The 51,353-nt window shown below is 34.8% G+C and overlaps 1 long non-coding RNA gene across 2 annotated transcripts; it reads right to left on the bottom strand.

Annotated features, from left to right (window-relative positions):
• Positions 1-13,913: 13,913 nt before the first annotated feature.
• On the bottom strand, positions 13,914-39,674 carry LOC148871646 (uncharacterized). Of its 2 annotated transcripts, XR_016108001.1 has the most exons (5): positions 39,537-39,674; positions 38,465-39,038; positions 23,486-23,571; positions 19,454-19,783; positions 13,914-14,042 (listed from the first exon to the last, which is right to left on the bottom strand). It is a non-coding gene; the product is annotated as an uncharacterized LOC148871646 (long non-coding RNA). The 2 variants fall into 2 exon arrangements; XR_016108000.1 differs by lacking the exon at positions 39,537-39,674 and having other exon boundaries at positions 38,465-39,248.
• Between the last annotated feature and the right edge of the window lie 11,679 nt (positions 39,675-51,353).

The raw sequence follows: 51,353 nt of genomic DNA, 5'->3' as shown, positions 1-51,353 counted from the left end.
CAGCGTTCAGAAACTCAACAACATGTTGCAGAGGGCTGAGGAACTGATTAAAAAGGATGAGCCTATTGCTATGCTTGTTGAAGCTAGCAAGTTAGGCAATAAAAAAAGGAAGGCAAAGAAGAAACCCCAGAAGAAAGCCACCAAGTCCAAAAAAGCAGAAGGGCAGGACATCTGATGCATGTCACTTCTGCAAACAGACCGGCCATTGGAAGAGGAACTGTCCTCACTACTTGGAATCCAAGAAAGGTAATTTCGAATCTTATGTCATAGAAATCAATTTGTTAGTAGCTTCTGCATCCTGGTGTATTGACTCCAGGGCTTCAACTCATGCGTGTAACTCACTACAGAGGTTCAAGGTAAGCAGAAGGCTGAGTGAAGGAGAAGTAGCACTTTACTCAGGGACTTCTGCAAGTGTTGCAGCTGTGGCCATAGGAACCGTAGAACTAATTTTTAGAGAAGGATCCATTGTACTTAAAGATTGTTTTTTTGTACAGAATTTAAGAAGAAATTTGATTTCTGTCTCAAAACTGTGTGCGGATGGATATTCTGTCTTCCTTAGTAATACAATTACTATTAAAAGAAACAATAGATTCATCGCATACAGGGAACTAGAAAATGGTCTCTATGTTCTACATCCTTCTCTAGAAACTAACATAGTCGAAACTACGTCGATTGGTATCCCCAAGAAAAGAATACATGATACAGTTAATCCCACGTGCCTGTGGCATTACCGACTTGGCGATATCAATATTGAATGTATCACAGGGTTGGTAAATGATGGTCCTTTGGATTTTCTAACTGTAGAAAATCTTCCCACTTGTGAGCCTTGCCTTCAGGGTAAGATGACGAAATGACCATTTAACGGTAAGCCTAAAAGATGTACGGGCATGCTTGACCTTATACATACTGATGTATGTAGTCCCCTGAGTGTTAGGACTTGTAACCAGCATGTGTATTTCATTACATTTACCGATGATTATTCTCAGTATGGTTACGTGTACCTAATGAGACACAAGTCCGAATATACTTAAGTACCTTCGAAAGAGCACTGGACCGCTGTGAAAAATATACTTAAGTACCTTCGAAGGACAAAGGAGTTTTGTCTGGTATTCGATGGTAGCTCACTACAGATCCAGGGGTATACTGATGCCGATTTCCAGTCGGATCCAGATGATAGAAAGTCTACATCTGGGTATGTTTTCACGATAGGATCATGTGTTGTTTGCTGGAAAAGCAGCAAACAGGGGTCCACGGCAGACTCCACAACCGAAGTCGAATACATTGCCACAAGTGAAGCTGCTAAAGAAGCCGTGTGGATGAAAAAGTTCATTCATGAATTGGGAGTTGTTCCGTCCAGCACATCACTCATCCCATTGTTGGGTGACAATAATGGAGCTATTGCTCAGGCTAAGGAGCCACGAGCCCACTCGAAGTCGAAGCACATCGAGAGGAAGTTCCATGTACTGCGGGAGATTGTTGGTAGAGGGGACGTCTTGATTCAAAAGGTAGTGTTAGCGGAGAATGTAGCAGACCCATTGACTAAGCCACTCACACAGAAAGTGTTTGAGAAACACGTGAAAAGTCTAGGACTCCGGCTTATACCAGATTGGACCAAAGTGAAAGTGGGAGCTGTTAGACAGTATATGCCCTTAGCACCAATCAGATTGATGTACATTATGACATTTATTGTAAATGAAGAAAGTACATATTTGATTCATATTATTGTGGTGTGTTTCTATGTAATACCCTTAAATTGGACACTTATGAGACTTGTGTTAGTTTAGAATGTTCACATCCGTTGGATAAGTCTAGGGAGATTCATCCTGCTAAGGCTGACACTGATGTGCCGCCAAGTGTTGGGGTGGCCTGTCTTAGCTGCCAGGGTGAGACCCGAGGTACATGCAGTGTAGGTTTACTTGAAACCCTGAACTGGACCAGATTTCTAGCATTACCCTGGACCTTGGTGATTAGTAGGAAAAACTGGAAAGTTACACCTAACCCCTAGACTCGATTATGATACTGCACTAGGTGTTGGATTGGGCTTTCTTTGATATGCCAATCAGTGAGAACCTTAGCGGGGGTCAAAACCTGGGTATGTTAAGACAGTCCAAGAATTCATCTGAGTGGATGATCATAGTTACATGATAATTCACTTTGTTGGACAAAGGTAATGATCGGGGATGCATTCTCTCTGATGGAAAACAAGACTACCGATAGCCGATTTCAATAGTTGAAATTTGTTTTGCAAAATATATTTTATATACATATATATATATATATATATATATATATATATATATATATTATGGTTTCAAATTGTTTGCAAAAGGTTTTAATTCCCGGGATCCATGTGAGCAGAGAGTGCAGCACTGTTCCTTGCAGTCGAGGGAGAGGTATTTTCTTCTCGGACAGTGTATGATCATTATGGGCTAAGAGGTTAAGTGTAAGACCATTAAGAGTAATACCTAATGGGCTAATCTTGCACCTGCCCATAGTCCCTAGGTTTTTATAAGGTGGCTTGGCCTAGGGACCACTTAGTGTAAGTGTTGGGCCCATTAGGAGTCCATGTGATGGGCTTCAGGGGGTTCACTGTCTTTTCAGTGAATTCGGCCAGCCCTTGTAACAGATGCTGGTGATAGCTATGATTATAACCCTAGAAAGTGCACTAGTTATCAAGTAGTATAAAAATATCGTTCCCACGAGGATTTAACAAAATAAGTATTAGAACTACAGCCTTCCTTAATTATTTGGACAATCGAATTTCATATTTGAAGATAGAACTAATGAAAAGCAGAAAAAGAAAACAAGAGCAGAAGTAACCAATGCTGAAGTATGTAACGATTGATTGAATTCGCTAGGGCTTTCGGTCCACCTAACCATTCCAATAAATATTAATGGATGAGATTATCCAAGATAATTTGTCATTCCCATAAGCTGAAGTCTTTTCAATATTATTTAATACTCTCTCGAGATATACTAAAACTACTTATATCAAGTAACCCCTTGATCTCTCGACTAGAGTTCTCAAGATAGAAGCGCATTAAGTCTATGGAAAAACTATTATATTCAGATGAATCATGTGTATATACCCCTAAATACCATTCAATTCACACCATGAATTATGTAGTCAACTATGTAAATTCCTCTCGATTCATTCACATACGCCTGATCAATTAAGAGATGGTCACTCCTAATAGCATTAAGCAAGATAATTCATAGACTATATGGAAATCATGATCTTGAATAAATCAGAATAAAAATATATTCATTGATATGATTAGGCTTTCCACAACCCTAACTATAGATAAATTAGTTCATACTAGCAGAAATAAAACAAACAAGAGGAGAGAAAGAACTCATGGTTTCGCCCTTGGAGTTGAGATCTCCTCTTCTCCTTGCCGCCACCTCCTTCTTCCAACTTCTTGCTTGATAGATGGATTGCTCCTCTGCTTCTTGATGCCTCTCTAGTCCGCCCCCTACCCCTTTATATAGCTTAAGGGGAGGGGGTGGTCTCCTACTCTTTCTTGAAGTTAATCTCTCAAAAATAAAAGTCCTAGTCTAATCCTAATCTTATCTCTTCATCTAATGAACTCAATCTCTTTATCTTTATGGGGTTATATCATAAATTTAAATCTGATAAGACTCTTCTCAGTTTCTTGTCCTTGGATTCGTATTAGGCCTCCTCTGCGAATTGGGCTGCTGCTAGGCTTTTCTGCAAGTTGAGCTTCAACTGCGGATTGGGCCTTTCTATGAATTTGCCCCGACTTCGGGCCCAGATTTGACTTCGATGCAGGCCGAATCTATGAAAGCCCAAAACATCAATGTTGTGGATTTTTCTCTTATCTATCCAGTAGGTCTTGCATCAGCCCAATCGGAGTTCGAATACGCGAGTTAAACCCATATTACTGAACGGTGTTGAAACTGTGAAAAATCATCTGATTTGCCTTTCTTTGCTCCTGATGCTTTCTTTCATGCCCTGATTCGAAATACAAGAAATATAAGTCCAATTAAGTACTAATTAAGTATGCAAGACAGAATATTTGGGGATAAAAATGTGATAAATTCTACTCTCAGACTGTCCCAACATACCCAAGTTTTGACCCTCACAAAGGATCTCACTGATTGGCATATCAAAGACAGCCCAATCCAACACCTAGTGTAGTATCATAATCAAGTCTAGGGGTCAGGTGTAACTTTACAGTTTTGCCCATCAATCTCCAAGGTCCAGAGCAATACTAGAAATCTGGTCTGGTTCAAATATTCAATTAATTCTACACTGCATGTGCCTTGGGTCTTACCCTGGCGGCTGAGACAGGCCACCCCAACATTTGGAAGCACACCAGTGTCAGCCTTGGCAGGATAAATCTCCCTAGACTTATCCAATGGTTGTGAACATTTTAAACTAACACGAATCTCATAAGTGTCTAGTTTAATGGTATTACACTGAAATACACCACAGGAGCATTAATCAAATATGCACTTTATTCATTTACAATAAATTCATAATGTACATCATTCTGATTGGAGCTAAGGGAATACAATTGTCTAATAGTTCCCACTTGCACTTAGGTCCAACCTGGTACAAGCCAAAGTCCCAACTTTCCATGTGTTTCTCAAACACTTTCTATGTCAGTGGGTTTGTGACTCATTAGCCTGACTCTAACAACTCTGTTGACGCTACCTTCTGAATTAGGACGTCCCCTCTACCAACAATCTCCCTTAGTACATGGTACTTCCTCTCGATGTGCTTCGACTTCGAGTGGGCTCATGACTCATTAGCCTAAGAAATCGCTCCATTGTTGTCACACAACAACGAGATGGGTGATGTGCTGGATGGAACTACTCCCAATTCATGAACGAACTTCTTCATCCACATTGTTTCCTTGGCAGCTTCACTTGTGGCAATGTATTCGGCTTCGGTTGTGGAGTCAGTCGTGGACCCCTGTTTGCTGCTTTTCCAGTAAACAGCACACGATCCTATCGTGAAAACATACCCAGATGTAGACTTTCTATCATCTGGATCTGACTGGAAATCGACATCAGTATACCCCTGGATCTGTAGTGAGCTACCATCGAATACCAGACAAAACTCTTTTGTCCTTCGAAGGTACTTAAGTATGTTTTTCACAGCAGTCCAGTGCTCCTGCCCTGGGTTGGCCTGAAATCTACTTACCACACTCACTGCCTGAGCAATGTCAAGACGAGTGCACAGCATGGCATACATGATGCTCCCTACAGCTGAGGCATAGGGAACGTCCTTCATGCCCTCAATCTCCTCAGAGGTCTTGGGAGACATCTTCTTGGAGAGAGTGACTCCATGCCTGAAAGGAACATTTCCCTTCTTGGAGTTCTCCATGTTGTATCTCTTGACAATTTTGTCAATGTAAGCAAATTGGGATAATCCTATCATCCGCTCCGATCTATCTCTATAGAATCGAAGACCCAGTATATAGGAGGCTTCTTCAAGATCTTTCATGGAGAATTGCTGTGAAAGCCATACTTTCACCGTAGTCAACATTCCTACATCATTCCCAATGAGTAGAATGTCATCTACATACAAAACCAAGAACATAACCTTGTCCCCACTGGTCTTCTTATAAACACAGGGCTCATCCGGATTCTGCTCAAAGTCAAATGTTTTGATAGTAGAGTCAAATCGGATGTTCCAACTCCTAGAAGCTTGCTTAAGTCCATATATGGATCTATTTAGTTTACATACCATGTGTTCCTGACTTGCAGCTATGAAGCCTTGCGGCTGCTGCATATAAGTATCTTCAGTAAGATCTCCATTCAGGAACATGGTTTTGACATCCATTTGCCAAATCTCGTAGTCATGGTATGTTGCTACAGTTAGCAGGATCCTAATGGATTATAGCATGGCCACTGGCGAAAAGGTTTCCTCATAATCGATGCCCTCTTTTTGAGTATACCCTTTTGCCACCAGACGAGATTTGTAGGTCTCAACCCTGCCATCGGGGCCCTTTTTCCTCTTATAGATCCATTTGCAACTAATTGCTTTTACCCCAAGGGGTGGATCTACTAGAGTCCAGACTCCATTGGTCTCCATTGAGTCCATCTCAGCTCTCATGGCATCTACCCACTTAAGGCAGTCTATGTCCAACATAGCTTCCGCATAAGTCATGGGATCCTCCTCACTAGTCAAGGCTTCCACCAGGTAACTATCCTAGTCATAACCAAAACGGATTGGTGGCCTGGATACCCGGGTAGATCTTCTAGGTTGGTCACTTCCTGAAACTTGTGGGGTACCTCCCACTACATCCGAGCTCTCCTCATCAAGAACAATTTCCTAACGATGATTGTTCAGGACGTAATCATTTTCCAAGAATTATGCATTTCGACTACAGAACACCTTCTGCTCACTTGGGTCATAGAATAAGTAACTCACAGAGCCTTTTGGGTAGCCTACAAATAGGCAACGACTAGTCTTGGATTTCAATTTGTCTGGACTCATTCTTTTAACATGTGCCAGACAACCCCAAATCTTCAAGTGTCATATACTTGGTTTCTTTCCTATCCAAAGCTCATAGGGAGTCTTCGGAACTGATTTGGTCGGAACCCAATTCAGCACGTATATCGCAGTCTCCAATGCGTATCCCCAAAAAGATATGAGCAACTCTGAATGGACGAGAAGTGATCGGACCATATCCAATAAGGTCCTATTCCTCCTCTCTGAAACACTGTTAAGTTGTGGTGTAGCAAGAGGAGCCAACTGTGATACTATCCCATTGACTTTCAAGTAGTCCCTGAATTCGTCAGAGAGATACTCGCCACCTCGATCGGATTGAATGGTCTTAATTTCTCTCCCTAACTGTTTCTCAACCTCTTGTCTGAACTCTTTGAACTTTTCAAAGGATTTGGACTTATGTCTCATTAGGTACATGTAACCAAATTGAGAATAATCATCGGTAAATGTAATAAAGTACACATGCTGGTTACGGGTCCTAACACTCAAGGGACCACATACATCAGTATGTATAAGATCAAGCATGTCTGTACATCTTTCAGGCTTACCGTTAAATGACCTCTTTGTCATCTTACCTTGAAGGCAAGACTCACAAGTGGGAAGATCTTCTACAGTTAGAAAATCCAAAGGACCATCCTTTACCAGTCTTGTGATTCGGTCAATACCAATATGGCCAAGTCGGTAATGCCACAGGCACGTGGGATTAACTGTATCACGTACTCTTTTCTTGGGGATATCAGCCGACGTAGTTTCAACTATGTTAGTTTCTAGAGAAGGATGTAGAACATAGAGACCGTTCTCCAGTTCCCCATATGCGATGAATCTGTTGTTTCTTTTAATAGAATCGTATTACTGAAAAAGACAGAATATCCATCCGCACACAGTTTTGAAACAGAAATCAAATTTCTTCTTAAATTTTGCACAAAAAGACAATCTTTAAGTACAATGGATCATTCTCTAAAAAGTAACTCTACGGCTCCTATTGCCATAGCTGCAACACTTGCAGAAGTCCCCAAGTAGAGCGTCACTTCACCTTCATTCAGCCTTCTGCTTACCTTGAACCCCTACAGTGAGTTATACGCATGAGTTGAAGCCCCAGAGTCAATACACCAGGACGCAAAAGCCACCAATAAATTGGTTTCTATGACACAAGATCCGAAATTACCTTTCTTGGATTCAAGGTATTGAGGACTGTTGTAGAAGTGACATGCATCCGATACCCTATCTTTCTTCTGCTTCTTGGGTTTGGCAACTTTCTTCTGAGGCTTCTTCGCCTTCCTCTTTTTCTTGCCCGATTTTCTAGCTTCAGCAAGCATAGCCATAGGCTCATCCTTCTTAATCAAATCCTCGGCCCTTTGCAACATGTTGTTAAGTTCCTGGACGTTGACATTCAGCTTATTCATATTGTAATTCATTATGAACGGGTTGAAGGAAGGAGGCAAAGAGTTAAGGATGGCATCCACTTGCGTGCCAAGATCTAACCCGGATCCAAGGGCTTCAAGCTTGTTGATATAACCCATCATCCGAAGACAATGGTCATGAACCTTTTGCCCCTTGGACATCTGAGCGGTCATGAACTGTTTCAAGACATTCTGTCGAGTAGAATGATTATGCTCTTCGTACATTGTCTTTAAACTATCCAATATGTCCTTGGCTAGTTCGATCTGATCGAATAGCCTCTGTATCGGATTGTCTAGGGAGGCAATGACATAGCAGCGGGCTAGGGAGTTTTTATCCTCCCAATCTTGAAATTCCCTCCTTCTGGTCTCAGAAGCCCTGTCACTCGGACGCTCCGAGGCAGGATTTTTTGACTACCTTATCCAAATTTTAAGATGTTAAGACCAACATGAGGTTACGGTACCAATCAGCATAGTTCAGGCCCTTAAGCTTGTTGTCATCAAGAAGCTTTGCAAATTGTTCGTTTACCATTTTCTGGTAAAACAGCAAACATTAGTCCACAACCTAATTTGATTCATGTTCATTACATAGATATGGCTTTTAATCTATATTCCATTTCCATTTGTTCATCTCTGAGATTTTCTTCCCATCTCAATGACAGAGACAACGACTTGTCTCTGGAAATGTGGGAAACCACATAGGGTGCATGGAACCAACTGTTTCAGCTGCAAAACCCCACCACCTTTCTGTGAAGGATCATATCCACTCGTCATATGAGTTTTCCCTTTGGCCTTTGTCAAACAATGTTCAAAGTTGTTTTCATATAAACCTTTCTGTCCAGTGAGTGCTCACCCATCATATTCATGAATGCCAAGGTACCGTGAGAGAGTTCCCATTTTCTGGTGAAGCCCCTCTCACATCAGTCTATGACGCCCCTATCATCTTATGAAACACTCAGACAAGCCCAACAGCAAATGGATAGCCCATTTTTTGGTGTGTTTCCTCATTACTGAAGGACCCATCCTCATGCTAATGATGGAAGGCCTTTAGAAAGTTCATCATATGATTCTCCCTATCACATGCACTCATATTTGTTGGAGGAAATGAAAAAAAATTATGCCCTAGTTTCATTTAGGTCAAACCAAAGTGGCTCCCATTGACTTTCATAAAGCCAAATTTCGGTGGGCCCAAATCGGCTGGGGTTCCACACGTTTCCTCTTCAGGAGGTGTGGGGCCCACCACTAAGGGAGGTCATCCAATGACCAGCAGGGACACCATGGCAATGATGCGCATTCAGCCATGGTGTGCGCAAGAGCCATTGTCGAATCAGCATGGGCCAAGCACTTATGGCCCATGAACGTAGCACATCACACATCCATACATCACATGCAGGGAAGAATTGATCCAATCAATTAATATCTGTAAAGCCCATTTTAAAGCCCATTTTTAATTGATAATATTAACCATTAATGTTATCTAGGTATATGGGCCGAAATTAAGGTTGATCAATTTGGTCCATATAGCTTTATCTGCGAAGTGGGCTTTCAGCAGTTTTAACAATTTAAAACTAGGCCTTTACAGGTTGGGCCAAATTAAACATTCAATTAATTGTCAATCCTTAGGCCCATTACTAGGAGAAATAGGGCTGACATTCAACCTTGATCGAACCCTATATTTGGTCCAACCAGTTTGGACCAATCTAATCCAACCAGATAGGGTTGTTCGCACAATCCATCCTACAAAATAGAGGTTAGATCATAGTTTGAAGTTTCATAAACTGCAAATCGTAGATAGCGATTTTCCCATCTGCGAAATCTCCTTCCTTGCGCCGCCATCTTTGATCCAAAATAAAAATAAATAAAAAACCTAATTTTTATTAATAATTACATCAGATCGAATGCCTATACATTCAGTCTAAAAAATTAAAAAAAATTATTTTACAAACCAAATGTAATAAAATAATCAAGAAACCGTAAAATCGCAGGTTCCCTAAGCCAATCAAGATTTCGATCTCCATGTGTACGAAAAATCCATAAATTAAGAAAATTATAAAGAACAGTTCTAAATAATAATCAGATTTATAAAATTTAATTTCAGATCAATCGCCCATCAACTGGAAACAAATTTTCTAGAAAGACCTTATATCTACGCAAATCGGGTAGAACGCTTTCTGCTCATTTGCGCAGGTTCAGATTTGATCCAATTCAGTTCAAGATTTGAACGATGGCTCTGATACCACTGAAGGGATGAGATATCCATCGTATGGACGCCCGAATCTTGCGGAATAGAATGGGCGAATTTAAAACAAAAATTATCTCCATCCTACTGAGAATCGTATTCCCTATTTTAGAAAAATCATATTTTTCAAGGATCAATCTTGAACCAAGAACCGAACCAGATCTGAACAAAAGCAGTAGGAAAGGGATATACCTAATACGGAGAAATAGTATCTCCCAATGGAGGTGTTCACACCCAAGGAAGGAACCAAAAACTGCTCCCACTGAAGATGGCGTAGTGTAGGATGGAGCAGAATCAGTAGCGTTCTTTAGAAGAACCAGATCCTTCGTAAGCATCAGTTGGACGGCTCGTAAGCACTTCTTCCAATCAGCCTTTTCACAAAGAACTGATATCAAGATCCAATCTTGATCACTTCTACTAACAAGAGGAGATCGAACTGGCAGATATGGCGGCGGCAAAAAGGAGGCGGCAAGAGAGATTTAGCGCAGTGATGCTGAATTTTCTCTTCTGTGATTTCAGCTCTGAAGAAGATGTGAATATGAATGTCTTCTAAAGTCTGCCGCCCCCTCCTCCTTTTATAAGCTTAAAGGGATCAGCTCCTAATCCCATTAGGAGTTGCTGATCCAAATCATATTTGGATCAGAATTCCCTTTAAGTGATAAGGGTAAACCCTTATCTTATCTGCATATTAGATCAGCCCCCTCCTAATCCTATTAGGAGGTTTCCATATCTGAATCACATTCAGATCTGGATTCTCTGAGTGGATAGGGTTAAGACCCAATCCTATCTGCTAATCTGATCTTAGAATTCACCCCTCATTTAACTGATCAAATCAGCCCAGTTTGAAATGGGATTTAGGCCCAATAAGGTTATGTGCTCACTTAGCCTTCCAAACTACTGCCCAGTTGGGCTACCTTGTATGGCGTGAGACCTAAACATTGATCTACACATCAGCCACATGGGTTCAGCCCAACCTTTGTTATAAGGCCTGGCCGAATACATTGTTATGGACAGTGCACCCCCTCAAATTCATCACATGGGCTCTATGGGCCCAACACTTACCCTAAGTGGTCCCTAGGCCAAGGCACCTTATAACACCCAGGGACTGTGGGCAAATGCAAGATTAGTCCATCAGGTATTACCCTAAATGGTCTTACACTTGACCTCTCAGCCCATAATGATCAAACACTACCCGATAAGAGAGGACCTTTCCCTCGGCTACAAGGAACAGTGTTGCACTCTCTGCTCACATGGATCCTGGGAATTAAAACCATTTGCAAATGTTTGAAAACCATAATATATATACTTTTATATCTCATATAAAATATATTTTGCAAAACAAATCTCAACGATTGAAATTGGCTACCAGCTGCCTTGGTTTCCATCAGAGAGAGTGCATCCTCGATCATTACCTTTGTCCGACAAAGGGGCTGATCCTGTCACTATGATTACCCACTCAAATGAATTCTCAGATTGTCCCAACATTCCCAGGTTTTGACCCCCGCTAAGGATCTCACTGATTGGCATATCAAAGATAGCCCAATCCGATACCTAGTGCAGTATCATAATCGAGTCTACGGGTCAGGTGTAACTTTCCAGTTTTGCCCATCAATCTCCAAGGTCCAAGGCAATACTAGAAATCTGGTCCGGTTCAAAGATTCAATTAATCCTACACTGCATGTGCCTTGGGTCTCACCCTGGCGGCTGAGACAGGCCACCTCAACATTTGGCAGCACACCAGTGTCAACCTTGGTAGGATAAATCTCCCCAGACTTATCCAACGGCTATGAACTTTCTAAACTAACACGAGTCTCATAATTGTTCAGTCTAAGGGCATTACACAGAAACACAACATAGGAACATGAATCAAATATATACTTTATTCATTTACAATAAATTCATAATGTACATTATTCTGATTGGAGCTAAGGGCATACAACTGTCTAACAGAATAGAGTCCAATGTGTGGAATAAGCCAAAACAATTTTTTTTAGTCCAAGTTCCATTATTAACTATGAACTTTCATTAAGAAGGATTTTAAAAATTATAATTGACGTGGAAATTTCCTATTTGTGGGTGTAGAAAATTTTCCACACCACGAATGCAGAGGATGCGAATTCTATCATTTCTAATGGATTACATATCCCACTTTTAACAATGTTTTCACTCAACTCTGTGTAACATGGTAGATAGGTCACATTGATAAGACTCTGGGTCCAAGACTCTTAGCTAAAACTACTCTTTTAAACACTTGTTGTTTCTTTAGGTTTCGTTTGGATATGGTGTAAAATATCTTCAATGTAAAAGTACATTGATGATGTTTTACACTGAACCGTATAATATGTATTCGTTACATTTTGAAAACCATGATAAAAAAGTGTAAAGTTTTATATCGATAAAACTGATGTAATATTTACATCGATAACCAATGTAAAACTTTATGCTCGATGAGGTTTTACATCGATTCATGATGTAAAACACCATTCTATCCAAATGCCAACAAATCTAATCTAGAGTGGAGTTTTACATTAATCTTTATTTACACTCCTCTCAAACGCCAACAAAACCAAACCGATGTAAACTTTTACATCATTCATGATTTACACCAATTTCAAACGCAGTCTTATAATTTAGGAATACCAAGACAAAATTGACTAGTTTTTTAACATCATTGCCCAGTCAGCTGTAAGGAGTTAGTTTTAGTTGCAAACTTGCAATATTAGAGGATGAATTTGTAAAATACATATGAAGGTGACGTAAATTAAAGAAAAGGAAAATAAATTTTCTCCTACCAATTGCCATTTTTGATTTACAAAATTATAGTCTTTCTTTCAGCACTGATGAAAGAAAATTTCGTTATGCTGTGACCAACAACTATGAATCCTTTACGTCGCTCTCTTATATAACAACTCTACCTAACATGGCAAAGGTTGCCATCTCGATATTAAAATAGCCATGACCTTACCTACAGTCATGATCCCCATGAACAGTACTGATGTAAAGAAAAATCGGCTTCCATCATGTCTGGACCACCAAAGTCTCCAGAAAAAGCTTAAATGAAGCGACGATTCTGACTAGTTAATTAATGATATTCTTCAAATATCAGAAACAGATCAAAGATATATCTACAGGTACAAAAGCTCAACCACTCGCTGTGCGGCTGGGGTCATCACAAATTTTGGGTTCACACGGTTGTGATAGATACAGCCATTCAGGTTCGAATTACCACTTCGTCTCAGGCTTAGCTCATGACAGAATAAAAATAATAAAAAATCTTAGCCCATCACATTCCCAACTGCCGGCATTTATAGTGAAGGACCATGCCAACCCACTAGCTTTATTTCGAACGGCCATATCAAGCTGAAGAAAAACTGAAGAATAGGAGGAATTTTGCTCCCAGAACATTCCGAAGTAGATTAGTCCATGCAAATGAAAAGGCCCTGTAGTGCTGCTGTTCTACCAGGTGTACATAGGCTTTCTAGGTCTCACTCGGTTCTTCTCACAAACTGCAATTTAATGTGTTGCTTCGGAGTTGTTGTGTTGGCACAAAACATCTTTTGTCGGTAGTTATTAAATATTAATAAATAAATCAATAAGAGCACATGCATTTGGTTTTCCAATTTCAATTGTTATTTTTTTTTTTTGAAAGATAAAGAGAAAATGCATTAAGAGAACCAGAAAGATACAAAGTTTGAGACGTTATATACATCAGGAGGATAAGTGTCTAACAAAAACAACTCTTTAGTGATAATTTTAAGTTTACAAGCAATTTGATGAGCAGTACCATTAAATCTTCTATTAATAAAACTAAATTTGGCAGATTGAAACGTTTGAAGGAGGCTGATTGCTTGACTTAACAGATGCAAAAGAGGCCATTGAATAGATCCTTTTTCTTGAAGCGCTTGTATCACTAGTTGTGAATCTGAAAAAAGCAAAAGAATGGTTCCAAAGCAAAATTCATGAGTGGATATTTTCCCTGCATCTGTGAAAATAATTTCATCTATAAGTGGTTGCACAGATATTGTCAAATGATTGCTTGAGAGTGGAGTTAAAGCTTGAGAATCATTGTTAATTAATAGAAAGACTGTTGAAAATGGTATTGATTTTTCATAAAATCCAAAGATTTGATACAACTATATCTTTGAAAGATATTTCATTACGAGCAAACCAAATATAGTAAAGGGGTATATCAAACCAACTTAGTGATTTCAAAAAAGTGTTTATTTCTGGGAAAAGACTGAAGATGAAGGATGCATTCCTGCCAAGTTGAAAAATGAGAGAAATTGATATTCCAGGGAGATGCAAATAAAATAGATCGAGTAAAAGTACACTCTAAAAAGAGATGATAAATAGTCTCAGAATGATTTTGACAAAAAACACAAGATTGGTCTTGGATATTAAAGATCTGAATTTTAACAGGAATGACATTTTGAATAACTCGCCACAGAAATAATTGATATCTATCTAGGTGGGCAGGAAAGTTTCCAGATCCAGTTAAAGCATTTTCTGAGATTATCTAATATATTGGGTGAAATTGAAATCCTATTTCTATTCCTGGTGGAATGACATTTCCCATTCAAAGGAATGATCATTCCCTCCCCCACTCTTAAGAATGGATTTCCAGTCATGTTGATTTTAATTTCTACTTTAATTCCTATTTGAATTAAACACAACAGGCCATTCCAATTCCAATTCCGACTAAAACTAAACAAACCCAAAATAAAACATCTAGAACTGTTAATAGGTCGGGTCTCTTTGGGACCAGGTGTGGTTCTATTATGCCAAATTATATTTAAGATGTATAATTAATTTATATATGTTAATAACAATTTGAAATTTTATTTGGATAATCTTAAAATAGTAAATTTTTTATATGTTGATAAAACAAGTGTTTTTAACTATTTATACTGTCTATGAAATTTAATTTATACATTAAGGCATAAATAACAAAAATTACAAGAAAACCAAAAGACCTTTGTATATTATTAATTATAGGGTAAAATGCTAAAACTTCTCCTGAAGTTTCTGGTTATTGCTGAAACCTCCCCTGGAGTTTGGTAATTGCAGTCACCTCCACTCAACTTTCTGACATAGTTACAAGTAGATCTCCTTTGTTAGAATCATCTAAAAAGAGGCACGAAAATGTCTAAAATACCCATATAGCTACTCTTGACCAAAATGTTTATTTTCAAATTTCTCTTCACATGAATTGTTATCCTAAATATTTTCAATCTCTTTTCTGAAATTGATTTATTTTTCAAATTTTTCCTTCATATCAATTGATCAAAAGTAAAGATACAGCTTTAAATTCTTTTTTTTTTTTTTTTTTTTGTTCATAAAGCATGTATTGTTCTTTTCTGTAAAAACCAACCTCAATTGTAATTGCATAAACATTTTCATGTCTCTTGTTAAGGATTCTAACAAAAAGAGTATACCTTACAACTGTGTTATAGAACCTTGCAAAATGATTATAATTACCAAACTTCAAGGAGATTTCAGCTATTAACCCTTAATTATATAGTCAGAACAACAAGAACCCGTACTGATCCAATTACGTAACTTAGACCAAGACCCATTGACAGATTGACAGCCCTAACATCTTTTGCTGTCTGTCTGTGTTAATGTATGAAAAATGATCGAAGTAATAAGTTTGTTAGAATAAGGTAAACAGGCGAATTTTGGCCCCAGAACATTCCAAAGTAGATTAGTCCATGCAAATGAAAACGCCCTGCTGGTAATGCTGCTGTCCTACCAAGTGCATGTACGTACGTAGACTTTCTAAGCCCTGCCTCACTCGATTCTTTTCACAGAATGAAATTTAATGTATTGATTAGGAGTTGTTGTGTTGGCATTGAAGCATCTCTTGTCGGTATTTTTTAAATATTAATAAATAAATCAATTAGAGCACATTTGGTTCGGGGGAATAGGGGTTGGTTGGGTGAAATTAAAATCCCATTTTTATTCTCGGTGGAATAGCATTCTCCCATTCTTGTTGAATCTGCCATTGACCCGATCGATATCGAACCATTTGAATTGCCATTTGACCTTATTAATTCTAGGCCTAGTTGTATTGAAAACTGCCTTTTGGTAAAAAATCATTGACTAGGAAAATATCACCCAGATGCAAAAGTGGGTCGATCTTTGGATTGATTTTTAAAACATGAATTGATATAAATCGATTTGGTCGGTTTTCACTAATGGTTGGTTAGTTTCATGCGATCAACTCCCTAATTCAATCAGATCAATTTGGTTGGCCAAACAATCTAACGGAACTTAAATGCTTAGTGAACACTCCTAATTTCAGCTAAATTGATAGTCAAATCTCTAACAAATAACAACAGTTTAATCTCCAATAACTATTGAAAATTTATAATGAAAATACAATAAATAACTAATAAAGCTTCAATAACTTTAAGTTATTTAATCTACTTTCACTATTTCAATAATATTTAAATTTTTTCAATTACTTATATTTTATATTCTTATTATCAAATATTATTAAATCTATATAATTAACTTTGTGTCTTTGATAAATTTTTAAAGTTATTACATAATTTCATTATTTAATCTTTTTTTTTGTTTTTAAATAATGTTTAAAATAAGATTTAATATTAAATTTTTTATATTCAAAACATTTAAAAATTAGTTATTTAATATATTACTTAGTAACTTTTTAAATTAGTTATTTATAATATTACTTAGTAACTTTTTAAATTAGTTACATTTATATTTTCTTAAAATATAAATCTATTATAATTATTTCGTGTTTTTGATCATTTTTAAAAGTTATAACATCGTGTCACTATTTAATCTATTGTTTTTGAAATAATATATAAAATATGATTTAGTTATTACTTTTTTGATATTTAAAGTATTGAAAAAGTAGTTTTTGAAATATTAATAAATTATATAATAATAACATTATTTAATTTTTAAATTATTAATTACTTATAAATTTAATAATCTGTAAAACTATAATTTGTACTATTATTACAGAATTTCGTTATTAATTTTGTAAAATACAAAATTGTTATAAATTAAAACATTATGAAATCTATTGTAATTATTTTTCTACTCTTAAGAAAGTTTTTAAGTTTATTACATAATTTCGTTATTTTAACTATTTAAAATTTAGTTATGTTAAATATTTCATTATTTTAATATTTTAATAATATCTAAAATATTTCAATTTTTACGATTTAAATTTTATTTCTTTTAATGGTGTTACATAATTTTAAATATTTTGTTATACATTTATTTAGATATTTTTAATATTTTTTATTTAAAGTATTCAGTTATTGAAATATTTAAATAATATTTTATATTCGAATTTTAATTTTTATTATTTGAATAAACTTTAAATAATTATTTACTTATATTTTTTAAAATATTATCTAGATATTAAATTGAATAATCCATAAAGTTATAATTTATATTGTTATTACATAATTTCATTATAATATTTAAATAATTGATAAATTTTTTATTTGCAACTTTCTTTAGATAGATATAGATGAAAAGTGGGGGAGAGGATAAATAGGAATTAGATATAATTTAGGAGATAAATAGGAATTAGAGATAGTTAGAGATAATTTATGAGAAACTATGGGATAGTTCTTTAAATAGATATAGATGAAAAGTGGGGGAGAGGAAAAATAGGAATTAGATATAATTTAGGAGATAAATAAGTATTAGAGATAATTAGAGATAATTTATGAGAAAATAGGGGATACCTACTTTCCTAATAAAAATGAGAGGAAAAAAGGAGATAAACCATGCTGAGGTGGCAACTCCATGGGCTTCTAAAGGCAATTTTGAACCCCCTCTATAATTGCTCCATTGGGGAAATGGAGGAAGGAGAGGCCATCTGACGTGGCATGTTCTACTTTACTATATAGTAGCAGGGACCCACGCAATGCACAAGAATTATCATGGGAAAGTGATAATTTCTTCAAAGAAATTAAAATTTAATAATATAAATATAATTTGGAATAGTGGAACTTATTTGAGAGCAAATAATTGAAAAAATAATAATAAATAAATATATTTAATGAAATGAATAATTTAATAATTTAACAATTTATTCTAATTTGATAATTTAAAATTTAATACAAATAATTCCAATAAAACATGAATATATTTTTGAACTTTCTGAAAAATAAGTTCATTTAATTTTTGAAAAGTATTTGAATTATTTATTCAAATTTAGTAAATATCCTAAAAATTAATTTTCTAAAGTTGGATTTTTGTAAGTATTGATTAATTATTGAAAATTTTTTGGTTACTATTGTTATTTTTGATAACTATTGAATAGTTAATTTTGAATAATCATTAGTAATTATTAACTGTAATGTTCAATAATTATTGACTAATTTAATATTTTTTAGTAATTATGTGGAATAAATTTTGACATTTAGTAGTTTCAATACTTTTTTTGATAATTTTCGTTAGCTTTTGGTAAATTTAATAATTTTAGATAATGTGTATTATTAATTTTTTATAATAACTATATTTATATTGAATAATTATTGTTATTTTTGGTGGTTATTGAATAATTAATTCTGAATGATCATTGGTAATTAGTAATTATAGTTTTCAATAATTATTGATTAATTTCGATACATTTTAATAATTATGAGGAATATTTTTTGACATTTCATAATTTCAGTTTTTTGATAATTACCGTTTAATTTTTGGTAAATTTAATAACCTTAGATAATCTATATTATTAACTATAATTATTTTTTATAATTAATAACTATATTTATATAGAATAATTATTTTTTTGATAATTATTGTTATTTTTGGTAATTATTGAACAATTAATTCTGAAAAATCATTGGTAATTATTGATTATAATTTTGAACAATTATTGATAAATTCCAATATTTGTAATAATTATGTGGAATAATTTTTGACATTTGGTAATTTCAATATAGTTAACTTTTGCTAATTAACAATTTTAGTTAATCTATATTATTAACTGTAACTATTTTTGATAACTAATAACTTTATTTATATTGGATATTATTTTTATTCTTATTAGTTATTGAATAATTAATTCTGAATAAGCATTGGTAATTCTTAACTATAATTTTCAAAAATAATTGATAAATTTCAGTATCTTTTGATAATTATGTGAAATAGTTTTTGATATTATAAATAATTCACATTTAATGTTAAGAAGAATATTAGTTATTGTAAAGTTACAAAATTTATTAGTTAATTTATTTCCCAAAAAACAATATAAAAAGCAATCTAAAAATAATTAACAATTACTGTAATGGAATGATATAAAAATAATTTAATAATTGAGGATATGCATGACCCAACCTGAATGTCTTATCTTCTTCGCCCGCATATTTTTCATCAATTTTGGATTTTCATTGGAGTGGAACAAGCTCCCCTATTTCAGTATTTGACGCATGGCAGAGATTATTCAAGTCAAATGGTATTCACTGATCATTTTGGACGACAGAAAAGTCTTTCATCAGCGGAGCTACGCCAGCAACAATAGTTCTAGCAAAATCGACCATTTTGGACGTGCATGGTCGGTGGTAGTTCAATCAAGGACCTATGAACAATTTGTACGCATTGGGCAACCCCCTCTTCTGTGTTGCATAAAATATATCATCACTCTTGGTCTTGGATGTGAGAAAAAACCTACATCAATAATGATTAGTTGGTTTCACTTTTGGGATCTGCAACATAAGCATGTTTCATAGCTTTCATGTTAGCATATATAAGCTTCATTTATTTCTTTTCTCTTTCTTTTAAAACCAAAACAAAACATAACCAATGATAAAACTTTCAGATGCTTGACTGGCTTACTCTCTCCACCCAATGTGATTGGTGTGATTTAGAAAATTGAGATCCTTTGACAATACGTAAAATATGTATAGAAGATTCGCAAAACCCAGACCAGATAAATGATTTTAAACTCAATAAAATAAATAAACAATCTTCCCCTAGATCAAAATCAATCAGTAATCAGAAGTTCCTTTCAAAAGCACACACGATCTTGCGTGACAAGGGGATGACCAGTAGGAGAGTGGTTTAAGAACCAATCCTAGTCAAAAAGGAGGCGGAGAAGAATAGTAGCACCATGAAGAGTAGAAGTAGCGGTGGATGACACGGGAGTAAGCAAAGTCGGCTTTGCTCTCTTCCGTAGAAGATAGTAATGCTTTTTTATGGGAAAGTAGATGAGAGAAAAAGGGGAGTTGGAGATAATTTAGAAATCACTATAAATAAGGAGTGTAAAACAGGTGGGGCTCTAATAAATCGAAGGAGATTGCCATGCCATGTGGCAACTCTATGGGCTTCTAGAGGGAATTTTTCACCCCTCTAGAATAGCTTGGTTTAGGTTACAAAGCAAAGAGAGGACTGCTGATATGGCAAGCTCTACTTATGTATATATATAGATACTAGCGGGGATCTATGTGGCCGTGTGATGCACAGACTTTATTAAGTGAAAGTTAAATAATAGAAAAAGGTAAGAGTAGACAATAGTTGAATATTTTAATTTTAAATAATTAATAATCATTTATATTTTAAATACTATTTTTAATATTTTTTGTAATACAAAAATAAGAATAATTAATTCCAACTAGGGTTGTTCATCAAACCAATGAAACTAACCAAACTGACCCAAGTTGGTCACTTTTTAGTATTTCCAGTTGGCTTTGGTTCAACAATTTCTCAACTCGACCAAGTTGGTTTAGTTTTAGTTTGGCCGAAATTGAATCGACTTGATCATATATATATACATACATACATACATACACACACACACACACACATATATATATATATGTATGTACATATATATACAAGAAATTAAGAGAGAAAATTCCCATATTTCTTACTCTAAAATATTTTATATTGTAAATATAAAATATAAAATTTATTCTTTTAATAAAATCATTGTAATATTTTAAATTTAATTTTTTTAAGTTTAAATATTTTTAACTGACCAACCAAATTAAAAATTAACCCAAACTGATACCAATGTTTTTAACCCACATTGACCCAACCGATTGAATCATTCAAACCATCACCTGACCTTGGTTCCAGGTCTAAGTCTAGTGGGGACCCGTGCGATGCATGGACTTTGTTAAGTGAAGTTTTTGGTATGGTTTGGCCATCTTTAGGGAAGTGCCATGGTGGAGATCTAAGAATTTGATAGTTCTTGGCCACATGAATGGTCGATTTGGAATCTTTTTATATGAATGGTAAAATGGGAATTTCTAGATTTGAAATTAGATGGGTGGGGTCGAATAACGAGCGATGAAAGTGGTTAGTTTGGATTGTTTTTTATGCGAAGGCTAAAATGGGAGTTTTTGGGCCTGAAATTGGATGGGTAGTCAATCAAGAGGTTGATAAAGGTTTTGGTAAGGTTTTTATGTTTCGAGAGAAGTGTCGTGATGGGGATCTAAGATCTCAAGTGTAGTAGGCAACAGGAATTGTCAATTTGGAATCTTTTCTATAGAAGGGACAAAATGAGGATTTTAGGTCTGAAATTTGGTGTAGGGGTAATGAGATTGTCTGATGGTTCTAGTGGTGTTGTAATCTTGGGAATCTAGGTTGTGTGTATTTCGGCCAATGGGGGGCTGAAAATGAAATCTTGGTTTGATGAATGGGTAAATGATGGAATTTTAGGTGGAGTGGTATGGATTTGAATTACAAGGCTATTGGTAGGATTTCATCATGCTAGGGATGTATGGATCATTGGTTTTAGGCTCGGGAAGTGTTGTAACATCAAATTCATTGAAAATGGTTGGTATGATTGGTTGTTTAAAAGTTTTATTTTATGTGGTGGAGTTTGATCATGTGGAAGGTGTAGTGATGTGGCACAATCGTGACTGTCAAAAGAAAATCTTATGGATTTAACATTGGATTTAAGGGTATTGGAGCTAAGATTTTGTATCCTAGGGCTTTGACATGTTCTAAAGAGATTGTGGGGTCTGATTGGGAATCTAGAGTGTGAGAAATGGGTTAGAGAGGGGACTGAGCAAAAATCAGGTGCCGACACTAAAAATGATATTATTAATGTTTTTTAAGAACTATTAGAAATGAACAAAAGGATCATTATTAAAAATATGGTGCTTAGGAAAATTTTAAAAGACGTAGAAATTGAGTCTAATAATTTGAAGGGAGAAAATGATAATGTTAGTTTATCAATCTCATCCAAATCAATTGAAATTTATGAATTAAGATATGAAAATGATAATTAAAAATATTCCCTTCAAATAATCTATGAGGAGAATCAATTATTAAGATCTGAAAAGAATTAAGACCTCGATCACATAGTTAAAATTCTCTTCCAGTTGTTCAATTAGATCAAACGTAAGTCAAGGATGACAAGTAGCACAGAATAGAAAGATTTTAGGATATCACTCCACTCAAAGAGTTAAAATTGTTAACAAGATTTTAAGTTTCAAAGGTTATCCTAGCAAGGTCAAATGGTTTTGCAAGTTCCTCACAAGTAGAAATCGCTCTTAGGGAAAACAAGGGCTAAATCATGGACAGGAAAAGGCATAGGCTACTCTTATCATCAACCTAGCAAGTTTCCATCTGGGAGAAACCTAGAACAAACACATGCTAACAAGTAAGAAATGTGCAAATAATTCAAGGAGCAAGCGTGAACTTGCATAGCAAAGAAATTAATTACTAACATATAAAGGATAATTATCAACTTAAATTACCAAATGGAGTAGCTAAGCAATTTAACCAAAACCATTCTTGTTTGACATGCTAAAAGGGATATTATCCACTTAGAATGAGACCAACATAACCCAAAGGAAATTAATCATCCAATTATTATTAAAGAAAACCCTAATCAAATTCATTAACACAATGATTTAATGAGAACTAAATACGAAAGAACAAACTAAATTATTGGTCAATTATCCCCAACCAAATTATAAGATGTTGTCTAAGAAACAATTCAACAAAATGTCCAATCACACTCTCAACGCAAATCATTTTGGGTTAATGTTGAACAAGGATCATAAGATCAATCCAACGACTAACTCTAGCAAATAGAAAATAAATTGGGGGTTTCATATAAGCTAGTCTATTCCAACAAGAAAATTTGTTAAGGATTAATACAAATAGTAAATCCTAAGAGAGGTACCTAGAAAGAAAACAACTCACTTGGCTAAAAGTATTGACTAATTGCTATTTAATCAATCTAATCATCTAATAGATTATAGAGAATTTTAGTGAATTAAATAAAACAAAACTAACATTCTGGCCTAGGCAGCATTACAATTGAATAATTAAAGAGAATTTTTAGAGGAATAAATAAGGAAATAAAATGATAGTCACAAAATGTGATAAAGAATGAGGTTAAGTGATCATTACCATACTTTGAGAACTGGTCGATCCTAACAATGATGTGGGTGAGAGACTGAGGAAAGGTTTTACCACCCCATAATGTTACCTTCAATCTGAAATGTAAAGCCATGAATTAGAGCTGCAAAGATTGGGCAGAGGGAAGAAGAAGAAGAAGAAAGAGAGCAAGCAAGAGAGAGAAAGAGTGAGAAAAAACCAATGGGGAAGAGTGATAGTTACTTTAGTGCTAAGGCAATTTTATAATTTCATTAAAGTTGTGAGGGATACTTTAGTAATTTTATGGGGGTAAAGAGGCAAACTAAGATTCCATTTTGGTGACTAGGATTTTAAGATGATATATGAATGGTAGGGATAGAGTCCGAAGGTGTAGTGTGGTCTTAGATGACTACGTTAATAGAATTTTCTAAAATGTTAATTTTATCTTTTCAGTTGAGGGGCAAATAAGGGTATTTTTTAATGAAAATTGTTAGGGTAGGGTTTTTAAGTGTTCTAAATCCATTAGAAAGGTCTGATTAGTCCAACTGCACTTGGATCAAAGGGAGTTTGAGGGTGAAAGAACCATCTAATATGGACACTCCAAATAAAATCTTTATCTAATGGAAGAGAGGATGAAGGAATTTTCAAATGAAATTTAGCAGGGTGGGTTATAGAGGTTTCTTGATCAATTGGTAAGGTCTAATTGGTTCAAAGATTCTAGGATCAAAGCACTTTGTTTAATGGGTGTCCTTATATGTGTGGAATTTATTGGTAGTGTTTGATAAGTCCAAAGTTGGGTCGAAGGGATTGATCTAAGAACTCAAAGGTTTTGGCTAATAAGGTAGGCTAAAATGAAATCAAGGTTTAATGGAAAGCTAGATATGGTGGAGAGTAGAGGTGAGATTCTGTGGATAGGTGTTATAAGGTTTCTAAGATTTGAACGAAAGGATAGGTTTTCAATTAGATGGGTGGAATGAGAGAGCTAATGGTCAAAAGCATCTTAGGTCGCATTAGGTTGGATAATTTGAGATCTCATAACAGAATATTGGATTGTTTATAGGACAAATGGGGGAATTTTGTTATGAAATTTTATTGGTTGACTGAGTATGGTCTTTTAGGATTAATGGAAGAATCTGATATGATCGGTGTTGTAAACATCGGAAAACAACTCACTTGGGCTAATTTAGAGTTGTCACCCATCATTTAATTAAATTAGAAGTTAATAAGACTCAGATAGGAAAGGGAAGGCATTAGGCAACACTTTTCCATTTACATCAGATGGAGGAGGGAAGGGATTAGGCACCACTTTCCCATAGGGTAAGGTTTCCAAAGCAAATACACATGTATTAATGTCAATTACTGAATGGATATTACATTATTAAATAACAAGGATCATTTAACGAAACCTTAGAAGTCTAATTAATATTAATGGGGAATAACATGTAGTGAAAAATTATTTTATTTAAACTAAAAGAAAACGCATGACAACTAGGATGAGAGTTGTCTATCAATTCAAAGAAAAACAAAATATAATGGTGTAGGATAATAACAAATGTTATCCTAATCTAGACCACTTAATGATCTAAGGAAGTAATGATCTAAGGAAGTAAAATCTTTGATGCTAAGATGATATGATGCATCCTTCTATTTGAAATTGAAGACTAGGAAGTAAAACCCAAGTGATATCATGGAACAAGTAGAGAAAAACAGATGACCTAAACAAAATTCTTATAAAGTCATTAATTAATAACTCGTCATTTAATTTTAAGACTTCATTACAAGATAAAATACAATAATATGAGAATACTTAGTAATATGAGCAAGAATTCTTTGACTTTAAACCAAATTTTCATGAGACATAACCATCTAGAATGATTATTTAAGACAAAACTAGATTTTCATAAGGCATAACCATTTAGAATGTAGTCTTTATATGATGATGGGGTAAATAAAGGAATTTGATGTTAGTCTTTGGTGGATAGGTGTCTTGGGATGTCAAGAGTTTATTAGTGGAATATGATGGGTTCAGAGTTGGGTTAGAGGGGTAGATTTGGGAACTCGGTGGTTTTGGTTAATAAAATGGGTCGAAATGGAATCTAGGTTTGGTGAAAGGCTAGATGATGGAGATAAAAGGAGTAATTCACTAGATAGGTGCTTGAAGGTGTTTGGAACCTAACAGAAATGACATGCTTTAGTCGAATGGATAGAATGGGAGATCTGATGATTAATATCATTTTAAGTTACCTTGTGTTGGCAAATGTAAGGTCTGAAAACAAAATTAGGTGTTATTCTTGGGGTTAAGCAAATGAGTTTTGTCATGAAATTTGGTGGGTTGGTTGAGTATAGGATTTTGGGCTTAAAGGCAAAGTTTTATGTTGCAGGTGAGATGTGATTGAGCAGTTTTGTGCTTTAAAGGCTGTGGTTAATTAGGATTACTGAAATAAAATCATTAGTGAATGGAGGGTAAAATATTGGAGTTTGGAGAAGAAATTTGAATTAAACAGGTATTTTAAGGTTCTAACTAGATGGTTGGACTTGATTTGATGGTAAGGGTGTGTATGAGGATTAATCAAGGCTATCAGGTTGTGGTTAGATTAGTTTAAAGGTGAATTTAGAAGATTCTAGACTTGGACTTTGACTTCTTAGGATTTTTTAGTGCTTTAAGAAGATTAGACTAGTCTGGTTAGGTGTTCAAGGTACGTGTTGGGGATATAAGGGAAAGTTGAGCAAAAATTTGGTGTTAACAACTATCCTTCTTTATTGTAAGATACTAAGCTATGAAACAACAAAAACAAAAAGAGCATACCGAGATTTTTGTGATGGAAGAATTAGAGAAAAAGGTTTTAGAAAGGAAGGAGTTCCCATGTAGCATTACCTCATCATATAGAGGCTAACTATATTATATTACATTTAATTGTCCACTAGGGAAATCATCTCCATGAGGGTTAAGGAAAGATGCATGTACGCAAATATAGTGAAATTGACAATAAGCCATATGTTGTGTTATGATGTAATTTAAAAATCCATTACATATCAAAGAATCGACATAATTCATGAAATGTCATGTTACACTTTGAAAATCCATTATATGCAAAGAAATCAATCAAAACCATGTTATATCAGGATATTTAACAAAACATAAATATTGAAAAAAAAAAACATGTTATGTTGTAATGCAATTAAAAATCCACTATATGTTAAGAAATTAGCAATGACCACATTATGTCATGATGCAATTTTAAATAAAACATGAATATTGAGAAAAAGCACATTATGTCAAGGTGTAATTAGAAATACATTGTAATTTATAAAATTAAAAATAAAAACACCACCCATTTTCCCTTGTCCCCATCAGGTCATAGGTGGAGATTGAATTCCCTACCCTGCCCTGACCCTGATTATATATATTAAATATATACATATATAATATTATTTGTGTTATATATATATATATATATATATATATATATATTAAAATATTTTTAAAATATTTTTATATTTCAAAAAGTTTCTCTTATTTTAAGTAAATATATTTTTAAAAATAATTTTAATTTGAAAATTTTGTGGATTCAAGTCCCCAATGGGGAATCTGTCTCCATTAGGGTTTAGGGATGGGTCATTTTTATCCTTAATTGAGATTGGGGCCAGACATGGAGATTTGTTTCAAAGTCAAGGTTGGGGAGGGAATATGATCCCCACCTTGTTTCCATTCCTACTATCAAATTGGTTTGACTTGGACATTTGATCCGATGACCCATGACCCAGACGAAATGGGTATACACCATTTACAATTTTAAGCAAGAAATAATAAAATAATTATTTCTAATTAAATGATTTAGGCATTTCTATTTTTCTTAAAATATTAATTAATAATTTATTATTAATTAAACAAATTAGAAAGTTTGAAATACCAAATTCCCACAACGTCATATCCTATTCCCTCCATCAATAATCACATGCCTATACCAATTTTTATTTTGTCACACTTCAAGTTTGACTTGAACTATAGGACCATCCACGACCTCTTTGAGTTCAAGTTGAATTAAAAGAACAATTTGATCTCCAAAAGTTATCCAACTTCTACTTTTTTCCTATATTTCTATTTACATATTTAGGTTGTCAATCTCTTTACTAATAGGGTTTCCTCATTCTCTAAACATTAGTTGCAAATTTGTAGCGGCTAAGCATGCTATATTAGGTCAGAAGATCAAAATGGTGATTTGAACATTAAGTTTCCTCATTCTCTATTTTCCACTAACCCTCATCCTTAGAACATTAGATGTGTAGCAGTTGACTAGGAAGGGAAGGACTAAACCCGCCTAGTCATTATTTCATTTGATTCTTTCTTTGATATTCTATTTGAATACCTAATATTGTATTGAGATTATTTCGTAGCATATTATCATTACGTATCATTTTTCCTTTTGATTGATTATTTGTTTCACGTCTAATAATTTGTTTCATTAGAAGGCAATATGGAATAGTTCCATTGTTGATTTTGTTTCAGAGGTGGCATAACTAGAGAAGAGTTGTATTGTGGGTCTTCTACTACCATGTGGTTGAACTATTGGACCTCCCTTCTCCCTTGTGGTTTTTATCAAAATATGTTAACAAGTATTTTCTAATGCAGGCCACACAATTTATATAGAAAGAACCCGAATGACTCTTCTATTATCAAAATCTTTCTTTATATTATTTGAGACAGCCATTTGGTCAATGACTAACATGTATACTTGTTAGAGGGAAAACTCCGAGAAATGGTCTTGTGGTGGTAGGAGACAAGTCTTTTATTGGGATGTATCAACTGATCATGTGATTTGAAAACTTTAAGGCCAAGAAAGTGAGGTTGGTTCGTCATCTACATTAATTTCTTTTATCTACAAAATTTCCTTCATTTTTTCAAATGGTTCAACTTGATATTAAGCTATCAAATGCAATTTCTCAAAAAAGGGGGGGGGGGGGGGAGGGGGAAGTAAGAAATGAAATTTCTTGTAATTGATTATATTAGTAGTTTTCCTTGTATAGCATTGTTTCATTTTCAAAGTACATTGCAAATTAGACAGTATTAGCCTTAGAGGCGGAACAACCAACTTGTAACTTAAATAAACTAAGAATCAACCCATGGTGCTCAATGTGAGATATTCCAAGTATAAATTCTTAAGTGTTGTTTGGGATGATCCTGAGAGCTGAAAATGGAAACCTTTTTTTTATATATATATTACTCAAAGTTATATAACATAACTACAACCCAAACATGACTTAATGGTTTTAACTTTCATGTTATTATAACAAAAACATAAATGAAAAAGCTAAGTGAAGTTGTTGTAAATGCAACTGACTTTTTAATGTAACTATAATGCAGTTGCCCATAACTTTTTTGATTGTTACTCTCACTCAAAATGGATCCATTTACTTGTCACATATTTTATGTGGATCAAGCTCAATATCACAGGTAATATTTTTATATATAAATTTACTTGAATTAAGTAGTTTTTCTTAATATTGTACTTGATAAAATTATCTATGTATTACATTTTTGCAGGGCAATAATAATGAGGGTGTTGGTGCTTCTCATGATATGACACTTGGACAATGGACATGATTGGAAGAATTTTTTACTTCAACTTTTTGTATCTTAAATTTAATGATATGAATATATTATGTTTTGGAAATCAATAAATATATGTACTAAGTAGTGGATTTTAATGTTGTGCATTGATTGGCAATATGTTATATGATGTAATAAAGATTAATAGTTGGCAATAGCCAATTTCTATTGGTAATAGATCCATAGTCAATTAAGCTATTGGTGATAACTAGATGTGAATTAGCTACAATTGAGTAATATTTACAACAATTAATTAGGTCATTAGTAAAAGTCGGCCAACAATCAACAACAAATAAGTATTATTGATAACAATCAATTTATATTAGCTATAATCAAATAGTCTATTAGCAACTAGTATATTATTTACAATAATTTTTTGTATTAATGGCAACTGTTAAATGAATATAGACAACAATTTGTAATTCTTATTACATGATAAACCATTATTTCGGTTGATACCAAGCAACGATTACTCGCTTGTTGCTTAAAATAGTTATAAGTGCCATAGACTTCGAGTTTTGGTCAACCCTCCAAAGGTCCAAGACTATGGCGGCCAAGAAGAGAGGAGAAGAGAGAGAGAGAGAGAGAGAGAGAGAGAGAGAGAGGAGGTCCTAAAGAAGCCGTAGGGTTAGGGCTACATGGTAGTCTGATCTGGAAGGATAATTGTCCCTCCTTTTATAGAGAGGGACCCAAGTCTGTAAGTAGAAGGATATAAAAGGGAACCATTCCTATTATGAAAGTAGATCTTTATGTCATCTATTAAGAAAGCACCATTGGGATTGTGCCTCGTACATAGCGAAATCCTTCAAATACAAAATTTCCTTTCTTTTAAGAATTCTCACATGGCACGTGTAGGGTACGTCCCCTTATGGGCTTCCCAATGGCCACATGTTAAAGGACAAGATCTAACTAGTGATGTTATCACAAGACTCAAGTGATGCCCATTGTTCACCGTCGGTCCTAAGAGGTGTTTTATGCTCATCACAAGTCTTGGATGACCTTCTGTGCTTATCATAGATCCCAAGTAGCTTTTAAGCACATCGCAATTTTTGTGATAGAAATTAAGCTCATCGTAAGTTTGTGATGGTTCTTAAGCTCATTGCAAGTCTACGATGGTTATTAAACTAATGGCAAGTTTACGATGGTTATTAAGCTCATCACAAGTTTGCAATGGTTATTAAGCCCATTGCAAGTTCTGGGAGATTCCACATTAGATTTGCGTTTGTGGCCTTATTTTGATATCAAGAATGTAATTGGGGTGATAAAGAACTACATGTACTTACAATTAGCCCCTGCTTATTGATAAGAGTATTCTTGTCGATAAGCATAAGTTATCTTTTCTTCTTAATGTACTTTGATCTGCAATGGATGAATATGGTAATTCTACGATTTTTTACTCTTAGTGCTTAATGAATCGTTTTTTTTTTTTTTTTTTTTTTGCAATTTCTTACACTTGGTGCTTAGTGGATGGATCTAATGGTCTTGAAATTTCTACTCTTAGTTCCTAGCCCCCCTGCTTCTTGATAGAAGTCATTATGTCAAGAAACATGAAAAAAAATTAGATTGAATTGTCAACCCCCTTATTTCTTAATGGAAGGTGTTCTGTTAAGAAAAATTCGAGAGGGGAAAAGATCGGACCAAGTCTACAACCCCCCATTTGAATTATTTTGGGGTTAGGTTAAGCATTTTTTGTCGAGAGGTGTATATAGGACCTCAAGCACATTGATACATGTTAAATATTGTTGGAACATCCAAATAATCGCACAACATTGTTAATATACATATGTTGTGATCGATGTGTTGTTGATATAATTACTAGTGGGTTTCTAAAAAAATAGGAAATGTTCAAAGATAATTTTAAAGTATTATGACTACATTTTGGTAAGGGAAGTATCAAGTAAGGGGAAAAATATGGCACAAAGGTAATAACAAGCCCCCATTTAGTGTGCAAGATTTTGGAACATGCTAATGCTCTTACAATGTGATTTGAGAATTTGTTGCGCTTGCTTTATTGCAGTATACTGATATTCTTGTAACAATAATATTGCAGATCATTTATTTAAACTACATGTCGTATATATAGTAACGTAGTTTGGTCAATGTGTTGAAAGATTAATAGTCAATTGAAAATAGTGTTTTCCCCGCTAGTTTGGTGTGAGAGGGACGGTGTCAAAGCTCACTAGTGCCAAGTTCTTGAGCAATTGTTTGATTATAGTAAGCTTTGTGATCTTCTATATTAAGGGAGGGTATGTCATCGCACTTGGAGTTGCCAAGGCCTTCCTGGGTTGCTAGGGTATGTCATTGCACTTGGGGTTGCATGAGTATGTCACCGCACTTGGAGTTGCCAAGGCCTTCCTATAGTTGCTAGGGAATGTCACTGCACTTGGGGTTGCCAAGGCCTTCCTAGGGTTTCTAGGGAATGTCATAACAATTAGGATTGCTAAGGCCTTCTTGGGGTTGCTAGGGTATGTAAGATTGAGCCTAAGGTTTTTAGAGCCTTCTTGTGGTTGCCAGGGTATGTAAGACCACACCTATGGTTGCTAGGGCCTTTTTGGGGTCGCCAGGGTATGTGAAATCTACACCTGGGGTTGCTAGGGAGTTGTGATGTATTTCTGGGGTTGCCATGGGATTGTGACAAGCTCATGAGGTTGTTAGGGCTTATTACGACCAGGGTGTTATCCAGAGGTGGTGCCTGAATCTAGTAAACCAGGTATATAATGGATAGTCTACGTTGGCGATTAGAACTTGTTGCTCAAAATTTCTATGTGATGCTACGAGAAACATGTTAGTGAGTTGCAAGATATGTGACGAATGCATAAATATTTGCTTAAAACTTATTTTAAAGTTCATAAAATTGACTCAAAGTCATATCTTCACTGTAAAAAAAAAAAAAAAAAAAAAAAAAAAAAAAAAAAAAAAAAAACCATGTTTGGAATCATATTTTTGAGGAACAATGATAAAGCATTCTTTTGGAATCATATTTCAGAAGATGGTATCAAAGGTATGTTTTTTAAAATAACCATTTGATTCGAAATTCCATGTTTTGGAAAGCAATTTCTTTATTGAAATACTAAAATCGACTGAATAGGGGTCATAGTAAAATGTTGGAACTAGGTAATGCTTCTTGCAATAAACCAAAATTATATTTGAAGTTTTTGGGTCTGAATTATTATAATCTGAAATATATCAGAAAAATGATTAGTCAAATATATATAAGAGCTTCACATAGCTTTGCTAAAACCATTGAACCCCCTCTCCCTTTTAATAGTTTTTACTACTGGGAGAAAAAGTAAAGAGAACAAATCATAGAAAAAAAAAGGCAGTAGGATATATGATATTTAAGAACACAAACAAGTTTAGAAGAGATACAACCCTTAGTTTGTATCATGGTTTTCAAAACTAGGCAGGACCGGACAGTCGGACCGAAAAAATTGGTAATTGGTCAGCCATCCGGGTCCGGTTTTACTAAAACCAAAAAATTGAGAAAAAACGTTGAAAAGTCAAAAAAACCGCAGACTCGGGCGGTCAGACCGCTAAACCGTTCAACCCGGGCAGCAGTTCGTGAGTTAAGATTTTTATTTTTAATGTTTTAAATAAAAAAATACCCATTATATCCCAACCAGTTCAAATCCTTATTCGATTTTCCCTTTAGCTTTAGGGTTACTTCCCATTTTCCTGAGTTCCCTCCTCACACCCTACCGAGCGATCACCTACGGTGGCCATCACCTTCGGCATCCAACGGCGATACACACCGATGGCGACCAGCGAGCTTGCAGCGGCAGAAAGTAACCCTCACCCCAGCATTTGCAGCGGTGTCCAATGGCGAGAAGATCCAACACTTGCAACGACGACTTGTAGTGGTGAACGGTGAGCTTGCAGTGGTGGACGGCGAGCTTGTAGCGGCACTCGGCACTTGGCAGTGGCACTCAGCATTCAACATTTGCACTGGCGAGCCCAAGCCCGACTTGTAGGCTTGCAGTGGAGTGAATCCACTCAGCACTCAGCACTTGCTGGCTTGTAGCGGCAACTTGCCTACGACCAAGCCCAACTACCCAAGCCCACCGGCGGCGAATCCACTATCACACCACCATTACCGACACTCGACAGTGAAACTCTGAAGATATAATTTTTTTCTGATTTTTTTTGTGATTTAATTGATTTTTTGAATTTTTTTTTATTCATTTGGTTTATCATCCCCTATTTGTTCTTCATTTGGTTCATCATTTTGCTTTGGACCTGCTAGGCAGAGACTTTTGGTGAATACTTTATGGTTTATAATTATGAGTAGCAGACGATAAGTTGATAGGTTTACTAGCAGAAAATTGTTGCTTGTATTTTTTGTATCAGTTTCTTATTGATTTTATGCCTTGTTGAACCCTCAAACTTCATTTGATGATAGATGCTTAGTTCTTTGTTTAATTAATCTAGCTTAATTTGCTTTTAATTTTCATATGCATATTTTGCTTAATTTTCTTATGATGATCAGATGTTGAAAGTTTTGCTTAAATTTTTGCAAGCAATTTACTCTCATTCCTAATGGAGTAATTTTACATTTTGGTTAATTATTTGATTAATTTTTTGCTTAATTATTTTTTGCTTATATGAGTGATTTTACATTTTGGTTGGTTCTTTTAGTCAATGTAAGGTTTTAAATTTTATATTTTGTGTTTGTATGAAGGGATTTATTTTTGAGTTGGGTTTCTTTGATTGAACTAAGATGATGGAATCTCAAAGTCCAAATGCTAATACATTTGATCTAGCTCCATCACAAGAGTCCATTTCATCAAATGTTAGGGGAAAAACTGATTCTACTTGAGAGCATGTTTCCCTTAAAGTTGACCCTCTTAATGGATCAAAATCAATGACATGTCCTTATTGTCAAAAGACTTTTAAAGGGGGAGGGATTAATAGGATGAAATAACATATTGCCCAAAGGAAAGGTGAGATTGCAATTTGTCATAAAGTACCCCATGATGTAAGGTTCAAAATGGAGCAATCGTTGAATGAAATCAATGACAAAAAAAGAAGTGAAAAGCAACCAATGAATTTTGTTGACACTAGAGCACAACGTGGAAGGAATGATAGTGATGTTGATATTGATATTAGAGAAATCGATCCACCTAATACACATGATACCTATCAAGGGAAAAAACCAACTACATCATCGGGAAAGGGAAAAGCATCTTCAAGGCTAATAACTAGCCATTTTGCTCCACGGACCACTCCAGGTGCACAACCTGGAATTAAGAGTATATTGGCATCTCTAAGGGAGCAATTAATCATGTGGACCATGTTGTTATGAAGTGGTTATGTGATACTTGTATTCCCTTGAATGCAAAGCCCTTGAATGCTTTGCATTCAAGATATTTTCAGCCTATGTTGGATGCCTTTGCTACTATTGATCCAGGGTACAAAGCTCCTTCATATCATAACTATAGGACCAATTTGTTGAAGGATTTAGTTCAGGAGGTGCAAATGCTAGTTGATAAACTCCGTAAGGATTGGGCTACATATGGTTGCACTATAATGGCTAACGGTTGGACAAATACACATAGCCGAACATTGATTAATTTTTTAGTATATTGTCCTATAGGAATTGCATTTGTGAAGTCTGTGGATGCTTCTGAAACAGTCAAGAGTGCAGAGAATTTATTTCTTTTGTTTAAGGAAGTTATTGATTAGGTAAAAGCAGAAAATGTTGTTCAGGTGGTCACTGACAATGCTGCAAATTATGTAGCTATAGGAAGATCGTTGGAAGCAGAATTTCCATGGATATATTGGTCACCTTGTGCACACATTGTCTAAACCTGATGCTAAGGGAAATTGGGGAAATGGATTATGTTGCAAATGTGGTTCAATGTGCATTTAGAATTACCAAATTTGTCTACAATCATATTTTTGTACTCTCAATGTTAAGGAAGAGACCTAGTTGGATTGAGATAGTATGTCCTGGAGCCACTCGTTTTGCAACTAATTTCATTGCATTGGATAGCATTTTGAAGCACATGCATGATTTGCAAAATTTGGTGACAAATTGGAGTTTTATTGATTCTAGGTATGCAAAAGATGCAAAGGAAAATGAAGTAATACAAATAGTTTTGAATTCTGAATTTTGGGCACAATGCAAAATGATTATGTATTTCACATCACCTCTTGTTAGTGCATTGAGACTTGCAGATTCTGAGTTTAGGCCTGCAATGGGGTATATGTATCATGCAATGTTGAAGGCAAAAGAATAACTAAAAAAGGTTTTTAATTATAAGAAAGCTGAATATGGCCCAATCATGGACATTATTGATAGAAGATGGAGTAGACAAATAGGTCAGAGGCTTCATCTTGTAGGGTATTATTTTAACTCGGCCTTCCAATATGATCCGAAATCAAAAGTTAAATCCCCGGTCGTTATGTCTGCAGTTTTTAATGTCATTGAAAAACTTGCAATCACCATCAAGAAAAAGAGCTAGGGCTGATGGTAACTATCATTGATATTATCTCAAATGTTGCAACTATAAGTATATTACTAATATTTATTAGACTGCCCCTTTATTGAAGAATGTACAGAACTGCAGATCTTTTGGAAATACAGATCTGTACAGAACTACAGATTATTAGACTACCCCAAGGGAAGATGGATCCAAGCTGCCTTGCATTAGGGCCTTGGGTTTTTGGTTATTAGACTACATATCTTTGGACATGGATGCTTTAGGTAGGTCAAAAGGTCTAAGTACTACAGTTGGAATTTTTTGGAATTTTTTCTATATTTTTGAAAAATTTTCTATATTTTTTGGAAAACTTTTCGTATTTTTTGGAATTTTTTCTGAATTTTTTTTGTATTTTCTGTATTTTGTTATTTTTATATTTAGATATCTTTATTTTTTCATGTATTGTTCTTTTTCCTGTATTTTTCTGTGTATTTTTTGTATTTTATTTAAATTTTTATGGTATTTTTATTATATATAAGCATTTTTTATTTTTTTATGTATGACATCACAGGTCGAATCGTTTGACCCGGACAGTCGAACAGACAAACCGGAAAAACAGTGCCCTGACCGGTTCAGTTCTAAAAACCATGGTTCATATCATGAATTAAAGTTGTGTCAGTCTTATTGGCTCATTCAAGTCCCTACTATGTCAATATTTAGTGAGTGTGTGAGCATTGGGAATGAAGTCTAGATTGTATCTAGTCGACTGTAGTTACGTAGAAGTGCATCCCATAGAATCATATTAACCCTCGGGAAAAAAAATAGCCTATATATAGTTAATGATTTCCCTTTTGTGTGCGTATATTTAAGAAAGGGCAGAAGGATATAAGTTTGCTAAATAATTAAATTTCAGCCACTAAGTTTTTCTATTTGGAATCCTCCACAACAATAAACTCCCTGAGTCAAGCGGTCGGTCAAGAAAGTGGGTGATTAGACCTTCAAAAGTAATTTTAAAGAAGTGACAGTATATGCAATTGGAGTGGTTCACTTCCAAACTGAGACACCTAAGGGATTTTTCTAAACTATATTACTACATCATTGAACTAGGAAGCCTTGTCTCTTAATATATGTTGTCATAACTGAGCCGTTAGATATGCATATATATAAATTAAGTCGTTGAAAAAAAATAAAGTTTGGGTACCATTCAGCATTGAAACTTATGACTTAATAGGGGAGATTCTACAAGGGAGCTGTTAGATCAAGGAGGCAAAAAAAGCTGTCTTTATAAAGTTGGGGAAAGAATAAATGGATTTCTATAACTTCACCATGCAGAGTAAGTGAAAATAAATAAATAAAACACGAAAAGAAAAACAAAAAAATTGCTCCCAATCTAGTTTGATATTGACCCCGGAGCTATCTCCTGAAGTAGTCCAAAATTGGTTTAAATTTAGCTAAGATTTTAAAATTTTGTCCATGTTTGGGAATGAGGAGTAGGACTTTTGAGACCTAAGCAATGTCATTGCAACAACCCTACAATGACTGGCATGCTTCCTCAAATCGAGTTGGGGGAATGCTTTACTTTCAATTATTGGATAATGGCTCAGTTTTTAGAATCAAAGGCAATCCTGATTACCTGGTCTACATGAACACCCTGCACTAGATGAATTATTTGATCACAACTTTGTGATCTTGCCACGTCTGTAGGATGGGTTTGAACTCTTGACTGTGTCAGCTAATTGTGTAAATACGTATGGTATAAGATCAAAAGTGTGAACATCTTTAATCACAACAGAATGCTTCCTCGTAGTTGAAACATGTATTTTAGTTGTATCTATTGGAAAGGTTGGGTTTTCAATTGATCACAAGAGAAGACAGAACACATGGGTATACTTTCTCTCAATACATAGTTATGGAATTGACTGGTTTGTTTGAAATTTGCCCAGAATTTGAGGGGTTTCTTTTTTTTGTATTTTGATTATGAGAATTTAATAAAAGATCTTAAGTCTCAACTTTGAGGAGAAAGAAAACAAAAAATAAATAAATTAAAAATAGAAACAAAGGGGAAATACAACAAAACACACAAGAAAGAAATGAACCAAACCTCAGATTTCTTACTGAGGTCTGCCTTTTGGGAAAGAGATGGAACTATCGGTTACCAATAAAGAGGATAGAGGAACCCCTATTACTATGGCTAGGTGGGCAAAGTAAAATTAATATCCATGATCGGATTTGAGGTTAATAGCCGAATTCAGTCTATGATTCTACTAAAAGAATTTCACTCTATAGTTTAGGTCTTCCCTTATCTTCCCATGTTCTGATGCTTTGGAACCACAAGCAAGACTTAAATTATTCATAATAGTTAGAAAGGTATCCTAAATTAGGTTTATTATGACATTATCACAAGGGAATTATGATGGAGAAAATGCATGCATGCCCATGCAACACTCATGTACATACCTTTAATTTTGCGGGATCATTTTAGCAAGGGTTGTTACAGGGAAGAACAAGATTTTATCAAACACTTGTAGAGTTACAAACAAACACAAAATGATGAACAAAGATTAAAGGTGATGAAATAAGAGACTGGGTCAAGAGCACAAGTTATCAACAGAAATACAAGCTTAGTGTATAGATTTAAAAAAAAAAAAATTAGTCAATAATATCCATGGTCGGACCTGAGGTTCATGGCCGAATCCAACCTTTGTTTCTACTAAAAGAATGCCATTTTGTAATGTAGATCTTTCATTATCCTTCCCTGTTCTAAGGAGTTTAAATTTATTTTTAGCACTAGATTTTCAAGGAATACTATTTGACAGCAAGCATCTCGTCTAACACTAAAATTATAATGGAGACATGGCTGTCATTTGAGAATTCGACACTAGGGAGCAAAAACATAATAACGCTTTGAATATGTGGATTAACAATTAGGGAGTTAGTAAAAAATTATCAAGATATGAGTAACAGAAGTAGGATAAGTCATACCTAGAATTTTTCAATATGTTTTGACATAGAACGACTTCTGTTTTTGCGTCTTCTCGGACAAATGACAGTTGAGCTCTCTTGAACAAACGAAAGCCCACCCTTCCAAGAAAATTCCATCTTTATACCTCAGAGCCCATGAATGCACGAAATATGTAGAATGCTTTTAAAGATCGGCAATCATGCGCTTTGGATCTTCCACATGGAGATTCGATGGCATCCATGTCTTCTCATTCCGTCGGGGTCGCTATCCTTTTACTCACAGATGCACCTCATTTTCCTAAAAAAAAAGCACAGCAGCAACACCATTCGGAGCCATTGAGAGTCTTTTCGCTAACTCCCATACGATTTCGACTTATTACAACCATCAATGCCATTGACGGACCTCTACTTCCGATGGTTGTTGCAATTTCTGATACCTAAAATTCCTTGTATCAGGTTGTAAACATGAAGTTGATTAAGGGACGGAAGCATTGCGAGATTCCTCCAGGAAACAAAGTCGACGATTGAAGGGACCACAAGATGCAGGAGGTGGGCGGATTGATCTAAACAGTGAGATGTCTCTGAAATATAATCCCTGTAGAAAACAAACATCTGAGCTGAAAATTTTTTAGGTCGTGAGAGGTGACAAGCATATGGAAAGAAAAGAAAAGAACAAGGAAATTTAAACGCAAAGAAAAGTTGAAGATTATGTGAAATTAAGGTTATATTTGGTTTGAAGGAAAAAGTAGGGAAAGGAAAGGAAAAGCAAAGAAACCTTTACAAACTTTGTATACGTTTTGATATCTTTCGGTTCCTTTCCCTACCTTTTTCCTTCAAACCAAACATAACCTAAGGGTTTTATTTAAGCTTGTCACCAAGAAATCCAGGGGCCCCTTTTCTAGCGCCACCAATGATATGGTGGAGTTGTTTCACGAAAAAGCTTCATTCATGGGACCCCTCGAAAGATCAAGTTGCAACATCTATAATAATCTCCCTTCAATGCTCCATAACTTAGCAAGGACGGTGATTTGATCATCAAAACTTGATTGTAGAAGGGACAACCAACAAGAAACGTTAGAAGTTGCTACAATACCATCTATCCGAAGATCAAAGGGGTAACCAGAGATTCTAATGTAAGTGCCACAGTTTACCATGGCTTGGTCAGGCTTCGAAGGTCCAAGACGATGGCAATCGGGAAGTGAAAAGAAGAGAGAGATGTCCCTAAGAAGTCCTAGGGTTAGGGCTACATGGTAGTCTAATCTAGAAGGATAATTGTCCCTCCTTTTGTAGAGAGGGACCCAAGGCCAAGTAAAAGAATCTAAAATGGGCAATTTCCTATTAAGAAATGAGATCTTTATGTCATTTATTAAGGGAGCACCATTAGAATTTTGTCATGTGCCTAGCAAAATCCTTCAAAGACAAAGTTTTCTTTCTCTTAAGGATTCTCACATGGCACATGTAGGATACGTCCCCTTACAGGTTTCCTAGTGGCCACATGTTAAAGGACAAGATCTAACTAGCGATGTTATCGCAAGTCTCAAGCGACACCCATTGTTCACTGTGGATCTCAACAAGTGTTTTATGCTCATCAAAAGTCTTGGATGGCCTTCTATGCTTATCGTAGGTCTCGGGTAGCTTTTAAGCTCATAGCAAATTTATGATGGTTATTAAGCTCATTGCAAGTATGCAAACGCTATTAAGTTCATCACAAGTCTACAATGGTTATTAAGCCCATCGAAAGTTCTAAGAGATTCCACGTGCTGTTATATTTGTATTTATAGCCTTATTTTGATATCTTATAATTGGGGTGATAAAGAACTACATGCACTTACAATAGTTATAGGAAACAATTGAATATATGATCGACAATAGTCAACTTGATTGTTTCCTTTAGCATTTATAGATTAAAGGTAAAAAAAATCGTTACTAAAATTTCCTTTCAGTAACAATATGCAATTGTTGCTAGATATATACTTTTGCTCATAATCTACATTAAGTGTAATGAAAAGATATTTTCTCCAATCAATTGTCAAAAAATTATTTTGGCAACAAGCAATTGTTGCCAAAAGTTTTTTGCCACGCCACTATTAGCAAAAGTTGGTGTAGTTGTAAGCAAAAGTTGGTCTTGATATATACTTTTATGACTATTGCTAAAGGTCAATTTTTTTGCAATGTGTTATAAGCCAATAAAAAGGTACGAAGTGATGTACAGTGATAAAAGCTATGCCGTGAGTGGGGGGGACTAATGATGTAGTGAGCCAACCAAATTAATGACGTAATTAAAAACTAAAGTGGCATTTGATTGTACTTTTAATATGTCTGAATCTGAAAATGTTGTTTTTCAAACGCCATCAAGGATTTGGTATACCCTCTTACTAGAGGTCTGAAATTGGATTTCAGATCTTAATTTCTAAGACATAGAGTTGTTGCTTAATGGATCATACGTAATTCAAAGGTATTTAAAAGACATAAATAACCTAAAAAAAATTTAATATTACATGTTTTTTGTCCTTCATGTACCTCGCATTGAACCTCACGAGTCTGCAACCTAAGGAAGCTCCACGGCCACCATCACCGTTGCACCTCACTATGAGTTTGCAACCTAACTCAAATCGAACTTCACTGTGAATCTACAACCTAATGAAGTTGCACTGCCTGCCACCGCCGCTGCAACTTGCAAGGGCAGTTCCTTCTCTCTCTCTTGCACTCTCTCTCTCCCCTACCTTCCCGTCAACACCGCTGCAGAGGTTCCTTCTCTCTCACTCTCGCTCTCTCTCTCCCCTGCCTTCCCATCACCGTTGCAGTAGCGGTGCTTCCTTCTCTCTCGTTCTCACTCCCTCTCTCTCTCTCCTCTGCCTTTTTGTTACCGCCGCTACAACTTGCAGTCTGGCAATTCCTTCTCTCTCACTCTCTCCCCTTTGTCTTCTCGCCACCGCCGCCGCCGCAGCGGCGGTTCCTTCTCTCTCTCTCCCGCTCTCTCTCTCCCCCCTCTCTTGTCGTCGCCGCCGCTGCAAGTTGCAACGATGGTGGTTCTATGGCTCCTTGTTTCTCTCTCGCTCTCGCTCTCTCTTTCTCTCACTCTCGCTCTCTTTCTCTCCAATCTTCTCGCCACCACTACTATCGCTGCAACTTGCAACGACAATTCGGTGAATAGTAATAATAATATTATTATTAATTATTAATTATTTTAATATTTTTTATTACATTAATATTTAATTATTTTTTATTAATTATTAATATTTAATAATTATTTTTTTATTAAACATTACTAATTATTAATTATTTTAATATTTTATAGTCATTTATTATTTTTTTAATTTTAATCATTTCATATAATGATTAGTAATTAGTAATTTTTTATTTTTTGTTTTTTATTTTTTATTTGTATTGTTACAATATTATTTTGAGGTTAAAAATTAGTTTTTATGAGATAATGCAAATTGAATTCAACATTTCCAAATAGTATATTTTAGGGGTAAAATAGTAAAATCAGTAAATTTAAAATGATAAAAGGTTGATTGAATACAAACAAACTAGTGGATTCAGAGCCTCTAAAAAGTAGAAAAGCATCTATGCCTCTTTTCAAATTTCAGACACTTTTAATATCTTTTAAACTTTTCAGACTTCAGATTTCAGATTTATCAAACGCCACCTAAGATTCATAACATGCTATGTAATGACAAGATTTAGTGAAATCAAAATTTGCGATGAGCTATGCAAGGACAAGTTTAATGACATGAAAAAATGATGGAATCATTAAAAATTCAATGTTATAAGACGAAATGGTGCAATGGAAAATGCAATTAATGTGCTAAGTGAATGCATGATGCAACAAATGAATTCAATAATTTCCATCAGAATAAATGTGGCTTAGATTAATTGTTATTTCTTATTTGATCACTTTCCTTTTTTGATTTATTTCCCTATGCATTCTCATTATAATTTTGAGTTTTCTTGTTATCATTATCTTTCATTTTTTTTACTCTATTTTTTCTTTTTCTTTTTCTTTCCTTTTGTCTTTATTGTTATATTTTGGCGCAGAACATAAAGCTTCAAAAGAAGAGATAAAAGGTACTTTTTAAAGTGGCTATAAGTTTAAAACAAGGGATGACATCCTTACCAATTCGAAAAAGAACATGTGTGTCTAATAAGACCCACATCACATCTTTGGGAGAGATAATTATAATTTCCCCTTTCCTCAGAAAAAGAAAATTAAAACTATAAAAATTGCAAAGGCATGCACATCGAAAATGCAAAATTATCAACCAAAGGTTCACTTCAAAAAATACCCAAATCCAAGGGGCTGCCCTAGTTTTTGGTTGTCATGAAAGGTTGATAATGAAGATGATGCTTGATTGGAGAATATTAGTCAATTAGGTCTATCTAGTGTTGTTTTGTCAGTTTCACAAACATTGAGAGGGCTTAGCGAATAGGACAAAACATGTCTAAAGGCAAAAGCTAAAATGAGTAAAAGGCTTAAAACTTATTTGTTCATAGGTATCAAATGTTTAGTTCTTCAAATAGAACATCTACTCATTCTATTTTTTTTTTCTCTCTTCTCTTCTCTTCTCTTCTCTTCTCTTTCTCTTCTTTACTTTTTTCTTCTTCTTATCATCTTTATTTCAACATGTCCATGGGGATGAAAGGCTCTTCAAATCCTTCATCAATATGAATCATGTTCCCTTATCGACTAGGGAGGACATTGTCACATTGTCATAGGATGAAACATGAATATTGATGGAGTCAAAAAACCAATGTCCAATTGAAGGGATTAATGAATTAACTGGAATCCCCGAATTCCATATACTACTTTTGCTAGTAATTTGTTCTTTCTAAATTGTCCCGGTTTTTTTTTCATCATTCTTTTTTTTTGTTCTTCCTCTTTCTTTATTTATTCTTTTTTCTCTATTTTTGACTTCCCCCTTCCCCAATCATATTTTTTTCAAACTACCCCTTGTTACCCCATTTTCAGACATTTTCTTCTTGGACGATGTTTATTTGAAAGAAAAGACTAATTTGAAGGCTCAAAGAGCTAATAAGCGTATTTTGTTGTGTAAAATAAGGACTGAAAATAAAAGGTAGAGCAAATGGCTAAAAAATGCCCCCCCTTCATGTCATTAATGATTACATGGCACCTATCAAAGAAGTACATGCTAATCACTCGAAATTTTTGCTTCACCAATGGACAAATCCTCCCTTTTAAGCCTAACCAAAGTTTTCTTTAATTTCTCTTTAATTTCTCTTTTCATGTCATTAATGATTACTTTGGCACAACAGGTCATTGATGATTACTTTGGCACAACAGGTTAACTAGTAGATTTTGAGAAATAATAGTCATTTGGGGAACAAAATGACCAAGGATGACTTCCAATCCTTTCCATTATCAATTAAAAAATCACTAGGTTATCATAATGCCTTCACTTTGTGTTGGCTTAGGGGATGGATTTATAAGAAACACATGCTTTAATGGTCAGTGTTGCCCCATTGATCAGGATTGTTTGAAATATTTAGTCACGTGGGTATTAGTTCTTTTGTTTAGGGGACCATCCCCTCTTATCAAATATTTCTGGATGTGAATTGTTCACTTCACGACCTAGAAAATGGATTCGCCACCATCAGAATAGAAATTCGGGAGTGGTGGGCCTCCCTGATTTGCATTTTCACAAAAAAAAAAAATGGTGACTCCATGCCAATTGGCTAGACAAGGACAATCTGAATTTTTCGAGAGGGAGAGAAGGAAAGGGTTAGGCACCCCTCTCCCCAGTATATATATATATATATAGATATATATATTACTTTACACTACATAAAATCATATTTATTATTTAGAAAATAAAACCATTGTTTACAAAATATTCAAGAATATAATCTTAAATTTTATCTATCAAATCTACTATTCTACATTTATACCAGAAAAATATTTTTAATTAGAAAATTATAGGAATAAAAATATAATTAATAATGGAATAATCATTTTAAAAGTTAAAAATTATGAATTTGCATATGATATGTATCTTAGAAATTTTAATAGATTTGATATATTTTAAGTTGAGATTATACGTTTTATAAATTATTAATGGATATTTTTTAATTTACATAGAGAATTTAATATTCAATTGACCACTTTGTTAATGTAAAGAAGTAAAAATAGTAAAGTCAAAAATAATTGATATAATAATTAAAATATAATAGAAAAAATGTCTTTTGCATTATGGACTCTTGATTGATACATTATCAATAAAATTGCATGATATTTATGCATCATATTATATTAATTGTAATATATTTTTTTCATATACATCATTAAAATATACATTTTATATGTATTCATACATTATTTATGGTTATTTCACCCTAAATTTAATATTGTTAATGTATTATGAAATTTTTATGTGTTTCCCTAGCGTATCCATATTTTTCGTTTGTATCCATGCATTTCCAAAGCATATTTGTATCCGTATCCATATCCAAGTTATCCAATACGATACTCGATATCAATACTTTAATCCTTGATAATACCATATGCTAAGAAGAAGAAAAAAACTTTCTAGAAGTTAAAATATAGGCCTAAAAGAATCCAAATATTACCCATATGTAGCCTTTTCTTTAGTGAAAATTAGGATTGCTACTATTGGAACTCGAACTTGAAGTTGTGAATGAGATAGCAGTGGAGAGTTGGTGTCCAATCAGAGGCTTGCTCAGATCCCACTGAAGGAAGTTGCATGAAGGTTCAAGAATGAGAGTGGTGGTCGTTGGGTTCTGTCTATTATCATCAAGGAATATGATGAACAATACCCTGTTTTCACTTCAACTTCAAACTTTTTCCCAAAAGACTTTTTTCTCCCTCTGTTTGCTCTCTCCTCTCTCTAGCTCGAAAACCCCTCTACAAACCTCTCTTTCACTCAGACTCTCCCTTCTTTTTGCTCACTTTCGATCTCTCTCTGTTTTCACTTCAACACCACCAAGTTTCTCTCTCTCTCTCTCCTTTAAAGTCCTTCCTCCCTTCTCATCCGACCTCTATTTCTTGGGATGGGTGCCTCCTATTTATAACAGAGAGGAAGGGGACATCTTGTCAAGTTGGAATTTTAGGAGTCAAGTAAGGATAATTTGGGGTAATAAGGGAAGTTTGGTAATTTTGTGGGTTTTTGGGTAACATGGTAATTTGGCATTTTAAGGGGCAGGTTTAGAAGAGTACTTGGGTAATTTGGTGAATGAAGGGTATTTTGGTAATTTTAAGTTTGAAGGGTATTTTGGGAAATTTCTGAGGGAAACTTTGGTGAAGATCGACATGAGGAGTATTTTGGTAATTTGGTTAAGGGAAATTTTAATAACTCGGCAACAAGGGAAGGACATTTTAGTAATTTGGCAAGTGAAGGGTATTTTGGTAATTTTGTCAAGGGTATTTAGGAATTTAGGGATGAAAGATACTTATGAAAAATGGAATGATGGGTATTAAAGTAATTTGGTCAAGGGGAATTTTGGGTGATTTGGGAATTCAAGAAGTAAAGGGTATTTTGGTAATTTAGAAAATAAGGGGTAATTTTTGCGATTAGAATGAGAATATTTTGGTAATTTGACAAGTGAGGGATATTTTTAGGCCTTAAGGGTAGTAGGTGGATTCAATGAAGGATTTTGAGGATTTGGGTGCTAAGATTTAGGTTGCTTCGGTTTTGGAAGGATCAGAATGGTTTGATAGTTGCCCCTCTTTGTTGAGAGGTAAAGACTATGAAACAACATAGACCAAAATAAGCACATAGAGATTTTTGCGAAGGGTAGGATTGGAAGTGATCAAAGTAAGGAAGGGGGGTTAAGTAAAGGAAGAAGGGTTCTCATGCAACACCATCTCATCGTGTAAAGGCCATTTATTTTTTGTGAAATAACCCCTCCTAGGTACGTATCAAGGAACCTTACGAAATCCGGGTATGTTTGCTGTAATGAAAAACAACAACAAAAGGCAAGCAAAATACAACATTGAAAGTAACTCAAGAATGGGATATTTAAGCCCATTACAAAGTACAATAGAAAAAACAAGCGCAAGTATTCTTTGGAAAAATATTTTAAAAGATTTAGTAAAACATTTTGAGAACTTGACCGAGGTCCTATGGTCGATATAATGAAACTTCTATTTTCCAAGTGAAAGGCATCCTTCCATGCAAGAGTATTCTACATTCGAAAACTTTAACAAAACCCTTGATAAATCCAATGACGAAGTGTACGATAATGTTCCATTGAGATAGTAATGTATGATTAATATGATGCCTTGAGCTATTATTTTCCTCTGTGCTCCTTGATGGTGATGGAGGAATTTGCAAGTTCAACACAATAGTGGAATGATCGGAGGTTGTAATGCTTCTAGACATGCTAATAGACACTAAGAAATGATGAAGGATACGTTACCAAGTTCTCATTATCATCATTTTTATTTTCTATTTTCATTTTCATATTTTCTTTTAATTTTTAATCATAATATATTGTGTTGCAATTGGAAATAAAAGCATTGATAACAATGTGTGTTATGCTGTGGCACAAATAATAATCATCTATAAACTAGGAAATCAACCAGATTTATGTTATGCGATGTTACGAAACAATGTTAATTTCTTTGCTACGAGGGACTTTGATGCCACAATAGACTTTGCTACCATAAGGGGCTTTGCTGCCATGAGAGACCTTACTATCATGAGGGACTTCAGTTCCACAACGGACTTTAAAATAAATATAATCCAAATGAGAAATTAATGTTTTTTACTAAAGTAGATGTTTTCTATGTATGACATGCGTTGTCACGATGCAAATAACAATCCATGGTATGGCAGGAAATGAGCAAGGAAACAATGATATTTTGGCCACAATGGACTTTGATGTCATGATGGACATTAATGCCATGAGGTGATGCCACGATGAACTTTAATGTCGCAAGGGACTTTGATGCCATAAGGGACTTTAGTGTCGTAACAAACTTTGAAACAAATTAATTCAAATGGGAGATTAATGATTTTTAATATTTTTAACTGAAACACTAAATAAAGTGAAATATTGATGAATCTTTTTTTTAATATTAATGATTTCTATACCTAAGGTGCGCAATGTTGCAAAGCAAATCAACAAAAATCATGCTATGCCATGATGCAATTATCAACAAGACATTGATATTTTAGCTACAAGGAGCTTAAATGCCACGAATGACCTTTATGCTACAAGGGACTTTGATACCACGAGAGAATTTGGTGTCACGAGAGACTTTGAAATAGATATAATTCAAACGAGTGATTTTTAACTAAAACTTGATGAAAAGGTAATGATCTTTAACTGAAACATTGATGATTTCTATACTTAGGATATGTTATGCCGCAAAGCAAATCAGCAAAAACCATAATATGCCACGATGCAACTATCAATAAATCACTGATATTTTGCTACAAGGGACTTTAATGCTACAAAGGACTTTGATGCCACGAGGGACTTTTGAACAAATAAATTTCAAATGAATACTTTTTAACTAAAAATTGTTGAGAAAATCAATAACCTTTAAGTGAAACCCCGATGATTTCTATGTTTGAAGACAAGAGATTTTAGAAACAAATGATTTCTAAGCCCGAAGGCAAGAGACTTTAAAAACTAATAAAACAACATCGATTTCTTCGCCACGAGGGACATTGGTGTTGCAAGGGACTTCGATACTGATATGATTAATTATTCAAACATCGATTTTTGTGCCCTTGGGTGGAAAATTGATATGAGTATCTAAAAGCTATGATGATTTTTAAAAACATAATATGATTCACTGAAAAACACAATTCTTCCTATAATGAATGACTATCAAAAGGAATTTTAAATGATTAATTAATCGAGGAAATACAATGCATTTCTTATACATTGTATACTTGAATCAACATTTAGCACTTCACTCAAGATTATGCTCATGTGCTTTTATTCTCTCAACATAACATTTTCATACACCCAGATGATCATGCCTTTCATATTCATTTCTTTCCCCTCTCTTTTCTTATTTTTACTTTTCTCTCAAAATTGATTATTATTCATTCAAATAACCAAACATCTAACATCCATCTCCTAGGAGGGTTTATTATGAAGGGATGACTATTGCAGAGGCCCAAAGGGGTAACTAGTGGATTGAGCAATGAAAGAGGGTTCGACGTAAGAGAGATAAAGCAAACAACTGAAAGAGGGCCTTTCATCATTTCTTCACTGAATGTATAGCTCATAGGAAAGAACTACATGTTAAGCACAATTTGAGTTTAGCCGACCCAATGGTGTTTATGTCATTTGACAACACCACCCCTTGGAAATTTTGAAGTTACTTGAATGGGAGTGATCTTACTCTTGGTATCACAACTCTTTGCTTTCTTTCTCTCCTTCCTAATTCTTTTTTCTTTATTTTCTACTTTCTCTTTCTTCTCTTTTTTCTTCCTTTTTTTATTTTTTTTCTCTTTTGTTTTTTCTAAATTCTCTAGTCCTTTGGGAAAAAGCATCTTGGGAATTTTATCAATTTAACAAAGAAGAAGGTCCAATGAATCAGATCAATAGGCTAACTAGTGGTGTTAATAATGGCAAGGGGTTCTAGGAAATAAACAATGACTGATGATGGCCTCTAGCCCTTTCCCTGATTAATCAGAAAATCACTAGATTGTTATGGTAACTCTATTCTATGCTGGCTCAAGAAACATATCCAAAGGAGTATCTATTCCATCACAAAGACTTCAACCTTATGGCTGCCCTAGTTTAAACTACCAAAAATGAATTCATCTATTGTCGCTTGAGAATGAACATTAGTGCTTTGACCTGGCTTCTATCAAGGCAAATCTATGCCCACACCATTCTAACATCATTTTGCAACCTTGCACTAGGAATACCTCTCCATGAAATAAAGCATATTGGAGATATTCTCAATGCAAGGCAGTAAAGGCTGCTCGTATGGGCTTTGCCCTGACTGAAGCTGAACGCTTTGACCTAATAAGACTACTCTACCTCCTTAGGAATTTTCTAGACACTAAACTTTGATCAACAATCACCATTTCACAACATCATGCCTTTGAGGCTTATTTCAAGTCCATGTTCATACAATCCTCCCAAGGAAAGTGGAAACTCTACATTAGGAAGTCTTCTTCTTATTAAAACTTATTACTCAAAGGGTAAGTGGTATGGCCCCCATACATCAGAGTGCACAATATGGAATGGAGAATATTATATTTAATTACTCAAAGGATAATTATTTTTACAATGTTTGGATAACTCATAGGACTCACAATGAAGAATAGACAAATTAATTCCCATAAATAGTTCTGGGAATAGATGACTCAAAGCAGAAAAAGAAAGATGACCTAAATGAAAATGACATAACATGACACAACTAACAAACTCTGAAGAGATATATCCAAAAGCAACTTTCTTAAGTTGTCCTTGGCTTTGTCCAGGAGTATCCAACAAGTATATTACATTCACCTCATGGCCACTCTCAATCACTTTCTGAGACTTTAGGTCTGCAAAAGCACAATAAGAAGGAAAAAAAGCTTACACTACAGTTCAAATATTTAGTTAGGCTACTCACAAATAACAAATTTGTATTTAGTAAGGGGACATGAAGAGTAGAAGGAAGTGAAAGAAAGTCTGTAGCCTTAATGGTTCCTTTGCCAGAGATAGGAGCAAGAAAGTCATTGGCTAGGGTAATCTTAACATGGCCAGGAAGCAAATCATAAGAATTAAATAAGGTAGAAAGGCAAGTCATATGATCAGAAGCACTAGAGTCAATAATCCAAGGGATCCTACGATTTTCTAAAATAGTTGCACGATTGGCAGTAACTCGTATACCTGAATGTGCAAATGCAGAAGTAGTTGAATTTCCCTAAGGGTTAAAGGAAGAGGCCACACTCTCTAGATGATTGATCATCCTCCCATACTTCTCATATTCTACCTTCATAACTGCTAATTGTTCACTGAGAGTCCTCTCATTAGTTAAGCACCTATCAATATCTAGAATAGTGGCTATGTTGGCACTTCCTGTCTTCACATTATCAGTCTTCTTTTGGAAATGAGGAGGAAGAATCTCAGGTGCAGCTTCCAACACTTATCTTTTGTATGCTTTGGTTTCTTGCAGTACTCACACACAACTTCTCTTTTCCTTGAACCACCTAAACTTCCTGTAATCCCCTTCAATTTTAGCCATGTGTTGGGAAAATGGTCACTTAGGCTAGCCCCTTGAACCTGGACCAGCGTCCTGCTCTCTTCACTACTCACCAAGGCATAGGCCTGAAACAATGATACGTTATCCTTGGCTAAGATATTTTGCTTGGTGATGTCAAACTAGGGATTCAGCCCCGTTAAGAATTCAAAAACCATGTTTCTCTCAACTAATTTCCTATAGATTTCAGCATCATTAGCACTTTCCTAGACAACAGTTTCCATTAGGTCTATTTCTTGCTAAAGGGATTTCAGCATTGTGAAGTAAACGGCTAAAGGTCTCTCCCCCTACCTTAAATTGTTCACATCACTCATCAGCTTATATGCCCTAGCCACATTTAGTTTTTGAGAAAAAGTTTCAGCCACACTACCTCATATTTCTTTTGTTGGGTTCATCCATAAATAACGTTGACTGATTTGTGGTTGCATTGAGTTCACTAACCATCCAATGATAGTATAATTCTCTTGCATCCATTTTTCATATTCCAGAGCTTTCTTGCTCCCAGAGATATACTCCCACTTGCCTCTACTGCAAACATGAATTTTTACTTATTGTGACCATCCCAAATAGTTGGTTTCAACTAGCTTGACTGTGGTCATAGCCAAAAGAGAGTCAACAAGAGCTCCCAGAACCTGTCTGAATTCAGCCACACACTTGTTTTCGACTCCCAAGATATCCATCTTTTTAAAACCACTCCAAAAGAACTTCAAA

The sequence above is a fragment of the Nelumbo lutea genome, chromosome 2, assembly GCF_056320005.1.
Source record: "Nelumbo lutea isolate HS-2025 chromosome 2, American lotus-T2T, whole genome shotgun sequence".
NCBI classification, from domain to species: Eukaryota; Viridiplantae; Streptophyta; class Magnoliopsida; order Proteales; family Nelumbonaceae; genus Nelumbo; species Nelumbo lutea.
This window is presented reverse-complemented; position numbering and strand designations above follow the sequence as displayed.